Raw genomic sequence first — 72,089 nt, forward strand, 5'->3', positions numbered from 1 at the left:
AACGTTACTGTTACCTGCTGTTATTATTATTACCACAGCAATGTTATACTGCCATATAGACCTATAACATGATTGTACTATTGTACTGCCGTATAGACCTATAACATGATAGTACATCATGTTATACTGCCATATAGACCTATATGATTATATTGATTTAGTGATTTCAGTTAACTCGCCAGATTATATTACAGTAAACAATATACGTTCGATCTTTTGATAAATCATTGATATCAGTTCAGACGTGGAGGAATTCATATATATTTCGTGAGAGGGGAAAGTGTTTCAAATGTTACCCATGTAGAACAGGAAGTACAAGAACACAAATAAGAACAAGATGAAAAACTTGCAGAAGTGTTCGCTGCTGTAAGACACTGTGTTTCTTAATCCATTTATACTTGTGAGTGAGTGTTAATATGAGGTCAAATCATTATGAAGGATCATGATATTATTAATGTTAGACGAATTTTTTTTTTTTCTTTTCATAAAGGTTATTTGTCAATAACGTGTGAAGGAATTTCCCTGCAAGGTATACACGGCCATGTGCACTTGGTATTTACATACTAGCCAAGGTCAGCGTGTCCAAACACACTCCGTTGAAGTGAGATTGTTCGCCTTGAGGGAACGAGCGTCCAGCATCCGTAATTGCGTCTCAGAATGACGCGCGTCCTCCCACTCAGTGTTGATTATGTGAACAACGTCACGTAAAGCTAATTGTGGTACGCGATGAGTGATGAGACGTCTGGAAAACGAGGGTAGGGCAGCAGGGATCGCCCCGATATGATGCGTAACCTGTCAGCTGGAGCGGCTGACGGGTTACAACAGGAGGTTTGGTGTGGCGCCACCTGACGCTGGCCATAGCCTCCCGTGTGGTGTGGGGGGCAGGCAGGCAGGAGTCTGCCGTCACAGGGAAGCAAGACGTACGTGGTGTGTGTTGCCTGACAGCAGCAGACACTGGCTACCAGGGGAAGGTATTGTGAACGTCACTAGTACCCCTTTGTCATAGGGCCTCCATTGTTGTTCCTCTAGTGCGTGCAAGATATAAGGTTAGAGTGTGAATTCTAAAACGTTTCTCTGGTTGCCGTACGACATACGCTTTCAGCCACGTCTGGTTTATCTTCTTTTTTTTTTTCTCGTTCATCCAATACAAACAAACACTTGCTGCTGCTGGTGCTGACACGTGTGTGGTGGTGGAGCACAGTGTGTGTGGCGGGAGGACGAGTCATGACCGTGCTGCTGCTGCTGACACGTGTGTGGTGGTGGAGCACAGTGTGTGTGGCGGGAGGACGAGTCATGACCGTGCTGCTGCTGGTGGTGACACGTGTGTGGTGGTGGAGCACAGTGTGTGTGGTGGGAGGACGAGTCATGACCGTGCTGCTGCTGCTGCTGGTCAACTTGTAAACATCACGACGCACTGCATGAAAAAGTTCGAAATCATGAATCCAATTTTTCATTTCAAAGAAAAATACATTTTTCTAGATAAGTAACCGAACCTTAGGCCTGGTTTAACCGTAGGCCTGATTTAACCATAGGCCTGGTTTAACTTTAGGCCTGGTTTAACATTAGGCCTGCTTTAACCTTAGGCCTGGTTTAACCTTAGGGCTGGTTTACAGAGACTAGTAATGCTAGGATGACCAAGATGATACATAAAAGTGGATATAACTTTCCAGTAGTACTAATACAGTAGGGCAGCAGCCAACACTATCACTACCTACCTGTCTTGGTGTTGTGGAACCCTTGTTGAGCCTCACTACTGCCCTCGGCTATGATGCAGTGACCTTTGACCTGACCTTTATATGGGTCAGGCGTGCTTGACCATCGCCAACAAATACAATGGGATCCAGTCTCGTGACACGTACATATTGTTGTATGTTTTCATTCTTAATCTGTCTGAGAAAAGTGATCCTGTGGCATTATAGGTACAGCTAGTGTTGGTGTGGCCTCTTACTGCTCAGGAAGACAAGACATACATAGAATTAATTCTTTTTTCTTGGTTCAGGACATTCCAATCACGGATAAATTAGGAAGAGTTTGCAACAAAGAAAAATTGTCTTATAAATGAATTAAACGTAACACAAAAATCATCAGACTCCAATCCAGTATAACCAGGGCTACACCAAGCCACCCAACGGTCACTTATGCTCAAGTTCGGGTTAGGTTAAGTGAGGTTAGGTTAGGTTAGGTAGGCTACCAGCGCTCGGGTTGGGTTGGGTTAGGTTATAAGTAAGTGTCAGTAAAGGAACACGAAATCGCACCCGAGAATAAACCACAGACTGACGTGTTTGATTTGATATAGACATTTCGACTTCAGTGAGAAATTGTGAGCGTACGTGTCCGTGGTATTACTGGGAGTGTTACAGTGTGAGGTGAGGTTGATAATACATGGTGTGATGATCGCTTATCCTCCTAGCGCTCAGGAATCACTGATGGTAACCTGGGTATGTGTACCAGAGTCCCGGCTGGTGCGCTACCTACCCCAGCACGGGAAACGACATCCGATTTCACGTTAATAAAACTTGATATGTGTATTTACGACTGCTGGTACAGGCTACACGTTAGTAGGTATGTACGACTACTGGTCCAGGCTACACGTTAGTAGGTATGTACGACTACTGGTCTAGGCGACACGTTAGTAGGTACGTACGACTACTGGTCCAGGCTACACGTTAGTAGGTATGTACGACTACTGCTCCAGTCTACACGTTAGTAGGTATGTACGACTACTGGTCCAGGCGACACGTTAGTAGGTACGTACGACTACTGGTCCAGGCTACACGTTAGTAGGTATGTACGACTACTGGTCCAGGCTACACGTTAGTAGGTATGTACGACTACTGCTCCAGTCTACACGTTAGTAGGTATGTACGACTACTGGTCCAGGCTACACGTTAGTAGGTATGTACGACTACTGGTCCAGGCTACACGTTAGTAGGTATGTACGACTACTGGTCCAGGCGACACGTTAGTAGGTACGTACGACTACTGGTCCAGGCTACACGTTAGTAGGTATGTACGACTACTGGTCCAGGCTACACGTTAGTAGGTATGTACGACTACTGGTCCAGGCTACACGTTAGTAGGTATGTACGACTACTGGTCCAGGCGACACGTTAGTAGGTATGTACGACTACTGGTCCAGGCTACACGTTAGTAGGTATGTACGACTACTGGTCCAGGCGACACGTTAGTAGGTATGTACGACTACTGGTCCAGGCTACACGTTAGTAGGTATGTACGACTACTGCTCCAGTCTACACGTTAGTAGGTATGTACGACTACTGGTCCAGTCTACACGTTAGTAGGTATGTACGACTACTGGTCCAGTCTACACGTTAGTAGGTATGTACGACTACTGCTCCAGTCTACACGTTAGTAGGTATGTACGACTACTGGTCCAGGCGACACGTTAGTAGGTATGTACGACTACTGGTCCAGTCTACACGTTAGTAGGTATGTACGACTACTGCTCCAGTCTACACGTTAGTAGGTATGTACGACTACTGGTCCAGGCGACACGTTAGTAGGTGCTGATGTTTTACGTTCTGTACTTGTCATTGTGATCTGCTGATTATTGTCTCCAGTTAATTATATTTCTGTTTTTTTTTCGCTTCAGAAGCAGCGCGTGTGCAGAGTCAGATGGATTTCATCTGTAACGTCAGAAGCAATGCATCTGTAACGTCAGAGGCAATACAGCTGGAACGTCAGAAGCAATACATCTGTAACGTCAGAAGCAATACATTGTAACGTCAGAAGCAGTACATCTGTAACGTTAGAAGCAATACATCTGTAACGTCAGAAGCAATACATCTGTACCGTCAGAAGCAATACATCTGTACCGTCAGAAGCAATACATCTGTACCGTCAGAAGCAATACATCTGTAACGTCAGAAGCAATGCAGCTGTCACGTCAGAAGCAATACATCTGTAACGTCAGAAGCAATACATCTGTAACGTCAGAAGCAATGCAGCTGTCACGTCAGAAGCAATACATCTATAGCGTTAGAAGCAATACATCTGTAACGTCAGAAGCAATACAGTTATAAAGTCAATAGCAATACAGCTGTAACGTCAGAAGCAATACATCTGTAACGTCAGAAGCAAAACATCTATAACGTCAGAAGCAATACATCTGCAATATCAGAAGCAATACATCTGTAACGTCAGAAGCAATACATCTGTAACGTCAGAAGCAATACATCTGTAACGTCAGAAGCAATACATCTGTAACGTCAGAAGCAATACATCTGTACCGTCAGAAGCAATATATCTTAACGTCAGAAGAAATACATCTGTAACGTCAGTAGCAATACATCTGTAATGTCAGTAGCAATACGTCTGTAACGTCAGAAGCAATACACTTGTAACATCAGAAGCAATACATCTGTAACGTCAGAAGCAATACATCTGTAACGTCAGAAGCAATACAGCTGTAACGTCAGAAGCAATGCATCTGTAACGTCAGAAGCAATACATCTGTAACGTCAGAAGCAATACATCTGTAACGTCAGAAGCAATGCAGCTGTAACGTCAGAAGCAATACAGCTGTTACGTTAGAAGCAATACATCTGTAACGTCGGAAGCAATACAGCTGTAACGTCAGAAGGAATACATCTGTAGCATCAGACGCAATACATCTGTAACGTCAGAAGCAATACAGTTATAAAGTCAATAGCAATACAGCTGTAACGTCAGAAGCAATACATCTGTAAAGTCAGAAGCAATGAATCTGTAACGTCAAAAGCAATACATCTGTCACATCAGAAGCAATACATCTGTAACGTCAGAAGCAATACATCTGTAACGTCAGAAGCAATACATCTGTAACGTCAGAAGCAATGCATCTGTAACGTCAGAAGCAAAACATCTGTAACGTCAGAAGTAATACATCCGTAACGTCAGAAGCAATGCATCTGTAACGTCAGAAGCAATACATCTGTAACGTCAGAAGCAATACAATTGTAACGTCAGAAGCAATACATCTGTAACGTCAGAAGCAATACATCTGTAACGTCACAAGCAATACACCTGTAACGTCAGAAGCAATACATTTGTGACGTCAGAAGCAATACGTCTGTAACGTCAGAAGCAATACGTCTGTAACGTCAGAAGCAATACATCTGTAACGTTAGAAGCAATACATCTGTAACGTCAGAAGTAATACAGCTGTAACGTCAGAAGGCAATACAGTTGTAAATTCAATAGCAATACAGCTGTAACGTCAGAAGCAATCCATCTGTAGAGTCAGGAGCAATACATCTGTAACGTCAGAAGCAATACATCTGTAACATCAGAAGCAATACATCTGTAACGTCAGTAGCAATACCTCTGTAGCGTCAGAAGCAATACATCTGTAACGTCAGAAGCAATACATCTGTAACATCAGAAGCAATACATCTGTAACGTCAGAAGCAATACAGCTGTAACGTCAGAAGCAATGCATCTGTAACGTCAGAAGAATACATCTGTAACGCCAGAAGCAATACATCTGTAACGCCAGAAGCAATACATCTGTAACGTCAGAAGCAATACATCTGTAACGTTAGAAGCAATACATTGTATCGTCAGTAGCAATACATCTGTAACGTCAGAAGAAATACAGCTGTAACATCAGAAGCAGTAAATCTGTAAAGTTAGATGCAATACATCTGTAACGTCAGAAGCAGTACAGCTGTAACGTCAGAAGCAATACATTTGTAACGTCAGAAGCAATACACCTGTAACGTCTGAAGCAATACATCTGTAACGTCAGAGGCAATACGTCTGTAACGTCAGAAGCAATACATCTGTAACGTCAGAAGCAATACATTTGTAACGTCAGAAGCAATACATCTGTAACGTCAGGAGCAATACACCCGTAACGTCTGAAGCCATACATCTGTAACGTCAGAAGCAGTACAGCTGTAACGTCAGAAGCAATACATTTGTAACTTCAGAAGCAATACATCTGTAACGTCGGCAGCAATACATCTGTAACGTCAGAAGCAATACGTCTTTAACGTCAGAAGCAATACATCTGTAACGTCAGACGCAATACATCTGTAACGTCAGGAGCAATACACCTGTAACGTCAGGAGCAATACACCTGTAACGTCTGAAGCAATACACCTGTACCGCGTAAGTATAGATTATATTCCTCTCGTGTATTTGATTTCATTTAAGTATTCTGTGCTAAGTTAAGAGTTGATGTTGTCATGCTGATTGGTGTAATGTAAACTGTTTATTATTCAGAATGTTTACAGAGAACTGGTAGTGTGTCATGAATGACACTAGGAACTTAAGGAGCAGTCATGCATTGCCACGACCCTCACTACTTGTTACTGTGCTTTGAACACGATTTTGTTTTTTGTTGGGTGGCTGGTTGGTTGGCTTGTTTGTTGGTTGGGTGGCTGGTTGGTTGGTTAGTTGACTGGTTGGTTGGTTAGGTTAGGTTAGTTGGTTGGTTGGTTGACTGGTTGGTTGGGTGGCTGGTTAATTGGTTGGGTGGATGGTTGGTTGGCTGGTTGGTTGGTTGGGTGGTTGGTTAATTGGTTGGGTGGATGGTTGGTTGGCTGGTTGTTTGGTTGGGTGGCTGGTTGGTTGGTTGGTTGTTTGGCTGGTTAATTGGTTGGGTGGCTGGTTGGTTAGCTGGTTACCTAGGCTTCAGCTGAGACCCGTCATCAGCCAGGGTCATTAAGACTGTCATTATTATGACGGCCACCAGGAATTAGCACAACACTGCAGTACACCGGTCCTGCAAGGTTATCACGTCTGGTACACCGGTCCTGCAAGGTTATCACGTCTGGTACACCGGTCCTGCAAGGTTATCACGTGGTACACTGGTCCTGCAAGGTTATCACGTCTGGTACACCGGTCCTGCAAGGTTATCACGTCTGGTACACCGGTCCTGCAAGGATATCACGTCTGGTACACCGGTCCTGCAAGGTTATCACGTCTGGTACACCGGTCCTGCAAGGTTATCACGTCTGGTACACCGGTCCTGCAAGGTTATCACGTCTGGTACACCGGTCCTGCAAGGTTATCACGTGGTGCACTGGTCCTGCAAGGTTATCACGTCTGGTACACCGGTCCTGCAAGGTTATCACGTCTCGTACACCGGTCCTGCAAGGTTATCACGTGGTGCACTGGTCCTGCAAGGATATCACGTCTGGTACACCGGTCCTGCGAGGTTATCACGTCTGGTACACCGGTCCTGCAAGGTTATCACGTCTGGTACACCGGTCCTGCAAGGTTATCACGTGGTGCACTGGTCCTGCAAGGTTATCACGTCTGGTACACCGGTCCTGCAAGGATATCACGTCTGGTACACCGGTCCTGCAAGGATATCACGTCTGGTACACCGGTCCTGCGAGGTTATCACGTCTGGTACACCGGTCCTGCAAGGTTATCACGTCTGGTACACCGGTCCTGCAAGGATATCACGTCTGGTACACCGGTCCTGCAAGGTTATCACGTCTGGTACACCGGTCCTGCAAGGTTATTACGCCCTGTACACCGGTCCTGCAAGGTTATCACGCCCGGTTCACCGGTTCTGCAAGGTTATTACGCCCGGTACACCGGCCCTGCAAGGCTATTACGCCCAGTGCACCAGTTCTGCAAGGTTATCGCGCCTGATACACCGGTTCTACAAGGTTATCACGTCCGGTACACCGGTCCTGCAAGATTATTACGCCCGGTACACCGGTCCTGCAAGGCTATCACGCTTGGAACACGGGTCCTGCAAGGTTACCACGCTTGGAACACCGGTCCTGCAAGGTTACTACGCCCGGTACACCGGTCCTGTAAGGTTATTACGCCCGGAGCACCGGTCCTGCAAGGTTGTTACGTCTGGTACACCGGTTCTGCAAGGTTATCGCGCCTGATACACCGGTTATGCAAGGTTATCACGTCCGGTACACCGGTCCTGCAAGGTTATTACGCCCGGTACACCGGTCCTGTAAGGTTATCACGCTTGGAACACCGGTCCTGCAAGGTTAGCACGCTTGGAACACCGGTCCTGCAAGGTTACTACGCCCGGTACAGCGGTCCTGTAAGGTTATTACGCCCGGTACAGCGGTCCTGCAAGGTTGTTACGTCTGGTACACCGGTTCTGCAAGGTTATTACGTCTGGTACACCGGCCCCGGAAGGTTTTTACTCCTGGTACACCGGTCCTGCAAGGTTATTACGTCTGGTACACCGGTCCTGCAAGGTTATTACGTCTGGTACACCGGTCCTGCAAGGTTGTTACGCCCGGTCCACCGGTCCTGCAAGGATATTACGCCCGGTACACCGGTCCTGCAAGGTTATCACGCTTGGTACACCGGTCCTGCAAGCTTGTCACGCCCGGTAAACCGGTCCTGCAAGGCTGGTACGCCCGGTACACTGGTCCTACAAGGTTGATACGCCCGGTACATGGGTCCTACAGGGTTGATACGCCAGGTACACTGGTCCTGCAAGGTTGGTACGCCCGGTACACCGGTCCTGCAAGGTTATCACGCCCGGTACACCGGTCATGCAAGGTTATTACGCCCGTTACACCGGTCCTGCAAGGTTGGTACGCCCGGTACACCGGTCCTGCAAGGTTGATACGCCAGGTACACCGGTCCTACAAGGTTGATACGCCAGGTACACCGGTCCTACAAGGTTGATACGCCCGGTACACCAGTCTTGCAAGGTATCCCGTCCGGTAAACCGGTCCTGCAAGGTTGTTACGCCCGGTACACCGATCCTACAAGGTTGATACGCCCGGTACACCGGTCCTACAAGGTTGATACGCCAGGTATTATTACAGGGTTATTACATCTGAAACATCGTGGTGACGAGCGTGGCTGACACCAGCAGTTGTATTGTGGTACATAGTCCTGTTCCTCACCCCTGAGACATGTCGTCACCCCGTTGTTGTCACCCCGTTGTTGTCACCCCGTTGGACATATCGTCACCCCGTTGGACATGTCATTCCGCTGTACATGTCATCCTGTTGGAGATGTCACTCCGTTGGACATGTCGTCACCCCGTTGGACATGTCGTCACCCGGTTGGACATATCGTCACCCCGTTGGGATGGGCTGACCCCCTCGCTGTGTCGTAGTCTACAGAGAGCCATTGCGCTACTTCTGCTGAGTCGGGGATTATAAGGTGTCTGTATTTACCCCATCACCGCTGCTGAACTACGATATGATATAACAAGATGTTCCTCATGAGCGTCCATGGCCTTGAAATGTGACAGGAGTCAAGAAAGCGCTTGAAATCCCTGACCAAGATAGCGATCATTGCTAACTAGCAAGGTGTGTGTAGGTGGGGTGCAGGAGGATCACGTCTTTGTGGTATTAGCAGAAGTATTATAACTTCGTAAAACTCAGCTTATGATCAAGTAGAAGCATCAGTCCTGAACCTAGCTAGCTAAAAAGTACAAAAATTTATTTCCGTACATTCTGTACCTACCACTACAGATAGATGGATAAGTTATGTACCAAACACTACAGATAAATGGATAAGTCATGTATCAACCACAACAGATAAATGTATGACCAGCTGAGGTACATACAAAGCTTCTTTACCTTGAACAATAACTGATTTAATAAATTCAGGTCACATGTGGTTGATTAATAGAAAGACCCGCGAGCGCTCCTCTGTATTTGGTTCTCTCAAGCATGGGAGATGCTGCAATGTTTGAGGGAGAGATCGAGAATAATGTAGGCAAGATAAAGGTCTCAGGAACACCAGTCCAGTGTCTCAGAACACCAGTCCAGTGTCTCAGAACACCAGTCCAGTGTCTCAGAACACCAGTCCAGTGTCTCAGAACACCAGTCCAGTGTCTCAGAACACCAGTCCAGTGTCTCAGGAACACCAGTCCAGTGTCTCAGGAACACCAGTCCAGTGTCTCAGAACACCAGTCCAGTGTCTCAGGAACACCAGTCCAGTGTCTCAGGAACACCAGTCCAGTGTCTCAGGAACACCAGTCCAGTGTCTCAGGGACACCAGTCCAGTGTCTCAGGGACACCAGTCCAGTGTCTCAGAACCCCAGCCCAGTGTCTCAGGAACACCAGTCCAGTGTCTCAGGAACACCAGTCCAGTGTCTCAGAACACCAGTCCAGTGTCTCAGAACACCAGTCCAGTGTCTCAGAACACCAGTCCAGTGTCTCAGGAACACCAGTCCAGTGTCTCAGGAACACCAGTCCAGTGTCTCAGGAACACCAGTCCAGTGTCTCAGAACACCAGTCCAGTGTCTCAGAACACCAGTCCAGTGTCTCAGGAACACCAGTCCAGTGTCTCAGGAACACCAGTCCAGTGTCTCAGGAACACCAGTCCAGTGTCTCAGAACACCAGTCCAGTGTCTCAGAACACCAGTCCAGTGTCTCAGGAACACCAGTCCAGTGTCTCAGAACACCAGTCCAGTGTCTCAGGAACACCAGTCCAGTGTCTCAGGAACACCAGTCCAGTGTCTCAGGAACACCAGTCCAGTGTCTCAGGGACACCAGTCCAGTGTCTCAGGAACACCAGTCCAGTGTCTCAGGACACCAGTCCAGTGTCTCAGGACACCAGTCCAGTGTCTCAGGACACCAGTCCAGTGTCTCTCACCGTGTGCCATACTGGCTGTCACCGTGAGCAATACTGCCTCTCACCGTGAGCCATTCTGCCTGTCACCATGAGCCATACTGCCTCTCACCGTGAGCCATTCTGCCTGTCACCATGAGCCATACTGCTTCTTACCGTGTTCCATACTGCCTCTCACCGTAAGCCATACTGCCTCTCACCGTGAGCCATTCTGCCTGTCACCATGAGCCATACTGCTTCTTACCGTGTTCCATACTGCCTCTCACCGTAAGCCATACTGCCTCTCACCGTAAGCCATACTGCCTCTTACCGTGTTCCATACTGCCTCTCACCGTGAGCCATACTGCCTCTAACCGTGTACCATACTGCCTCTCACCGTAAGCCATACTGCCTCTCATCGTGAGCCATACCGCCTCTCACCGTGAGCCATACTGCCTCTCACCGTAAGCCATACTGCCTCTCACCGTGAGCCATTCTGCCTGTCACCATGAGCCATACTGCCTCTCACCGTGAGCCATACTGTCTCTCACCGTGTGCCATACTGGCTGTCACCGTGAGCAATACTGCCTCTCACCGTGAGCCATACTGCCTCTAACCGTGTACCATACTGCCTCTCACCGTAAGCCATACTGCCTCTTACCGTGTTCCATACTGCCTCTCACCGTAAGCCATACTGCCTCTCACCGTAAGCCATACTGCCTCTAACCGTGTACCATACTGCCTCTCACCGTAAGCCATACTGCCTCTCACCGTAAGCCATACTGCCTCTCACCGTAAGCCATACTGCCTCTAACCGTGTACCATACTGCCTCTCACCGTAAGCCATACTGCCTCTAACCGTGTACCATACTGCCTCTCACCGTAAGCCATACTGCCTCTAACCGTGTACCATACTGCCTCTCACCGTAAGCCATACTGCCTCTCACCGTGAGCCATACTGCCTCTAACCGTGTACCATACTGCCTCTCACCGTGAGCCATTCTGCCTGTCACCATGAGCCGTACTGCCTCTCACCTTGAGCCATAATGCCTCTTACCGTGTTCCATACTGCCTCTCACCGTAAGCCATACTGCCTCTCACCGTGAGCCATTCTGCCTGTCACCATGAGCCATACTGCCTCTCACCGTGAGCCATACTGCCTCTCACCGTAAGCCATACTGCCTCTCACCGTAAGCCATACTGCCTCTAACCGTGTACCATACTGCCTCTCACCGTAAGCCATACTGCCTCTCACCGTAAGCCATACTGCCTCTCATCGTGAGCCATACCGCCTCTCACCGTGAGCCATACTGCCTCTCACCGTAAGCCATACTGCCTCTAACCGTGTACCATACTGCCTCTCACCGTAAGCCATACTGCCTCTCACCGTGAGCCATACCGCCTCTCACCGTGAGCCATACTGTCTCTCACCGTGTGCCATACTGGCTGTCACCGTGAGCAATACTGCCTCTCACCGTAAGCCATACTGCCTCTCACCGTAAGCCATACTGCCTCTCACCGTGAGCCATTCTGCCTGTCACCATGAGCCATACTGCCTCTCACCGTGAGCCATTCTGCCTGTCACCATGAGCCATACTGCCTCTCACCGTGAGCCATACTGCCTCTCACCGTGAGCCATTCTGCCTGTCACCATGAGCCATACTGCTTCTTACCGTGTTCCATACTGCCTCTCACCGTGAGCCATTCTGCCTGTCACCATGAGCCATACTGCCTCTCACCGTAAGCCATACTGCCTCTCACCGTAAGCCATACTGCCTCACCGTGAGCCATTCTGCCTGTCACCATGAGCCATACTGCCTCTCACCGTGAGCCATTCTGCCTGTCACCATGAGCCATACTGCTTCTTACCGTGTTCCATACTGCCTCTCACCGTGAGCCATACTGTCTCTCACCGTGTGCCATACTGGCTGTCACCGTGAGCAATACTGCCTCTCACCGTGAGCCATACTGCCTCTCACCGTGAGCCATTCTGCCTGTCACCATGAGCCATACTGCCTCTCACCGTAAGCCATACTGCCTCTCACCGTGAGCCATTCTGCCTGTCACCATGAGCCATACTGCTTCTTACCGTGTTCCATACTGCCTCTCACCATGAGCCATACTGCTTCTTACCGTGTTCCATACTGCCTCTCACCGTGAGCCATACTGCCTCTCACCGTAAGCCATACTGCCTCTAACCGTGTACCATACTGCCTCTCACCGTGAGCCATTCTGCCTGTCACCATGAGCCATACTGCTTCTTACCGTGTTCCATACTGCCTCTCACCGTAAGCCATACTGCCTCTTACCGTGTTCCATACTGCCTCTCACCGTAAGCCATACTGCCTCTAACCGTGTACCATACTGCCTCTCACCGTAAGCCATACTGCCTCTCACCGTAAGCCATACTGCCTCTCACCGTGAGCCATTCTGCCTGTCACCATGAGCCATACTGCTTCTTACCGTGTTCCATACTGCCTCTCACCGTGAGCCATTCTGCCTGTCACCATGAGCCATACTGCCTCTAACCGTGTACCATACTGCCTCTCACCGTAAGCCATACTGCCTCTCACCGTAAGCCATACTGCCTCTTACCGTGTTCCATACTGCCTCTCACCGTAAGCCATACTGCCTCTCACCGTAAGCCATACTGCCTCTAACCGTGTACCATACTGCCTCTCACCGTAAGCCATACTGCCTCTCACCGTGAGCCATTCTGCCTGTCACCATGAGCCATACTGCCTCTCACCGTAAGCCATACTGCCTCTAACCGTGTACCATACTGCCTCTCACCATGAGCCATACTGCCTCTAACCGTGTACCATACTGCCTCTCACCTTGAGCCATAATGCCTCTTACCGTGTTCCATACTGCCTCTCACCGTAAGCCATACTGCCTCTCACCGTAAGCCATACTGCCTCTTACCGTGTTCCATACTGCCAGCCATTCTGCCTGTCACCATGAGCCATACTGCTCTTTACCGTGTTCCATACTGCCCTCCTCACCGTAAGCCATACTGCCTCACCGTGAGCCATACTGCCTCTCACCATGAGCCATACTGCCTCTTACCGTGTTCCATACTGCCTCTCACCGTGAGCCATACTGCCTCTCATCGTGAGCCATACCGCCTCTCACCGTGAGCCATACTGTCTCTCACCGTGTGCCATACTGGCTGTCACCGTGAGCAATACTGACTCTCACCGTGAGCCATACTGCCTCTAACCGTGTACCATACTGCCTCTCATCGTATGACTTCCTCTTTTACCGTCTCCTTTATGCCTCCATATTACCATCTGTCTTGCTCACCCTTCTCGACCCTCCTCTTTCTTCTCTGTCTCTCCCGCTCTCTCTCTCTCCCTTTTGCTCTACTTCCCTCTCTCATCTCAGTCTTCCTTACATCGTCTCCCTCACCTCCCCATTCTTCTTCCCCTCTTCCCTCCACAGCCTGCGCCCCACACTGCCCACGTCTGGGACATGCCCTCCCCACAGTTGGCCATCCAGCCAGGGTTCACAATGCACTCCATATCACGCCGCTCCCGGCTTTGCTTAAGCATGTGTACGTGAAAGTATCTTGAGCGCATATCCTCGTCCAGAGCATCCTGCTGGGCCCTGGGCTCGAACCCGGACCTCCTGGCCTGGGAATGCCGGGCGTTTGGTCGTGCGTCAGGGCGGCCATGCTGGCTGTAGTGCTTCCCCTGTGTGGTAAACCGCGGCGGAATGTGAGCGCCACCACTCCCTCCTGATGACACATGTTCACCTGCAACACGATGTTTGCTCGACATGGAATGAGCTAATCATTACGACCACACAATGTGCGATAGCTGACGATGACAAGTTAGGTGGCTGTGTCATGGTTGATAACCCTTCCACGAAGACGGTACGATGGTCTGGCATTTGACGGAAAGCTTCCACGTCAAGTTGAGAGCCGGGCGATCAGGGTCAGCAGAAGTCGTCGAGACAGTAGGAGGTCGCCAAGGGCATCGTCTGTTATTTCCCAGACCAAGAGGATAATATGGTTTTAGTGGATTAATCTGGTAAGCAGACTCGCTCTGTGTTACTTCTTTATAAAGGCAACGTTTGTTGTGATCAGGTTACAGTTAGATGACACACACACACACACACACACACACACACACACACACACACACACACACACACACACACACATCAAACACGAAGACCGATCAAAAATTACGTCGGCTGAAGGTGGCGTCAGGTGGCGATCTGGAGCAGCAGCAGCAGCAGCCGCTTCTGTTGGGTACGGGAGTGGAGGCTGTGTGTATGGTGTGTGCTCCTCTCAACAGTACAGTTGATGTGGAGAGCTAGATGGCCAGGCTACATGCTGTACCTTCAGCAAGATCGCGTCTTCTTGGTCACTACCCAAGTTCGTGAAGTACTCCAGGGTTTGCCCAGCCTCGCACATGTCTACCCAAGATGATTTAATGAAGTTACGCAAGAATGGTTAATGACGAGCTTGTTATGATATGAATTTCCTTCACCACTTGAGTGACGACACATTTAACAATTAGCAGGCGTGGTCAACAGCATACTGAAACATGGCTGGTATACGCAGTAGATTTTTCCCCATGGGCAAGGTCACGTGGATGTCATGAAGAATTAACACACACACACACACACACACACACACACACACACACACACACACACACCACATCAGCCTTGTAAGTGTTAACCAGCGAGAGTCGGTAAGAGGGAATCTATATTGCAAAGGATAAGGATGACGTGTTTGATGCCTTGTGAAGACTCTGGGGAGCCCTGGTGCTGCCTGGTTTTTTGGTGAGATCAACGTCTTCTTGGTTCATGTGTCACAGGTGTAGCCAACATAGATCATTACCCACAGACTGGAGGACATTTCTTCCCACCTGATGAATGCGTTAATCCTACCTGCTTTGCTGGACAAGACGTGGGTAAGACAGTGGTGTTGTTGCAGGAACCAGGTGGTCATACAGTTTGATAATGATAAAACACGGATTGGCCAGAAGGGAAAATATCAGGTTGGTTCAAACCACCTACGACTTTGTTTCAGTTGAGATAGTGTCACTTTGGCATCAAACTATTGCGGAAGGGCAGACCTACATGTGCATTGTGGATCTGTTATTTCTGATGTGGTGTTCCGTGTGCAGCTGGTGTGGTGGTGTGGGCTGGTTCTTCAGCCCAGCTAGGTATGTCATGTATGGTCATGGCTATGGTTAAGCTACAACGTGGTCAACCGATGTTGTTGTTAGCCTACAACTTGATGGCCAGTGCTGTGACCAAGCTACAGCGTGATGATGGCTCGTCTGTTGACCAAGCTACAACGTGATGATGGCTCGTCTGTGTTGGCTAGGTCACGACGTCAAGCTAGGTTACAACCTGAGGGTTGGTCTGTAGCTAAGCTACAACGTGATTGGCCATTGCTATGGCTAGCGGTCAAGGTGATAGATAGCCAGCTATGGCTAGCGGTCAAAGTGATAGATAGCCAGCTATGGCTAGCGGTCAAGGTGATATATAGCCAGCTATGGCTAGACCGTGTGATGGCTTGTGCTATAACGTAGTCACGAGCGGTTTTGCCGCATGATGGCCAGTGTTATACGTAGGCCACAACGCGATGGCCTGGATTATGTCGAAAGTGCAACGTGATAACCAGGGCTATTTCTAAGCTACAACGTATTGGCCAGTGTTATAGCTAGGTTATAGCTAGGTTAGGTGGCTATGAAGGGACTAGGTTACAATGTGAGGACCAGTGCTCGTGCTAGGTTACAGCATGATGACTGCAACGTAATATAGCCAGTTTTAGGATACGATGGTATGGTTAGTATATGGCTTTGTTATAACGAAGTGGCCAGTTACAGGATATAACGCGGTCACTATTATGGCTCGGTTGAAATATAGTCATCAGCTTCATAGCTAGACTTCATTGTGATACTTTAAACTAGCTGACTAGGTTACAAGGTAATGACCAGCGTTATGCTTGGTTACAAGGAAATGACCAGCGTTAAGCTAGGCTACAAGGTAATGACCAGCGTTATGCTAGGTTACAATGTAATGACCAGCGTTATGCTAGGTTACAAGGTAATGACCAGCGTTGTGCTAGGTTACAAGGAAATGACCAGCGTTATGCTGGGTTACAAGGTAATGACCAGCGTTATGCTAGGTTACAATGTAATGACCAGCGTTATGCTAGGTTACAAGGTAATGACCAGCGTTATGCTAGGTTACAAGGAAATGACCAGCGTTAAGCTAGGTTACAAGGTAATGACCAGCGTTATGCTAGGTTACAAGGAAATGACCAGCGTTATGCTAGGTTACAAGGTAATGACCAGCGTTATGCTAGGTTACAATGTAATGACCAGCGTTATGCTAGGTTACAAGGTAATGACCAGCGTTATGCTAGGTTACAAGGTAATGACCAGCGTTATGCTAGGTTACAAGGTAATGACTAGCGTTATGCTAGGTTACAAGGTAATGACCAGCGTTATGCTAGGTTACAAGGTAATGACCAGCGTTATGCTAGGTTACAAGGTAATGACCAGCGTTAAGCTAGGATACAGCGTTATGACCAGTGTTATGCTAGGTTACAAGGTAATGACCAGCGTTATGCTAGGTTACAAGGTAATGACCAGCGTTATGCTAGGTTACAAGGTAATGACCAGCGTTATGCTAGGTTACAAGGTAATGACCAGCGTTATGCTAGGTTACAAGGTAATGACCAGCGTTATGCTAGGTTACAAGGTAATGACCAGCGTTAAGCTAGGTTACAAGGTAATGACCAGCGATATGCTAGGTTACAAGGTAATGACCAGTGTTATGCTAGGTTACAACTTAATGACCAGCGTTATGCTAGGTTACAAGGTAATGACCAGCGTTATGCTAGGTTACAAGGTAATGACCAGCGTTATGCTAGGTTACAAGGTAATGACCAGCGTTATGCTAGGTTACAAGGTAATGACCCTCGTTATGCTAGGTTACAAGGAAATGACCAGTGTTATGCTAGGTTACAAGGTAATGACCAGCGTTATGCTAGGTTACAAGGTAATGACCAGCGTTATGCTAGGTTACAAGGTAATGACCAGCGTTATGCTAGGTTACAAGGTAATGACCAGCGTTATGCTAGGTTACAAGGTAATGACCAGCGTTATGCTAGGTTACAAGGTAATGACCAGCGTTATGCTAGGTTACAAGGTAATGACCAGCGTTATGCTAGGTTACAAGGTAATGACCCTCGTTATGCTAGGTTACAAGGAAATTACCCTCGTTATGCTAGGTTACAAGGTAATGACCAGCGTTATGCTAGGTTACAAGGTAATGACCAGCGTTATGCTAGGTTACAAGATAATGACCAGTGTTATGCTAGGTTACAAGGTAATGACCAGCGTTATGCTAGGTTACAATGTAATGACCAGCGTTATGCTAGGTTACAAGGTAATGACCAGCGTTATGCTAGGTTACAAGGTAATGACCAGCGTTATGCTAGGTTACAAGGTAATGACCAGCGTTATGCTAGGTTACAAGGTAATGACCAGCGTTATGCTAGGTTACAAGGTAATGACCAGCGTTATGCTAGGTTACAAGGTAATGACCAGCTTTATGCTTGGTTACAGCGTTATGACCAGCGTTATGCTAGGTTACAGCGTTATGACCAGCGTTATGCTAGGTTACAAGGTAATGACCAGCGTTAAGCTAGGTTACAATGTAATGACCAGCGTTATGCTAGGTTACAAGGTAATGACCAGCGTTAAGCTAGGTTACAAGGTAATGACCAGCGTTAAGCTAGGTTACAAGGTAATGACCAGCGTTATGCTAGGTTACAAGGTAATGACCAGCGTTAAGCTAGGTTACAGCGTTATGACCAGCGTTATGCTAGGTTACAAGGTAATGACCAGCGTTAAGCTAGGTTACAAGGTAATGACCAGCGTTATGCTAGGTTACAAGGTAATGACCAGCGTTATGCTAGGTTACAAGGTAATAACGAGCGTTATGCTAGGTTACAGCGTTATGACCAGCGTTATGCTAGGTTACAGCGTTATGACCAGTGCTCTGTCTAAGCTACATGATAGATAATATTTTGGCTAAGCTACAAGAATGGATTCCTCCCGTCAGACTTGGCGTGTTTGTGCCTTTAAGATTTGAGGTTCCGTCTGCAGCAGCTTGTGATGACGTTATCATGGATCTTTATGTAACTGTGGTCACTCCTCCGTGGCGGGAGTGATATCATGTGACAACGTCTGTCATTCTGGGAAACCCTCATGACAGTTGTCGACCCAGTTACCTGGTAGTCATTGTGGAAGTGCTGGTCGATACTCAGGAGAAGTTCGATCATGTCGTGTTTATCGTATGATGATGACACGTCATGACGCCTATCATGAAGTGTGTGAGGTAAAGTATTCATGTGGCGGAGTCATCCATCTGGCTGTAGGTACCACGAGTGTAACGCCTACGCCAACCACTGAAAAGGCGCGTTGTCAGTTCGTGACGCCGACGCCCACCCACTGGTCGTCACCTTTGACCGTCTCTTTTTGAAATAGACGTTAACACCTCCAACTACCGAAACTAACTGGAAAATTTGAACTGTATCAACAAGGGCGGAATACTGCTGGACAGCAATGATCACAAGAGAAAGAATTACCTTTAGGAACGTTTTCGTTTTCTGTTCCACCCATTTTTCAGAGGGAAGAGGTAGATAATGTCTCGTCCTCGCCTGCATCTCACCATGATGTAACTCTGGATCTCGGGTGGGTAAACTCGAGAGCCTGAGAGGGACCCAGTCTATACTTGGATCACTCGGTCGGTGTATCCGAGATCATCCTACGCGACGTTCTTAAAGGACCCGAGTCTCGGCCACCTCCAGAACAACGGCAGATATTACCATACATACGACCGCGAGTCTCCCCCTGGCTGGCACCATCATCGTACGCCACTCCGACCCTCTGGTGGCCGGCGTCTCGTACCTCCACCACTTACCGTCACCCGCTCTTCACGGCTCTTCGCGCGCGCGTTCTTCTGTGACGTCACTTCCTCTTCATTACGCTCACGTGGTTATTACGTAATATAAGAAATGAACCATGCTGTAACGCTGCCATTATTGATGATTTCATGACGAACTCGAAGGTCTTTTCAGATTATCACCATTTTGAAAGACAGAGCAATGTAACGTCAGAGGAATGTAACGTCAGAGCAATGTAACGTCAGAGGAATGTAACGTCAGAGGAATGTAACGTCAGAGGAATATAGCGTCATTCGTAAGTCACTAATACGTGGCTCATTAGTGGCAAAGCTTCTCAATGGCATAATTTTCCTCACCTGGTGGGCCATCACAAGTTAGTGTATCGCGGAGTTTTATTATTTAACCTGACGATCTAATGTGATCATTTATTATTTAACCTGACGATCTAATGTGATCATTTATTATTTAACCTGACGATCTAATGTGATCATTTATTATTTAACCTGACGATCTAATGTGATCATTTATTATTTAACCTGACGATCTAATGTGATCATTTATTATTAACCTGACGATCTAATGTGATCATTTATTATTTAACCTGACGATCTAATGTAATCATTTATTATTTAACCTGACGATCTAATGTGATCATTTATTATTTAACCTGACGATCTAATGTGATCATTTATTATTAACCTGACGATCTAATGTGATCATTTATTATTAACCTGACGATCTAATGTAATCATTTATTATTAACCTGACGATCTAATGTAATCATTTATTATTAACCTGACGATCTAATGTGATCATTTATTATTAACCTGACGATCTAATGTGATCATTTATTATTAACCTGACGATCTAATGCTGAGACTCGTTCATGTTTCTGAATTAATCAGACGCAGCGGAGATAAATGATGATCATGAAAAGCGATCTAACCTTGCTTGTGGACGTATCAGATTCTGCACGTTGGACGTGGCTGTAGCACACACAGTGACGTGTACACTGTCATCATGTGGGTAACAATTCTCAACGTACCTGACACACACAGACACACATGCTGTAACCATTGTCATGTTCGGTGATTTCATTATTTAACCACGACACCTGCAGTGGCATATCTTCACCTAACCTAACCACGACACGCATATCTTCACCTAACCTAACCAGAAGTTGTACAGTGAGTTTAGTTTCTCGGTGTGCAGTCTAACATGACATAGTGTAGGTCCAACTGTACAGTACGAACGTATTTTGATACAATGGTCACGTCAATATAACACAAAGCGGCTGCAAACGAAATGGTGGCGAGCTTGAACAACAAAAATTCTATATTCTAGAACGAAGACCAGCTTGTGCATCGCATTAGTGATGACGTAAATGTTACGTGATTCCAAGAAAACAGATCCTGTGTTTAGAGAGAAAACCAACTTGCAGCCAAATAGTTTGATTACGTAGATGACACATGACAACAGTGGAAGACGTCATCTCACACGAACACCCGCTTTAACATTCATCCATCCCTCTGATGAGACGCAACGAAACGTCATACATGGGACAGATTATGAGAGAGGACGTGGATGACGGTGGGTAATTTGTCCAGTGTGTGACGTCGCGGTCGATGCAAGGGAAAACTGGCTGGATTGTGCACGGCTGGAGGCGTCTTCCCGGACACGGTAATCCATCGCACACTCTTCGTAAACACCAACTGTGAATTGATATTTATTTATTTAGGGAGGTAAACACCATTTTGCGTCGCAGTGCCTCCCATCTCAAGGGCAAATTGCTGCACCTCCTGCCGGGGGCGAGGAGCCATGGTTGCTGGGTCGAGCGCTCCAACCTGATCCAACTGTTTATAGTCTCATCTTTATATTCATCTGTCGACAGAGTCACATATCGGGGATGTCGTCTGCAGGCGGTGGTGTGATTGCTCTGCCGAGGACGTGTGCCTGCTGATTAAAATATTGGATGTTATTAGCAATTGACTACAAATATCATGGAAATGCTAACCATATGCATAGCTAGAACACAACATGTGGACAACATTCTCTCGTCTCGTAACTACAGGTTTACCGTCAGGAGAGTGAGAGTGGTTGGTCTCGTGCGGGAGGAGACAACTGGCTCCGGTTATCTTGAAAGTCTCCCGGAAGTAACTGTATCACCCGACCCTCAGACACTGTCTCGGGGCGAAGATGATTGTCAGCCAGTCCTCTCGTAAATCAGTTGTGAGATTTGATCAGGAAGAAAAAACAAAAAACTTCCTAACTAACAAAAGTTACTTTGAATCTCCTGCAGGAGATGAAGACCACCGCTATTCTCTTATAACGGTCTCCAGTCACAGTCGAAAGTCGTCATCAAAACCAGACACTGAAAGAAAAAGAAAGAAAAAGAATATAAAAGGTGAATGGGAGGATTATGGGATATGTTAGAAGACAGATATGAAGTCTCTTCCAGTAGCTTAACTTTCGTGAGACAGTGACCAGAACCAGAATACCTGATATGGACGGTGTAGGAAGGTTTCCAGCAGCAGTTCAACGCAAGTTTGGTCTAAAGTAATTTCCTGGTCATCTGCTGTCCACGATAGCATTACATGAGGATGTAAGACGGCCCCACTTGAACATTCCCAGATGAGGACAGTAACACTTCTCTGGGCGCGGCTGCTCTCTACAACATACCACCGAACGCAACACTCCTAAGCATACGATTGAATATGTCTCCAGCCTAGTCAAGATAGACTTTTGGCGGCCTAGTGTAAACCATATCAAGAAAAGGTCTTTGGCTTAGTTAGAAATACGTCTGTGGCCTAGAATACAGCAGAGAAGGTAAGGTTTCTGGACGAAGTAAAGTTAGGACTTGAGTATAAGCCAAGCTTAGGAAAGGTCTCCCTCCAGCCATCTGTAAAGTCAGTCATTACTTGTGGAACCTCATCTCTTGAACATTCTCGATTATCATACAAGTTTTCAAATTTCTGATGGCGTTTTGCGTTGACCATGTCCTTTTCGAGTTCATTCCATTCGTCCACAACTCTGCTCTAATAATAGTACGTCTTTACATCTTCGGAAATTCATTGCTTGATTCATTTTAGATTATGTTTTCTGACAGTTCAGTAAGGCACGGACTCTGGCAGACACTTGGGTAAACTTAGATCGTTGGCATAGGATGAATCCAGCAGATTATCTGGAGTAGGGTAAACCATGGTGAAGCAAGGCCTCTGCCCGAGGGTAGAACTGTGTTAGCCAAGTTTTGTGGCCTTGGATAAAGCCATATAAGGCCAGGTAGCCCGAGGGAGGGTCACTTAAACTAGAACAAGATATCTGGCTGAGGAATGATGATGTGGATCCATATACACTTTGAGATTTCCTTCGTCCACAAAGTTTGCGTTTTACTTGCCTTTAAGCCAGTGGTAGCGCACTGTGCCTGCTGGTAGGTTAACAAGAACGCCGTAAGGCCTTGTCGGGTCTTCTTGTGGGCGGCAGAAAACTTGTTTGAAAAGCTATGGGCAGGAGAATGTTGGCAGGAGTCGTCAGCAGTTCCGGGGTAGGGTTGGGTTGGCATCGCTCCAGCAGCAGAGACCCCTGACGCCTCTGGTCACCCATGTGGCCACCTGCTCATACCAGACCTCTGGGGCTTTCCTGCAACACACGCTGAATGATTTGGTTCTGTTGATGAGAACATATGATGGACCGCGGGGGAAAGAATGTAGACCCGAGTCGCACACTGGTGGTTATAAACCAGGATCGGGCAGACAGGTGTTGGCAGGGATTCGTAACCTTTTGAAAACAAGTGACAATAGTCATGTCGGCACACTGTCACGCTCACTGCACAGCGGGAGGCATTGCTAGATACTACCATCAACTTAGGACGGGTAAAAAGAAGCCATGAAAAATAGATAAAGTCGGGTCTGGGCAGCGAGTCATGGATGTTCCAGTATTGCTTTGGGTTTCTGGCGAGCTTTCTCTTTGTTCTTGTAGGATCTGCTGGTGTAGCCGTAGTTGTTAACATGACAGGTGGGCGTGCAGTGAACGGGGAAGGCAGATTGTGTTACTTTCACCGTGGTAACACCTCTCACGTTAGCTAGAAGAAAAAAACAACAAAAGCCAAACGTAGTGTGTGCTACATACTCCCTCATATTCCCTCATATTACTCTTTCCCACAGTCTCTCTCTCTCTCTCTCTCTCTCTCTCTCTCTCTCTCTCTCTCTCTCTCTCTCTCTCTCTCTCTCTCTCTCTCTCTCTCTTTCCCTTCGTCCCCCGTCATTTCCCGTCCTGTCCGTCTCTGTTTTCCTTATCCCCTTTCCTCCCGTCCCTCGTTCACTCCCCTGCTACTTTTCGTCTCGCCCGTCTCTCGTTTTTCTACTACATCCCATTCCGTCCCTCTCCCGCATTCTTGCCATTTCCTGTCCTGTTTGGCTCCCTCTCCCATGCCATGTCCGTCCCGTCCTGCTCCCTTTCCCTCGCTACTCCCCGTCCTGTCCTACTCCACCTCCCGCCACACAACTATTGATGTACTGAGGCCTTCAGTAAGGTACTTCATAAAAGACTGTTGGAGAGAAATAAAGTTCACGGCTGAGGTCGATTGTGTGTGCTGGGTAGGTGACTGGTTCCCCCCGCGGAGGCAGAGACTGGTGCTAAATGGTAAAGCATCAGACTGGCTTAATGTGACACCTGGGGTTCCACAAGGCTCAGTCCTGGGACACATACTTTTCATCTACATCTGTGACTTGGAGACAAGAGTCATTCATCTCCATCACTGATCCGGAAACAGGAGTCGCTCAACTACATCCGTGACCATAAAGACTGGATGATATGATATAGTATGAAATTAGGAAACATAGCCAACTTAGAGGAAGACTGGCTGAAGGTTTAAAGGGATCTGGACAAACTGGTGGAGTATACAGTGCCGAATTTCAATAGAGATAGATGCAAGATGATGCACTTTGATGCCAAAAATATAAATCGTGAATACAGAAACCTTGGTAAACCACTGTTTAACGTTGAAAGCTGGGATCTTGGAATGATTATAAACATGATTATGGTCATTACAGTTTTTAGTAATATACAATGAAGATGTTAGGTTTTGTGACTATAGCATAGGCTACAGATAGGGTTGTGCGGAAGAGGGTGAATGTGTTGGAAATGAAACGTTTGACAGTATGTGGTGTGAGGTAGTTGGATCGAGTAAGTATTGAAAGGGTAAGAGGGATGTGTGGTATTAAAAAGAGTGTGGTTGAGAGAGCAGAAGAGGGTGTCTTGAAATAGTTTGATCACATGGACAGAATGAGTGAGGAAAGATTGACAAAGAGGATTTATGTGTCATAGATGGAGGGAACGAGAAGTGGGAGACCAAATTGGAGATGGAAGGATGGAGTGAATAAGATTTTGAGCGATCGGAACCTGAACATACAGGAGGGTGAAAGGCGCGCAAGGAATAGAGTGAATTGGAACGATGTGGTACACCGGGGTCGACGTCTGGGGTAAACCTTGGAAAGTTTTGTAGGGCCTGGATGTGGAAAGGGAGCAGTGGTTTCGGTGCATTACAAATGACAGCTAAAGACTGTCTTTTCCAAGCGCTACCTCGCGCGGGGGGAGGGGGTGCTGTTTCATGTGTGGCTGGTTGGCGACGAGAAAGGATGAAGGCAGCAAGTGTGGTTTCAAAAGTGGTAGAGGATATGTGGATCAGGTGTTTGCTTTGAAGAATGTATGTGAGGAATACTTAGAAAAACAAATGGATTTGTATGTAGCATTTATGGATCTGAAGAAGGCATGTGATAGAGTTGATAGAGATACTCTGTGGAAGGTATTAAGAATATGTGGTGTGGGAGGCAAGTTGCTAGAAGCAGTGAAAAGCTTTTATCGAGGATGTAAAGCGTGTGTGCGAGTAGGAAGAGAGGAAAGTGTTTGGTTCTCAGTGAATGTCGGTTTGCGGCAGGGGTGTGTGATGTCTCCATGGTTGTTTAATTTATTTATGGATGGGGTTGTTAGGGAGGTGAAAGCAAGAGTTTTGGAGAGAGGGGCAAGTATGCAGTCTGTTGTGGATGAGAGGGCTTGGAAAGTGAGTCAGTTGTTGTTCACTGATGATACAGCACTGGTGGCTGATTCGGGTGAGAAACTGCAGAAGCTGGTGACTGAGTTTGGTGAAGTGTATGAAAGAAGAAAACAGAGAGTATATGTGAATAAGAGCAAGGTTATTAGGTACAGTAGGGTTGAGGGACAAGTCAATTGGGAGGTAAGTTTGAATGGAGAAAACTGGAGGAAGTGAAGGGTTTTAGATATCTTGGAGTGGATTTGGCAGCGGATGGAACCATGGAAGCGGAAGTGAGTCATAGAGTGGGGGAGGGGGCGAAAGTTCTGGGAGCGTTAAAAAATGTGTGGAACGCGAGAACATTGTATAGAAAAGCAAAAATGGATATTTTGAAGGAATAGTGGTTCCAACAATGTTATATGGTTGCGAGGCATGGGCTATAGATAGGGTTGTGCGAAGGATGGTGGATGTGTTGGAAATGAGATGTTTGAGGATAATATGTGGTGTGAGGTGGTTTGATCGAGTAAGTAATGAAAATGTAAGAGAGATGTGTGGTAATAAAAAGAGTGTGGTTGAGAGAGCAGGAGAGGGTGTGTTGAAATGGTTTGGACACATGGAGAGAATGAGTGAGGAAAGATTGACAAAGAGGATATATGTGTCAGAGGTGGAGGGAACGAGGAGAAGTGGGAGACCAAATTGGAGGTGGAAGGATATAGTGAAGAAGATTTTAAGCGATCGGCGCCTGACCATGGATATGTTTGAAGGAATAGTGGTTCTACCAATGTTATATGGTTGCGAGGCATGGGCTATAGAAAGGGTTGTGCGAAGGAGGGTGGATGTGTTGGAAATGAGATGTTTGAGGACAATATGTGGTGTGAGGTGGTTTGATCGAGTAAGTAATAATAGGTTAAGAGAGATGTGTGGTAATAAAAAGAGTGGTTGAGAGAGCAGAAGAGGGTGTGTTGAAATGGTTTGGTCACACGGAGAGAATGAGGTTATGAGAAAGTGGATATATGTGTCAGAGGTGGAGGAAACGAGGAGAAGTGGGAGACCAAATTGGAGGTGGAAAGATGGAGTAAAAAAGATTTTGAGCGATCGGTGCCTGAACATGCAGGAGGGTGAAAGGCGTGCAAGGAATAAAGTGAATTGGAACGATGTGGTATACCGGGGTCGAGGTGCTGTCAGTGGATTGAACCAGGGCATGTGAAGCGTCTGGGGTAAACTTTAGAAAGTTCTGTGGGGCCTGGATGTGGAAAGGGAGCTGTGGTTTCGGTGCATTATGCATGACAGCTAGAGACTGAGTGTGAAAGAATGTGGCCTTTGTTGTCTTTTCTTAGCGCTACCTCGCGTACCTGCGGTGGGAGGGGGTTGTCATTTCATGTATGGCGGGGTGGCGACGGAAATGAACAAAGGGCAGCAAGTATGAATTATGTACATGTGTATATATGTATATGTCTGTATATATATATATATATATATATATATATATATATATATATATATATATATATATATATATATATATATATATCCCTGGGGATAGGGGAGAAAGAATACTTCCCACGTATTCCCTGCGTGTCGTAGAAGGCGACTAAAAGGGGAGGGAGCGGGGGGCTGGAAATCCTCCCCTCTCACTTTTTTTTTTTTTTAATTTTCCAAAAGAGGGAACAGAGAAGGGGCCCAGGTGAGGATATTCCCTCAAGGGCCCAGTCCTCTGTTCTCAACGCTACCTCGCTAATGCGGGAAATGGCGAATAGTATGAAAGAAAGATATATATATATATATATATATATATATATATATATATATATATATATATATATATATATGTAAAGGTTGAAATGTATAGGTATGTATATGTGCATGTGTGGACGTGTATGTATATATATGTGTCTGTGGGTGGGTTGGGCCATTCTTTCGTCTGTTTCCTTGCGCTACCTCGCTAACGCGGGAGACAACGACAAAGTATAATAAATAAATTAATTAATTAATTTTTTTTTTTTTTTTTTTTTTTTTTTTATACCTCGTCGCTGTCTCCCGCGTTTGCGAGGTAGCGCAAGGAAACAGACGAAAGAAATGGCCCAACCCCCCCCATACACATGTACATACATACGTCCACACACGCAAATATACATACCTACACAGCTTTCCATGGTTTACCCCGGACGCTTCACATGCCTTGATTCAATCCACTGACAGCACGTCAACCCCTGTATACCACATCGCTCCAATTCACTCTATTCCTTGCCCTCCTTTCACCCTCCTGCATGTTCAGGCCCCGATCACACAAAATCCTTTTCACTCCATCTTTCCACCTCCAATTTGGTCTCCCTCTTCTCCTCGTTCCCTCCACCTCCGACACATATATCCTCTTGGTCAATCTTTCCTCACTCATTCTCTCCATATATAAATTTATATATATATATATATATATATATATATATATATATATATATATATATATATATATATATTTATTTGTTTATTTTGCTTTGTCGCTGTCTCCCGCATTTGCGAGGTAGCGCAAGGAAACAGAAGAAAGAAATGGCCCAACCCACCCCCATACACATGTATATACACACACGTCCACACACGCAAACATACACACCCATACATCTCAATGTACACATATATATACACACACAGACACATACATATATACCCATGCACACAATTCACACTGCCTGCCTTTATTCATTCCCATCGCCACCTCGCCACACATGGAATACCATCCCCCTACCCCCTCATGTGTGCGAGGTATCGCTAGGAAAAGATAACAAAGGCCCCATTCGTTCACACGCAGTCCCCAGCTGTCATGCAATAATGCCCGAAACCACAGCTCCCTTTCCACATCCAGGCCCCACACAACTTTCCATGGTTTACCCTAGATGCTTCACATGCCCTGATTCAATCCACTGACAGCACGTCAACCCCGGTATACCACATCGATCCAAATCACTCTATTCCTTGCCCGCCTTTCACCCTCCTGCATGTTCAGGCCCCGATCACTCAAAATCTTTTTCACTCCATCTTTCCACCTCCAATTTGGTCTCCCACTTCTCCTCGTTCCCTCCACCTCCGACACATATATCCTCTTGGTCAATCTTTCCTCTCCATGTGCCCAAACCATTTCGAAACACCCTCTTCTGCTCTCTCAACCACGCTCTTTTTATTTCCACACATCTCTCTTACCCTTACATTACTTACTCGATCAAACCCTCACACCACACATTGTCCTTAAACATCTCATTTTCAGCACATCCACCCTCCTGCGCACAACTCTATCCATAGCCCACGCCTCGCAACTATACAACATTGTTGGAACCACTATTCCTTCAAACATACCCATTTTTGCTCTCCGAGATAATGTTCTCGACTTCCACACATTCTTCAAGGCTCCCAGGATTTTCGCCCCCTCCCCCACCCTATGATCCACTTCCGCTTCCATGGTTCCATCCGCTGCCAGATCCACTCCCAGATATCTAAAACACTTTACTTCCTCCAGTTTTTCTCCATTCAAACTTACCTTCCAATTGACTTGACCCTCAACCCTACTGTACCTAATAACCTTGCTCTTATTCACATTTACTCTTAACTTTCTTCTTTCACACACTACCAAACTCAGTCACCAGCTTCTGCAGTTTCTCACATGAATCAGCCACCAGCGCTGTATCATCAGCGAACAACAACTGACTCACTTCCCAAGCTCTCTCATCCACAACAGACTTCATACTTGCCCCTCTTTCCAAAACTCTTGCATTCACCTCCCTAACAACCCCATCCATAAACAAATTAAACAACCATGGAGACATCACACACCCCTGCCGCAAACCTACATTCATATATATATATATATATATATATATATATATATATATATATATATATATATATATATATATATATATATATATATATATTAGTGCCATCTTTATTACCCTCCGCTTCACCTTGTCCATTAACTCTGTGATTCCTTACATGCAGTGGTCAAACATGAAAAAGAAATAGATTTAGATTTGTCTAGATATGCGTTGTGTATTATGATGAACATTTCCTCATCATATACTTAACCCTTTCATAGGCAAGACCCTTTAAAACTTACTAAGTACAATGGCGAATCCCACTTCCCTCTCACATATAAGTTCCCTCAGCTCAGCAGGTCCTACTACATGGGGAACTTCCTTCACTGTGCCCCATTCCCATTACTATACCTTTACCCGGGTGGAATGTGGAGTGTGTCTAGGTTCCCTTGCAAGTTCACTCCAGTCCCTCGGGTAACTCACTCAGGTGAGTGAAGACAGACACACCGCTAGTGCACCAAGCCTACACCAGGAGGTTTCGGTAACACGCGTCCCTCCCTCACCTTCAAGACTAAGTGGGATATTTGAAATTACGTGCCAGTCAAGACCTGATGTACTACTGTACTGTACTTTACGAGTACGGAGCTCTACGCTCATGGGCCCAGTCTTCTGAATTTTCTCAATCATGCAGATCGTGTCAGCATGGGCTCGCATAGTGTGAGTGTGGTGCAGCATGGTGTCAGCATGGGTCCACAAGTGTGAGTGTGGTGCAGCATGGCATCAGCATGATGCAGCATGGTGTCAGCATGATGCTGGATGGTGTCAGCGTTGACAATGTTATCACAGTATATTCCATTCATCCTCCACTCTTACAGTATGGAAGTCCTCCGTTACAGCCTTCCTAACAAGTTTCTTACTTCATTTCATATATTGGCCTATGATGGTTCTGCCCTGCGTGTATGGGTTTGTTAACTGTCAGGTAACTAAGCATATTGTAGTGGTGTATGGTGTATTGTCATAATGGCTGAGCATATTGTAGTGGTGTGTGGTGTATTGTCATAATGGCTGAGCATAGTGTAGTGGTCTATGGTGTATTGTCATAATGAATGAGCATATTGTAGTGGTGCGTGGTGTATTGTCATAATGACTGAGCATATTGTAGTGGTCTATGGTGTATTGTCATAATGAATGAGCATATTGTAGTGGTACGTGGTGTATTGTCATAATGGCTGAGCATAGTGTAGTGGTGCGTGGTTTATTGTCATAATGACTGAGCATATTGTAGTGGTGCGTGGTGTATTGTCATAATGACTGGGCATATTGTAGGGGTGCCTAGTGTATTGTCATAATGACTGAGCATATTGTAGTGGTGCGTGATTTATTGTCATAATGACTGAGCATATTGTAGTGGTGCGTTGTGTATTGTCATAAAAACTTGAGCATACTGTAGTGGTGTGTGGTGTATTGTCATAATGACTGAGCATACTGTAGTGGTGTGTGGTGTATTGTCATCACGACAGAGCATATTGTGATAGTATGTGGACGTATTATCATCATGACTGAGCATATTGTAGTGGTTTGTGTGATACTGTCATCATGATTGAGCATTTTTTAGGTTTGTGTGGTGTATTGTAATCATGACTGAGCATATTATGGTGTGTGGTGTATTTTCATCATGACTGAGCATATTGTAGTGGTGTGTGATGTATTGTCATCATTATTGAGCGTATTGTGGTGGTGTGTAGATATATTGTCATCATGACCGAGGATATTGTAGCGGTGTGTAGTTGTATTGTCATGATAACTGAGCATATTCTAGTGGTGTTTAGATATATTTTCATTATCGCTGAGCATATTGTAGCGGTGTGTAGATTTATTGTCATCATGACTGAGCATATTGTAGCGGTGTGTATATGTAGTCATCTTGACCGAGCATATTGTAGTTTTGTATGGTGTATTGTCATCATGACTGAGCATATTGTAGTGGTGTGTGGTGTATTGTCATCATGACTGAGCATATTGTAGCGGTGTTTGGTGTATTGTCATCATGACTGAGCATATTGTAGCGGTGTTTGGTGTATTGTCATCATGACTGAGCATATTGTAGTGGTGTGTGGTGTATTGTCATCATGACTGAGTATACTGTAGTGGTGTGTGGTGTATTGTCATGATGACTGAGCATATTGTAGCGGTGAGTGGTGTATTGTCATGATGACTGAGCATTCTGTATTGGTGTGTGGTGTATTGTCATTATGACTGAGCATATTGTAGTGGTGTGTAGTGTATTGTTATCATGACTGAGCAAATTGTAATGGTGTATGGTGTATTGTCATCATGAATGAGCATATTGTAGTAGTGTGTGGGTGTATTATCATCATGACAGAGCATATTGTAGTGGTGTGTGGTGTATTGTCATCATGACGTGAGCATATTGTAGTAGTGTGTGGGTGTATTATCATCATGACTGAGCATATTGTAGTGGTGTGTGGTGTATTTTCATCATGACTGAGCATATTGTAGCGGTGTGTAGTGTATTGCCATCGTGACAGCATATTGTAGCGGTGAGTTGTGTATTGTTATCATGACTGACCATGTTGTAGTTTTGTATGGTGTATTATCATCATGACTGAGCATATTGCCGTAGTGTGTGTTGTATTGTCATCATGACTGAGCATACTGTAGCTGTGTGCAGATGTATTGTCATCATAACTGAGCATAACGTAGTTGTGTATGGTGTATTATCGTCATGACTGAGCATATTATTGCGGTGTGTGGTGTATTGTCATTATATCTGAACATATTGTAGTGGTGTGTGGTGTATTGTCATCTTGACTGAGCATATTGTAGTGGTGTGTGGGATACTGTCATGACTGAGCATATTGTAGTAGTGTGTGAGTGTATTATCATCATGACTGAGTATATTGTAGTGGTGTGTAGATGCATTGTCATCATGACTGAGCATATTATAGTAGTGTGTAGGTGTACTATCATCATCACTGAGCAAAATGCACTGGTGTATGGTGTATTGTCATCATGGCCGAGCATATTTTAGTGGTGTGTGTTGTATTTTCATCATGACAGAGCATATTGTAGTGGTGTGTAGGAGCATTTTCATCATGACTGAGCATATTGTATCGATATGTGGTATATTGTCAAAATTGGGCATATTGTAGTGGTGTGTGGTGTATTGTCATCGTGACTGAGCATATTGTAGTGGTGTGTGGTGTATTGTCATAATGACTGAGTATTTTGTAGTGGTGTGTGGTGTATTGTGATAATGACTGAGCATACTGTGTAGTGGTGTGTCGTGTATTGTCATCATGACTGAGGATATTGTAGTGGTGTGTGGTGTATTGTCATCATGACTGAGGATATTGTAGTGGTGTGTGGTGTATTGTCATCATGACTGAGGATATTGTAGTGGTGTGTGGTGTATTGTCATCATGACTGAGGATATTGTAGTGGTGTGTGGTGTATTGTCATCATGACTGAGGATATTGTAGTGGTGTGTGGTGTATTGTCATCATGACTGAGGATATTGTAGTGGTGTGTGGTGTATTGTCATCATGACTAAGCATATTGTAGTTTTATGTGTATATTATCATCATGACTGAGCATATTGTAGCGATGTTTGGTATATTGTCATCAAGACATGATATTGTAGTGGTATGTGTTGTAATGTCATCATGACTGAGCATGTTGTAGTGGTGTGTAGTGTATTTTTTCATCATGGCTGAGTATATTGTAGTGGTGTGCAGATGTATTGTCATTATGACTGAGCATATTGTAGTGGTGTGTAGTGCATTGTCATCATGATTGAGCATATTGTAGTGGTGTAGAGATATATCGTCATCATGACTGAGCATATTGTAGTGGTGTAGATATATATCGTCATCATCACTGAGCATATTGTAGTGGTGTATAGATGTATTATCATCATCACTGAGCATATTGTAGTGGTGTATAGATGTATTATCATCATCACTGAGCATATTGTAAAGATGTGTAGATGTTTTGTCATTATTACTGAGTATATTGTAGTTTTTTGTAGTGTATATTCATCTTGACTGAGCATATTTTAGTGGTGTGTGGTGTATTGTCATCATGACTGAGCATGTTGTGGTGTGTCGTGTATTGTCATCATCACTGAGCATATTATAGCGGTGTGTAGATGTATTTTCATCATGACTGAGCATATTGTAGTGGTGTGTGGTGTATTGTCATCATGACTGACCATATTGTAGTGGTGTGTGGTGTATTGTCATCATGACTGAGCATGTTGTGGTGTGTCGTGTATTGTCATCATCACTGAGCATATTATAGCGGTGTGTAGATGTATTTTCATCATGACTGAGCATATTGTAGTGGTGTGTGGTGTATTGTCATCATGACTGACCATATTGTAGTGGTGTGTGGTGTATTGTCATCATGACTGAGCATGTTGTGGTGTGTCGTGTATTGTCATCATCACTGAGCATATTATAGCGGTGTGTAGATGTATTTTCATCATGACTGAGCATGTTGTAGTGGTGTGTGATGTATTGTCCATGACTGAGCATATTATAGCGTGTGTAGCTGTATTTTCATCGTGACTGAGCATATTGTAGTGGTGCGTGGTGTATTGTCATCACGACTGAGCATATTGTAGTGGTGTGTTGTGTATTGTCATTATGACTTAGCATATTGTAGTGGTGTGTGGTGCATTGTCATCATGACTGAGCATATTGTAGTGGTGTATGGTGTATTGACATCATGACTTAGCATATTGTAGTGGTGTGTGGTGCATTGTCATCATGACTGACCATATTGTAGCGGTGTTTGGTGTATTGTCATCATGACTGACCATATTGTAGTGGTGCGTGGTGTATTGTCATCATGACTGAGTATACTGTAGTGGTGTGTTGTGTATTGTCATCATGACTGAGCATATTGTAATTGTGTGTGTTGTGCGTGTTTGATGTGTGTGTCTTTGTGTGTGTGTGTGTGTGTGTGTGTGTGTGTGTGTGTGTGTGTGTGTGTGTGTTCATTATGACCGACAGATCAGGGGCATAACATGACCCAGTCATGGCCATCTGAGGTGAGGGAGAAATAGGGGAAGAAGAAATGACATCATAGTTGGTGAGGTGTTGGTGGGCCAGAGTGTAGGAGGTGGGTCGGCAGGTAGGAGTGGAGGAGGGTGCATGACGCAGAGTTGCACACCTTCTCCGACCCAGGCAGGAAGGAGGCAACATAATGGTCAGCTCTCGTGTGGCAGCCATCCACACGGAAACTAAGGGAAGAAGTAGCCACGCGCGAGTGATGGGTGCAGGTGTTGATAGCAGGGACACATATTGACCACTCAGGAGAGCTGTAGCCTCAACACCACCTGCACAGTAGGGAGAATGATGCAGTGCCATGGTCGACGGAGAGGGATGGTTGGAGAGAGGTGTTGTCAGGTGAGTTAATGAGACGGAAGGGTTTGTAATTCCACTCTGGCTCGTAAGGAGGCGGAGGAAGGGCCACCTCAGGTATGTCTAAAGCACTCTATCCTGAGGTGAATGGCACTGAAACCCCTGTAGACGTGACACAGCTGCTCGTAGGAAAGATATATTTGGCGCCTGTACAACATTTGGAAGGCAGACTTTGTGATGTTGGCTATGTGGGGTGTCCAGGGTAGTGTGGAAGGTATGGTTATGTCCCGCACGGTTGTATTGTTACTGGGATGAATTTTAGTGTTCAGACAGAACAAAAGGAGACGAGGGATGCTTAAATGTGCCAGAGATAGGAATTGTGTATATTGTCACCATGTTTGTGTTTCCGTATTCCGAGATTGTACACAGGTTCGAACTGGGAGAGTCGCGTGTGTTTAGTGCGAGACAGAAAACGGAAATGAGCGAAAAGGGGAAGAAAATGTGTTGAAGTATGTCGTGTGGAATCATGGGCATGACGGTGAATGGGGTTAGATGCTCGAAAGAGATGATCTTTAGAGAGAAGGAAGAGAGAAAGGGACAGGAAGAGCCCTGAAGGACGCCACTGGTGGTAGCACTACTGGGGGAAGTCCTTGTTTACACAACTGTGGTGGACCAACTAGAGAAGTTCTGTTAGGGAAGAAAGATGCACAGAGGAGCCACAAGAAGGAAGTTTAGATGGCAAAGACTTGTGTCACACTGTCAGATGCTGTGACTTATGCCACGCCTGTCAGATGGTTTGGAGATGTCATGGGCTACTACCCAATTTCCCCATAACCCGTGAGTGAGGAGGAGGAGGAGGAGGAGCAGAGGTGAGTCACACGTGAAACCTCACCAGCACAACACGCGACCACGACGAAAGTTTCACCATTATTGTTCACACAGTCATGTGTAGTTATTGTTCACACAGTCATGTGTAGTTATTGTTCACACAGTCATGTGTAGTTATTGTTCACACAGTCATGTGTAGTTATTGTTCACACAGTCATGTGTAGTTATTGTTCACACAGTCATGTGTAGTTATTGTTCACACAGTCATGTGTAGTTATTGTTCACACAGTCATGTGTAGTTTGCACTGTCATGTGTAGTTATTGTTCACACTGTCATGTGTAGTTATTGTTCACACAGTCATGTGTAGTTTGCACTGTCATGTGTAGTTATTGTTCACACTGTCATGTGTAGTTATTGTTCACACAGTCATGTGTAGTTTGCACTGTCATGTGCAGTTATTGTTCACACTGTCATGTGTAGTTTTTGTTCACACTGTAGATACCGATTGACGAAACATCAACAAAATTATGAGGTTCTTCGGTGAAACCATCAAGTGAAGCTGGAGATATGTATTATACTTTCCAGTCCTGTTCTTCTCGGGGACGAGAGGTTATATACTCAATAAAAAAATGGCTGTTTGGTTACTTAAGATGCGAAAGATGCGAGTCTCATCTGTATTATAACAATAGCTTATAATGAAACAGATATAAACCAGTCATTATTCAAGATCAAGGTGGTGTTCTTGTAGACATGTAATCATCCACCATCGCCGCCCGGGATGAGGGCAGCAGTTGTGATGTGTTACATGTTGGCCAGACACCTCAGGACGCGCATCCTTGACCTCCTTGGATGGTCAGTACCAAGAAACTGCTTATTTTGTTTTTATGTTAACTGAGACGGGCACGGCCAACCGAGGCCCTGATCAAGGCCATCCCATTAACCCTGTCTATATATATATATATATATATATATATATATATATATATATATATATATATATATATATATATATATATACCGTAGACTGAGCCAGGTACCTGTTTTATCGACTGATTCCTAGGGATGGATGAACAGCTAGGTTAACTGCCATAACCAGGATTCGAATCTATATGCTCGACCCCGGGCGGGCCGTGAGTGCGTCACGGTCAGATATGCCAACCACTACATCAAATCTCCCTTGTCAGCACTACTGAATCTCGCCCACGACCATGAGCAGTTGGTGCTGGGAGCGAGGAATATCCAACAGGAAACGTCATCTGACACATCGAGTGCAGAGTCTTGTATTGGTGAGGTGGTGTATGACTTAAAGAGAACGGGTTGGGTCTACTGCCATGATCCGAGTGTCATAGGAAAGACTTCCAGTGATAAAGTCTCCTCAAAGACCTCACCCCAAAGGTGTCCGGACTTCCCTGCTGCTGGAAGTAGCGCCTCCTTGCGCTGCAGGAGCCTTTAGAAAAGAGGACTCTGGTAACGCCAAGACTATTTTATAGAAGATGGTGCATTTTAGCACAGTGTACCCAGGGATCGAACCTGAGGTCATTTGAATGTCATCCAGTAAACGAAGACGACCACACCTCCATGACTGGACACCAGCTGTAAGATGCGCACCGCGTGTCGAGATAGACAGAGGACAGGCGACTAGTGTACGTACACACATGAATACGAGAGTGTTACACGGGTTTTGCCGTATATGTATAATGTCTCTACTCCTGTGTTTGCACACACACACACACGCACACACACACCAGCCTATGGCAAGTACCCATTTATCGACTATCCTTGAGAGGAGGATGAACACCTGGGTTGGGTGTAGGTCGACTGCCACGCCCAAGTCTCAAACCCATATTGGTCGGACCCTGGGCTGGCCCGTACAGACTCATGGTCAGTGACTAACCACTACAACACAGAGGAATGTATACACTGTGTGTGTGTGTGTGTGTGTGTGTGTGTGTGTGAGTGAGTGAAAACAGAAAAAGTGTGTGGTCGGGAGGGTAGACGTTGATAGTGGATGGTCAGAGGAGCATCCGGCTTACTGGGGTACTAGGTAGGTCAGCTGGGGGAGGGAGGTCGTGTCATGGCTTGCCTTGCCTACCCAGCCCCGTCCCCTGGCTTGCTAGGGTCCAGGATCACCAGGCTGGTCACCGTGTGGTGACAAGCCCCACCTGGGTTATGAAGCCCCCGGGGTTGAGGTAGGGTTGGCCATGCCTGTGGTATGGTAGGCGGCAGCGAGCAGCGACCTCGTTCCCTGGGTCAGACCCACCACCACCACACACAGGCTCTGACGGCTATTGTGAAAGTAAGAACTCTTTCTTATGGTAGGGAGGAGGGCTGGCTAACTTAGTGCCTGTTTTTTTCCCCTCTTTCTTTCTTAATAGCGTGGTTAGAGGAGAGGAAGAAGAGGTGGGACAGGAGAAGGGCTAGATTGAATTGGGAGAAAAGATTGGTGTGTGTACATGTGTCTGGTGTAAGGTAGTGATGCGTGATGGTATTTATCTAGAAGTGTGTTCTTGGTGCTATATCTACATACCCCCGGCAGACTGGGTGGGTGTGTATGTTTAGTATTGTATCTTTGGATATATGAAGTAGACTCACTAAGCTAAGCTAAGCATCGTCCATCATGTACTTCCTTGGATGATTGGAGCCTCCCTGAGTGCTTAAAGGCCTCGAGGGAACCATGTGTGTACTGTTGTCCACATCTTGGATTCGTCTGTTGTCTCTGCCATAATTTCTGGGCTGATTCTCTTACGTATGAACCAACTGGTTTAATCTTTAGTCCTTCGTGCTGTTCAACGATCTTGTCAATGTAGGGGTAAGTTTCATTGGTAATGAATCATAGAGCCGTAATTTGTGTCGTATATATCTTCATCATGTGTGATTTGGAAGTGAGGAACGTTGGTGTTGGCGAGTAAGTTAAGACAGGTGTTATGATGGCCTTGACCAGGTGTAATATTTAGTTCTCTGGAAGGTGCCAGAATCTTTAATACAGACTGGTCAAGGCTGTTTTTTTTACTGTGCGGATCTCTTGTTGATGTGATCTATTATCATATCTGTTGAGGTTGATGTGTGGCCCAGGATTCTGCAGCTCGTCTATTGTGTTGTCTTGTTACTTTCTGTGGTGACATTGTGGGGTTTTAGTCTGTCTATCGTCACGACCGTAAATTTGTTCTTGTTTGCTTTTATCTTCTAGTCCTTCCTGAATATGTTTATTCTGGTTGCGTCTGACTCTGCTGACGAGTATGTTGTGGGGGCTGAGTGGCGTCATCGGGGTAGATGATGTCCATGTTCACGGCAGCAACTGGTGGAGGGAATGTCAGCTGTGGAAGTTATGAATAGTGTGGGTGATAGGACGCTGCCCTGGGGGGACCCCGCTTACTAAAGGAAATTCGAGTGACATTGCAGAATTGATGAAGACTTCTGTTGTGCGTTGGTTTAGAAAGTTACGTAAGTCTATCTACAATCTCTAGTATGCCTTGCTGTAGTTATGTATATTGTATAGGACGTATGTTCACATTTGTTTAAAGGTTTTGTTAATGTCTCTTCGTATATCTGTTCAGTATATTCCTTGCCCTCCGGAGGTAGCGATTATCCTCTGCTGCCATCGCGATTGCTCAGGTGGTGTTTTTGCTCCGCCCGGAAGCCGTTGTTTAAGGTTCCCTCTGAACCTTAGCTTGAGAAGTCTTTCAGGAAGTTTCCCTGGGACTTGCAGGAGGGATGTGGGGCGGTAGTTCTTTGGGTCTGTTTCTGGCATTCCAAGCTGAGCCCTGACTTGTGGCAAAATTTCGTCATAAGTGTTCATTACTCTCTCTCTCTCTCTCTCTCTCTCTCTCTCTCTCTCTCTCTCTCTCTCTCTCTCTCTCTCTCTCTCTCTCTCTCTCTCTCTCTCTTCATTACAGATTTACTTATACTTGTGTCGATGTACCTCTTTGGTCATATATATATATATATATATATATATATATATATATATATATATATATATATATATATATATATATATATATATTTTTTTTTTTTTTTTTTTTTTTTTTTTCATACTATTCGCTATTTCCCGCGATAGCGAGGTAGCGTTAAGAACAGAGGACTGGGCCTTTGAGGGAATATCCTCACCTGGCCCTCTTCTCTGTTCCTTCTTTTGGAAAATTAAAAGAAAAAAAAAAGAAAGGGGGTGACTGTATTGTTGACTGGTTGGTAAGGTTATTTAATGTATGTATGACTCATGGTGAGGTGCCTGAGGATTGGCGGAATGCGTGCATAGTGCCATTGTACAAAGGCAAAGGGGATAAGAGTGAGTGCTCAAATTAAAGAGGTATAATTTTGTTGAGTATTCCTGGTAAATTATATGGGAGGGTATTGATTGAGAGGGTGAGGGCATGTACAGAGCATCAGATTGGGGAAGAGCAGTGTGGTTTCAGAAGTGGTAGAGGATGTGTGGATCAGGTGTTTGCTTTGAAGAATGTATGTGAGAAATACTTAGAAAAGCAAATGGATTTGTATGTAGCATTTATGGATCTGAAGAAGGCATATGATAGAGTTGATAGAGATGCTCTGTGGAAGGTATTAAGAATATATGGTGTGGGAGGCAAGTTGTTAGAAGCAGTGAAAAGTTTTTATCGAGAATGTAGGGCATGTGTACGTGTAGGAAGAGAGGAAAGTGATTGGTTCTCAGTGAATGTAGGTTTGCGGCAGGGGTGTGTGATGTCTCCATGGTTGTTTAATTTGTTTATGGATGGGGTTGTTAGGAAGGTGAATGCAAGAGTTTTGGAAAGAGGGGCAAGTATGAAGTCTGTTGTGGATGAAAGAGCTTGGGAAGTTAGTCAGTTGTTGTTCGCTGATGATACAGCGCTGGTGGCTGATTCATGTGAGAAACTGCAGAAGCTGGTGACAGAGTTTGGTAAAGTGTGTGAAAGAAGAAAGTTAAGAGTAAATGTGAATAAAAGCAAGGTAATTAGGTACAGTAGGGTTGAGGGTCAAGTCAACTGGGAGATAAGTTTGAATGGAGAAAAACTGGAGGAAGTAAAGTGTTTTAGATATCTGGGAGTGGATCTGGCAGCGGATGGAACCATGGAAGCGGAAGTGGATCATAGGGTGGGGGAGGGGGCGAAAATCCTGGGAGCCTTGAAGAATGTGTGGAAGTCGAGAACATTATCTCGGAAAGCAAAAATGGGTATGTTTGAAGGAATAGTGGTTCCAACAATGTTGTATGGTTGCGAGGCGTGGGCTATGGATAGAGTTGTGCGCAGGAGGATGAATGTGCTAGAAATGAGATGTTTGAGGACAATGTGTGGTGTGAGGTGGTTTGATCGAGTAAGTAACGTAAGGGTAAGAGAGATGTGTGGAAATAAAAAGAGCGTGGTTGAGAGAGCAGAAGGAGGTGTTTTGAAATGGTTTGGGCACATGGAGAGAATGAGTGAGGAAAGATTGACCAAGAGGATATATGTGTCGGAGGTGGAGGGAACGAGGAGAAGTGGGAGACCAAATTGGAGGTGGAAAGATGGAGTGAAAAAGATTTTGTGTGATCGGGGCCTGAACATGCAGGAGGGTGAAAGGAGGGCAAGGAATAGAGTGAATTGGATCGATGTGGTATACCGGGGTTGACGTGCCGTCAGTGGATTGAATCAGGGCATGTGAAGCGTCTGGGGTAAACCATGGAAAGCTGTGTAGGTATGTATATTTGCGTGTGTGGACGTATGTATATACATGTGTATGGGGGTAGGTTGGGCCATTTCTTTCGTCTGTTTCCTTGCGCTACCTCGCAAACGCGGGAGACAGCAAAAAAAAGAAAAAAAAATATTTATATATATATATATATATATATATATATATATATATATATATATATATATATATATATATATATATATATATATATATATATATTGGACTATTCGTTAAACCCACATAACCTGGGTAAGGCAAAGACACCAACTTTTCGTCAGTTTCTCAGCACAAGTTGAGCGATGTGAAAGCATTATTTTTCCTGGGTGGACGGCTGACCTTGAGGCACGGTGTGGGACGGTGTTCTTTTTTTATGTTGCAGGTTCCAGTCACGGACAAAAGTCCACTTCAAGGCCGAGCCTTAATTGAAATATTGAGAGAATTATGAAGCGGAAAAAGAAATGGCAAGGGAAAGTATTTACGAATTTTCTAGGAGGTGAATGACCTGTCTTTTGAAATGTGCCAGGTCATAGGTTTTGCGAAAGACATGAGAAGGTAGTGAATTTCAAAGCTGCGACATTTAGTGAAAGAATCAGGTATCAAAACGGCCCACACTTGAGTTGCTGATGGCCACACAATATCCATGTGACGCAGCAGCTCGCTTAGTATTGCGTGGTCTAGTTAGTGGTGGGGGCACACGAGCAGCTAGCTCATAGGAGCAAAAAACAAAGTAATACCTATAGAAGAGGGGAAGTGAACCATCATTGCGGCGTAGGGCAAGGGGGTTATGTTTGGAAGTTAGCCTGGGACAGTTTATAAGTCGGACCGCTTTCGACTTGACTCTGTTTCTTAGAGGCACACTTAGCTATTTCCGTTATGTGGGGTTTCTAAGATAGAGTGGATGTTACAGCGATACCAAGTGTGTTTATTAAGTCAAGAGGTCCTTGAGGAGTGCACCAGGTGTGTTGATGTTGGAAGAAACACAAACACAACCGTTGAACCGGAATCGTGAGTGGAGGTTATAGTCGGATATGAGAAAAGGATTAGCGAGAACATCATTAGACAACTGAGTCTCGGACAGAAGTAAGATATTAAGGGAGGCACTAGACAGATGGAGTTCAACTGAGGAGACATAACTAGAGAGACCAAGAATGTTGGTGTAGTGAATAGTAAAAGAGGCAGATCTACCAGAGGTGCTAGAGAGATGGTGTACAACAGAAGATACGTTACTAGAGAGACCAAGAATGTTGGTATAGTGAATAGAAAGTGAGGCAGGTCTACCAGAGGTGCTAGAGAGATGGTGTACAACAGGTCTACCAGAGGTGCTAGAGAGATGGTGTACAACAGGTCTACCAGAGGTGCTAGAGAGATGGTGTACAACAGGTCTACCAGAGAGGGGAAGGTGGTGGGAGGGGCAGGTACTACTACTGCCAGAGTCCTTCCTCACACTGGCAGTAGAGTCAGGCAGGAACCCATGATGCCAGGGACTGGGGGCCATAGATTTGACGATCTCTGTGATGATGATATTCATAAATATTTGAGCGGCCAAGACTTGGCAAGATTACTCATATGAAAGAAGTAATAATGATAAGCAAGGTTTGAGCAGGTGTATGGTGCTTGTAGGGAGATGGCCAGGTAGTCCCGTACTGATGAGACAGAAAGTAAGACCAGCAATCCTAACATGGAGAGTGTAAGATGGTTCCGGGTACCACTTTAACGCTCCTCACTCAGGACGGTAGTACCACACTGGACGGCTGCTGTCAACAACCTGCTACATGATGGGTTGCTACAAGGGCAGGGGACGGGATGATCCTTGAGTTAGCACGGGTAGTGAGAGAGGCCAATACACTACCACTGAGTCCTCCCCACTCACTGGTGGCAGCAGAGTCACACAGTAAAGTGTAGTGAGAGGAGTAAGTCTGGAATTTACATAAAGATGATAAAAAACAGTGGACCACCAGTCTGTTGCTCAATACAGCAGTCTGACGTGCCCTAGTTGGCTGAGGCCTGGTCATTAACTTAGGTCAGCAGAACACAAACTGACGGATGATAAACTACCAGTTTGTCCCTCTGCTATGATAACGACTGGGTGATGATAAACTACCAGTTCGTCCCTCTGCTATGCTAACGACTGGGTGATGATATTTGTATATGTTCGGTCTGTGTCAGCGATGTTGCTGGAAATAATGTTGCAGTTGCGGGGCTGACACGCCTGCATGATGGATGCTTCATGCATGGTCATATTACTGACGCTGTGAATCCCTCGCGGGGTTGTTCATTGTTGGATGGTAGAGGTGCTGTGTCAACCTGTCATACGACCAGTGTATGGTGTGGTGGTGGAGGTGATGTGTCAACCTGTCATATGACCAGTGTACAGTGTGATGGTTTACATGAGTTTACTTTAGAAACACAGACAACAGGAGGCCAAATTGGCCCACGACTGTGTTGTCTGAAAAAAAAAAAGAAAAAATAAGATATAACAAGAAAACAGAAATTTAATTCTGCTCGTCAGTGTTTGAAGCTCACACCGACTCCCCGCTGCTGCACATTAGCCTCCTAGTGTCTCCGTTGCCGCTGTCATTTATACGTTTATTTCCGGCGTTTTTCTCAGAGTATTCCTGAATTTATAGAATAATTGTCTAAACGACTTTTGAAAGGTATTAATAGTCTCGGCATTTACTGCGTCTGACGGTAAATAATTCCAGTGCTCAACACATCTATAGGAAAAGAAGCTTTTTCCCACGTCCGCACTACATCATTTAGCATTGGCTTTTATTCCATTTGTCCTGGTAATCGAACATTGAACACTTGGACTGAGTCGTCGCTAACTCTACGTTTTTTAAGAGAGAAGAGATCGAGTCGTTTTATTCTCACTTCGTATACCAGATTTCTAAGGGATGGGATCAATTTTGTCGCGTGTCTTCGTACTTGCTCTGATTTTTCCTCGTCTTTCTTATAGTTTGGGGAACAACTGGACTGCAAATTCAAGCTGTAATCTTACTAGAGAATTATAAATTTTTGTTTCTGTTGTCGTGTAATCTATGCTCCTGGCTATGAAACGTAACATTTGGTTGCCTTTCTCACTTGCTGCTTGACACTGTTTAGCGTATTTCATATTGTTGCTAATGATAACTCCAAGGTCCTTTTCTTCATTTACTTTAGTTAGAGAGTTTCCGTGTTGTTTGTAGTCGTAACGTATATTCTTGTCTCTAAAGTTCATAACTTTACACTTTTCTACATTAAACTTCATTTGTCATCTGTCTGACCACTCTGCTAGTAAGTTAAATTCTCTGAATCATTTCGCAGACCCGCCTGTTGACAGCTCTACCTCCTAGTTTAGTATCGTCAGCAAATTTGAAGATCTTAGATATGAGACCGAGTTCTGGGTCATTAATGTATGTTATGAAAAGAACTGGGCCTAGGACCGACCCCTGTGGCACACCACTCGTTACGTCTAGCCAATGGGAGGCTTGGCCGTTTAATACTACACACGTTGCTTTCTTCCGGTAAGCCAGTCTCTGATCCATGTACAGAGTTCGTCACCGATTCCGTGTGCTTTGAGTTTATGTAAAAGTCTCTTGTGAGGTACTTTATCGAAAGCCTTTTGAAAATCTAAATATACCTAAATAAATATACCTAAATAACATTAAGAAATTCCAGCGAATTCGTGAGGCAGGATCTTCTACAGCAGAAACCATGTTGGTTGTCCGATATGATTTTGTGATCTAGGAACGTGACAATTTTATCTCATATTATTTGTTCCAACATTTTACCCAACACTGACGTAAGGCTAATTGGGGGATAGTTGAAGGCACAATTTTTGTCTCCTTATTTTATATATAGGAGTAACACTTGCTAGTTTCCAGTCAGTTGGCACCTGACCACATGATAGAGATTTGTTGAATGTTTATGTTATGGTGTATACCAGCTGTCTCCTGACCTCCTTTACAATCTTGGAGCATGGTGGAGGTGTTGTCTCAGTCTGTCATATTAGGAGCAGTGTAGCGTTAATAGATGAGGTATGAGGAGTGTAGCATGAACAGATGAAGTATGTGGAGCAGTGTAGCATGAACAGATGAGGTATGAGGAGGAATGTAGCATGAACAGATGATGTATGAGGAGTGTAATATGAACAAATGAGGTATGAGGAGGAGTGTAGTATGAACAGCTGAGGTATGAAAAGGAGTGTAGCATGAACAGATGAGGTATAAGGAGGAGTGTAGCATGAACAGACGAGGTATGAGGAGTGTAACATGAACAGATGCGGTATGAGCAGGAGTGTAGCATGAACAAATAAGGTATGAGGAGGAGTGTAGCATGAACAGATGAGGTATGAGGAGGAGTGTAGCTTGAACAGATGAGGTATGAGGAGCAGTGTAGCATGAACAGATGAGGTATGAGGAGGAGTGTAGTATGAAAGCTAAGGTATGTGGAGCAGTTTAGCATGAACAGATGAGTTATGAGGAAGTGTAACATGAACAAATGAGGTATGAGGAAGAGTGTAGCAGTAACGGAAGAAGTATGAGGAGTAGTGTAGCATGAACAGATGATTTATGAGGAGGAAAGTAGCATGAACAGATGGGGTATGGGGAGGAGTGTAGCATGAACAGGTGAGTTATGAGGAGTGTAGTTTGAACAGATGAGGTATAATGAGCAGTTTAGCATGAATAGATGAGGTATGAGGAGGAGGGTAACGTGAACAGATGAGGTATGAGGAGTTTAGTATGAACAAATGAGGTATGAGGTGCAGTGTAGCATGAACAGATGAGGTATGAGGAAGTGTTTAGCATAAGAGATGAGGTGTATGAGTGTATGAGGAGCAGTTTAGCATGGGCAGATGAGGTACGAGGAGCAATGTAGCATGAACAGATGAGGTATGAGGAGTGTAGCATGAACAGATGAGGTATGACGAGTGTATCATGAACTGATGAGGCTATGAGGAGTGTAGCATGAACAGATGAGGTGTGAGAGGAGTGTAGCATGAACATATGAGGTATGAGGAGGAATGTGTCATGAACAGATGAGGTATAATGAGGAGTGTAGCATGAACAGATGAGGTATGAGGAATATGTCATGAAGAGATGAGGTATGAGGAGGAGTGTAGCATGAACAGATAAGGTCTGAGGAGCACTTTAGCATGAACAGATGAGTTATGAGGAAGTGTGACGTGAACAGATGATGTATGAGGAAGAGTTTAGCAGGAACGGATGAGGTATGAGGAGCAGTGTAGCATGAACAGATGAGGTATGAGGAGGAAAGTAGCATGAGCAGATGAGGTATGAGGAGCAGTGTGGCATGAACAGATGAGGTATGAGGAGTGTAGCATGAACAGATGAGGTATGAGGAGGAGTGTAGCATGAACAGATGAGGTATGAGGAGTGTAGCATGAACAGATGTATGAGGAGCAGTGTAGCATAAACAGATGAAATATGAGGAGGAGTGCAGCATGAACAGATCAGGTATGAGGAGCAGTGTAGTATGAACAGATCAGGTATGAGGAGCAGTGTAGCATGAACAGAGAGGTACGAGGAGCAGTGTAGCGTGAACAGATGAGGTATGGTGCGGAGTGTTGCATGAACAGATGAGGTATGAGGAGGAGTGTAGCAGGAACAGATGAGGTATGAGGAGTGTAGCATGAACAGATGAAGTATGAAGAGGAGTGTAATATGAACAAATGAGGTATGAGGAGCAGTGTGGCATGAACAGGTGAGGTATGAGGAGTGTAGGCTGAACAGATTAAGTATGAGGATGAGTTTAACATGAACAGATGAGATATGACGAGTGTAGCATGAACAGATGAGGTATGAGGAGTGTAGATGAACAGATGAGGTATGAGGAGTGTAGATGAACCGATGACGTATGAATAGTACTGTAGCATGAACAAATGAGGTATGAGGAGTGTAGATGAACCTATGAGGTATGAGTAGTAGTGTAGCATGAACAGATGAGATATGAGGAGTGTAGATGAACCGATGAGGTATGAGTAGTACTGTAGCATGAACAAATGAGGTATGAGGAGTGTGGATGAACAGATGAGGTATGAGTAGTACTGTTGCATGAACAGATGAGGTATGAGGAGTGTAGATGAACAGATGAGGTATGAGTAGTAGTGTAGCATGAACAGATGAGATATGAGGAGCAGTCTAGAATGAACAGATGAAGTATGAGGAGCAGGGTAGCATAAACAGACGAAATATGAGGAGTTTAACATGAACAGATGAGGTATGAGGAGCGAGTGAAGCAGGAACAGATGAGGTATGAGGAGCAGTGTAGCATGAACAAATGAGGTATGAGGGGCAGTTAGCATGAATAGATGAAGTATGGGGAGGAGTGTAACATGAACAGATGAGTTATGAGGAAGAGTGTAGCATGAACAGATGAGGTATGATGAGGAGTGTAGCATGTACAGATGGGGTATGAGAAGGAGTGTTGTATGAGCAGATGAGGTTTGAGGGGTGTAGTATGAACAGATGAGGTATGAGGAGCAGTGTAGCATGAAAAAATGAGGTATGAGGGGCAGTTTAGCATCAATTGATGAGGTATGGGAAGGAGTGTAGCATGAACAGATGAGTTATGAGGAAGTGTAGTATGAACAGAACAGATGAGGTATGAGGAGGAGTGTAGCATGAACAGATGGGGTATGAGAATGAGTGTAGCATGAACAGATGAGTTATGAGGAAGAGAGTAGTATGAAAAGAACAGATGAGGTATGAGGAGGAGTGTAGCATGAACAGATGAGGCATGAGGAGGAGTTTAGCATGAACAGATGAGGTATGAGGAGTGTAGCATGAACAGTTGAGATATGAGGAGCAGTGTAGCGTGAACAGTGAAGGTATGAGGAGCAGTTTAGCATGGAGAGATGAGGTACGAGGAGCAGTGTTGCATGAACAGATGAGGTATGAGGAGCAGTGTAGCATGAACAGATGAGGTACGAGGAGCAGTTTAGCATGAACAGGTGAGGTATGAGGAGGAGTGTAGCATGAACAGATGAGGTGTGAGGAGGAGTGTAGCAGGAACAGATGAGGTATGAGGAGCAGTGTAGCATGAACAGATGAAGTATGAGGAGGAATGTAGCATTAACAAATGAGGTATGAGGAGCAGGGTGGCATGAACTGGTGAGGTATGAGGAGTGTAGGCTGAACACATTAAGTATGAGGAGGAGTTTAACATGAACAGATGAGATATGACGAGTGTAGCATGAACAGATGAGGTATGAGGAGTGTAGATGAACAGATAAGGTATGAGTAGTACTGTAGCATGAACAAATGAGGTATGAGGAGTGTAGATGAACCGATGAGGTATGAGTTGTAGTGTAGCACGAACAGATGAGGTATGAGGAGCAGTCTAAAATGAACAGATGAAGTGTGAGGAGCAGTGTAGCATGAAGAGACGAAATATAAGGAGTTTAGCATGAACAGATATGGTATGAGGAGTGAGTGTAGCATGAACAGATGAGATATGAGGAGCAGTGTCGCATGAACAAATGAGGTATGAGGAGCAGTTTAGCATGAATAGATGAGGTATGGGGAGGAGTGTAGCATGAACAGATGAGTTATGAGGAAGAGTGTAGCATGAACAGATGAGGTATGAGGGGGAGTGTAACTTGAACAGATAAGGTATGAGGAGTGTTGCATGAACAGATGAAGTATGAGGAGCAGTCTAGAATGAACAGATTAATTATGAGGAGCAGTGTAGCATGAACAGACGAAATATGAGGTATGTAGCATGAACAGATGAGGTATGAGGAGTAAGTGTGGCAGGAACAGATGTGGTATGAAGAGCAGTGTAGCATGAACAGATGAAGTATGAGGAGGAGTGTAGCATGAATAGATGAGGCATGACGAGTGTAACATGAACTGATGAGGTATGAGGAGTGTAGCATGAACTGATGAGGTATGAGGAGGAGTGTAGCATGAACATATGAGATATGAGGAGAATGTGCCATGAACAGATGAGGTATAAGGAGGAGTGTAGCACGAACAGATAAGGTATGAGGAGCAGTTTAGCATGAACTGATGAGTTATGAGGAAGTGTAACACGAACAGATGAGGTATGAGGAGCAGTGTGGCATGAACAGATGAGGTATGAGGAGTGTAGCATGAACAGATGAGGTATGAGGAGGAGTGTAGCATGAACAGATGAGGTATGAGGAGTGTAGCATGAACTGATGAGGTATGAGGAGTGTAGCATGAACTGATGAGGTATGAGGAGTGTAGCATGAACAGATGAGGTATGAGGAGTGTAGCATGAACTGATGAGGTATGAGGAGTGTAGCATGAACAGATGATGTATGAGGAGCAGTGTAGCATGAACAGATGAAATATGAGGCGGAGTGTAGCATGAACAGATGAGGCATGAGGAGAAGTGTAGCGTGAACAGTGAAGGTATGAGGAGCAGTTTAGCATGGACAGATGAGGTACGAGGAGCAGTGTAGCATGAACAGATGAGGTATGGGGCGGAGTGTTGCATGAACAGATCAGGTATGAGGAGGAGTGTAGCAGGAACAGATGAGGTATGAGGAGTGTAGCATGAACAGATGAAGTATGAAGTGGAGTGTAGCATGAACAAATGAGGTATGAGGAGCAGTGTGGCATGAACAGGTGAGGTATGATGAGTGTAGGCTGAACAGATTAAGTATGAGGAGGAGTGTAGCATGAACAGATGAGATATGACGGGTGTAGCATGAACAGATGAGGTATGACGAGTGTAGCATGAACAGATGAGGTATGACGAGTGTAGCATGAACAGATGAGGTATGAGGAGTGTAGATGAACAGATGAGGTATGAGTAGTACTGTAGCATGAACAGATGAGGTATGAGGAGTGTAGATGAACAGATGAGGTATGAGTAGTAGTGTAGCATGAACAGATGAGGTATGAGGAGCAGTCTAGAATGAACAGATGAAGTATGAGGAGCAGTGTAGCATGAACAGACGAAATATGAGGAGTGTAGCATGAACAGATGAGGTATGAGGAGTGAGTGTAGCAGGAACAGATGAGGTATGAGGAGCAGTGTAGCATGAACAAATAAGGTATGAGGGGCAGTTTAGCATGAATAGATGAGGTATAGGGAGGAGTGTAGCATGAACAGATGAGTTATGAGGAAGAGTGTAGCATGAACAGATGAGGTATGATGAGTGTAGCATGAACAGATGGGGTATGAGGAGTGTAGTATGAGCAGATGAGGTTTGAGGAGTGTAGTATGAACAGATGAGGTATGAGGAGCAGTCTAGAATGAACAGATGAAGTATGAGGAGCAGTGTAGCATGAACAGATGAAATATGGGGAGTGTAGCATGAACAGATTAGGTATGAGGAGTAAGTGTAGCAGGAATAGATGTGGTATGAAGAGCAGTGTAGCATGAACATATGAAGTATGAGGAGGAGTGTAGCATGAATAGATGAATCATGATGAGTGTAGCATGAACAGAGAAGTATGAGGAGGAGTATAGCATGATCAGATGAGTTATGAGGATGAGTGTAACATGAACAGATGAGGTTTGAGAGGTGTAGCATGAACAGATGAGGTATGAGGAGGAGTGTAACATCAAATAGATGAGGTATGTGAAACTAGGGAGCGGAGGTGAAACTACTTTCTGTCTTACCAAGAGAGTCAGGTGGACCACGAGCACTCTCTCCTGGCCCCACAGCCTACTACTGGGGGTCATGCGGGCCACGAGCACTCTCTCTTGGCCCCACAGCCTGCTACTGGAAGGCAAATGGGATAAGAGCACTCTCTCTTGGCCCCACAGCTTGCTACTTGGAGGCATGTGGGCCACGATCATTCTTCTGGCCCCACACCCAGCTACTGGGAGGCAGGTGGGCTACGAGCACTCTTTCATGGCCCCACAGCCTGCTACTGGGAGGCAGGTGGGCCACGAGCACTCTTTCCTGGCCCCACAGCCTGCTACTGGGAGGCAGGTGGGCCACGAGCACTCTCTCTTGGCCCCACAGCCTGCTACTGGGAGGCAGGTGGGCCACGAGCACTCTCTCCTTGGCCCCACAGCCTGCTACTGGGAGGCAGGTGGGCCACGAGCACTCTCTCCTGGCCCCACAGCCTCCTACCGGAAGGCAAGCGGGCCAAAAGTAGTAATGCATTACTGTAAGACGATGTAAATGAAAGAAGATTAGCAGAAATTGATGATAACATAACGGAGAATCTAGCCATATGAAGCATTACTGTGATGTGGCACTGCAACTCTGAAAGGATGATCAATATACAGAATGGTAAATACCAAATGAAAGAAGCGAACACCAGCAGATGATAGAAGTCAACACCAGCAGTTGATGGAAGCCAACACCAGCAGATAATAGAAGCCAACGCCAGCAGATGATAGAAGCCAACACCATCAGATGATAGAAGCCAACACCATCCTATGATTGAAGCCAACACCATCCTATGATTGAAACCAACACCAGCAGATGATAGAAGGCAACGCCAGCAGATAATAGAAGCCAACACCATCAGATGATAGAAGCCAACACCAGCAGTTGATAGAATCCAACGCCAGCAGATGATAGAAGGCAACACCATCAGATGATAGAAGTCAACACCAGCAGAAGATAGAAGTCAACAACAGCAGATGATAGAAGCCAACATCATCCTATGATAGAAGTCAACACCAGCAGTTGATAGAAGCGAACACCACCAGATAGAAGCCAACACCAGCAGATGATAGAAGCCAACACCATCAGATGATAGAAGCCAACACCATCAGATGATAGAAGCCAACACCATCAGATGATAGAAGCCATCACCAGCAGATGATAGAAGCCAACACCAGCAGATGATAGAAGCCAACACCAGCAGATGATAGAAGCCAACACCAGCAGATGATAGAAGCCAACACCAGCAGATGATAGAAGCCAACACCAGCAGATGATAGAAGTCAACACCAGCAGATGATAGAAGTCAACACCAGCAGATGATAGAAGCCAACACCAGCAGATGATAGAAGCCAACACCAGCAGATGATAGAAGTCAACACCAGCAGATGATAGAAGTCAACACCAGCAGATGATAGAAGCCAACACCAGCAGATGATAGAAGCCAACACCAGCAGATGATAGAAGCCAACACCAGCAGATGATAGAAGTCAACACCAGCAGATGATAGAAGTCAACACCAGCAGATGATAGAAGCCAACACCAGCAGATGATAGAAGCCAACACCAGCAGATGATAGAAGCCAACACCAGCAGATGATAGAAGCCAACACCAGCAGATGATAGAAGCCAACACCAGCAGATGATAGAAGCCAACACCAGCAGATGATAGAAGTCAACACCAGCAGATGATAGAAGTCAACACCAGCAGATGATAGAAGCCAACACCAGCAGATGATAGAAGCCAACACCAGCAGATGATAGAAGTCAACACCAGCAGATGATAGAAGTCAACACCAGCAGATGATAGAAGTCAACACCAGCAGATGATAGAAGTGACCACCATCATGATGAACATTTGCCCCAGTAAGTGATCACTTGGGATGCCCATATGAAGACCACACACCTGTGAGCAACGTGATATCCTGGTGCAGCAACGTGAGACCCTCCTTCCCAAATGTGGCAGACACTTCAGCTGTGTGGTCCAACAGTGGCAGACACTTTCGATGTGTGGTCCAACAGTGGCAGGCACTTCAGGTGTGTGGTCCAACAGTGGCAGACACTTCAGATGTGTGGTCCAACAGTGGCAGACACTTCAGGTGTGTGGTCCAACAGTGGCAGGCACTTCAGGTGTGTGGTCCAACAGTGGCAGACACTTCAGATGTGTGGTCCAACAGTGGCAGACACTTCAGGTGTGTGGTCCAACAGTGGCAGACACTTTCGATGTGTGGTCCAACAGTGGCAGGCACTTCAGGTGTGTGGTCCAACAGTGGCAGACACTTCAGATGTGTGGTCCAACAGTGGCAGACACTTCAGGTGTGTGGTCCAACAGTGGCAGGCACTTCAGGTGTGTGGTCCAACAGTGGCAGACACTTCAGATGTGTGGTCCAACAGTGGCAGACACTTCAGGTGTGTGGTCCAACAGTGGCAGGCACTTCAGGTGTGTGGTCCAACAGTGGCAGGCACTTCAGGTGTGTGGTCCAACAGTAGCAGGCACTTCAGGTGTGTGGTCCAACAGTGGCAGACACTTCAGGTGTGTGGTCCAACAGTGGCAGGCACTTCAGGTGTGTGGTCCAACAGTGGCAGACACTTCAGATGTGTGGTCCAACAGTGGCAGACACTTTCGATGTGTGGTCCAACAGTAGCAGACACTTCAGGTGTGTGGTCCATCAGTGGCAGACACTTCATGTGTGTGGTCCAACAGTGGCAGACACTTCAGGTGTGTGGTCCAACCGTAGCAGACACTTCAGGTGTGTGGTCCAACAGTAGCAGGCACTTCAGGTGTGTGGTCCAACTGTGGCAGGCACTTCAGGTGTGTGGTCCAACAGTAGCAGACACTTCAGGTGTGTGGTCCAACAGTAGCAGGCACTTCAGTTGTGTGGTCCAACAGTGGCAGACACTTCAGGTGTGTGGTCCAACAGTGGCAGACACTTCAGGTGTGTGGTCCAACAGTGGCAGACACTTCAGGTGTGTGGTCCAACAGTGGCAGACACTTCAGGTGTGTGGTCCAACAGTGGTAGACACTTCAGGTGTGTGGTCCAACAGTGGCAGACACTTCAGGTGTGTGGTCCAACAGTAGCAGACACTTCAGGTGTGTGGTCCAACAGTAGCAGACACTTCAGGTGTGTGGTCCAACAGTGGCAGACACTTCATGTGTGTGGTCCAACAGTGGCAGACACTTCAGGTGTGTGGTCCAACCGTAGCAGACACTTCAGGTGTGTGGTCCAACAGTAGCAGACACTTCAGGTGTGTGGTCCAACAGTGGCAGGCACTTCAGGTGTGTGGTCCAACAGTAGCAGACACTTCAGGTGTGTGGTCCAACAGTAGCAGGCACTTCAGTTGTGTGGTCCAACAGTGGCAGACACTTCAGCTGTGTGGTCCAACAGTGGCAGACACTTCAGCTGTGTGGTCCAACAGTGGCAGACACTTCAGGTGTGTGGTCCAACAGTGGCAGACACTTCAGGTGTGTGGTCCAACAGTGGCAGACACTTCAGGTGTGTGGTCCAACAGTGGCAGACACTTCAGGTGTGTGGTCCAACAGTGGCAGACACTTCAGGTGTGTGGTCCAACAGTGGCAGACACTTCAGGTGTGTGGTCCAACAGTGGCAGACACTTCAGGTGTGTGGTCCATCAGTGGCAGACACTTCAGGTGTGTGGTCCAACAGTGGCAGGCACTTCAGGTGTGTGGTCCAACAGTGGCAGACACTTCAGGTGTGTGGTCCAACAGTGGCAGACACTTCAGGTGTGTGGTCCAACAGTGGCAGACACTTCAGGTGTGTGGTCCATCAGTGGCAGACACTTCAGGTGTGTGGTCCATCAGTGGCAGACACTTCAGGTGTGTGGTCCATCAGTGGCAGACACTTCAGGTGTGTGGTCCAACAGTGGCAGACACTTCAGGTGTGTGGTCCAACAGTGGCAGACACTTCAGGTGTGTGGTCCATCAGTGGCAGACACTTCAGGTGTGTGGTCCATCAGTGGCAGACACTTCAGGTGTGTGGTCCATCAGTGGCAGACACTTCAGGTGTGTGGTCCAACAGTGGCAGACACTTCAGGTGTGTGGTCCAACAGTGGCAGACACTTCAGGTGTGTGGTCCATCAGTGGCAGACACTTCAGGTGTGTGGTCCATCAGTGGCAGACACTTCAGGTGTGTGGTCCATCAGTGGCAGACACTTCAGGTGTGTGGTCCAACAGTGGCAGACACTTCAGGTGTGTGGTCCATCAGTGGCAGACACTTCAGGTGTGTGGTCCATCAGTGGCAGACACTTCAGGTGTGTGGTCCAACAGTGGCAGACACTTCAGGTGTGTGGTCCATCAGTGGCAGACACTTCAGGTGTGTGGTCCATCAGTGGCAGACAGGGGTACAGGGTAACAAACCATGAACCTTCAGCTCGCATGATTGATGTGTGTGCGTATGTGTGTGTGTGTGCGTGTGTGTGTGTGTGTGTGTATGTGTGTGTGTGTGTGTGTGTGTGTGTGTGTGTGTGTGTATGTGTGTGTGTGTGTGTGTGTATGTGTGTGTGTGTGTGTGTGTGTGTGTGTGTGTGTGTGTAGGTAAACACGGCCGGCACCAGACGTAAGGATGACGTAGTAATGATCCACGGGCAGCCAACGTGATGAGAACTGATGTGGACGCTGAAGATGAGGGAGAAATGATGATGAGGAGGAGGAGGTGGCGGAGGAGGAGGGAAGTGATTCAACGAAGTTAATGAGAAATAAAGATAAGGAGAAACATGATGATCGCGTTGCGTCAGGTTCTGGTGGTAATGAAGCCAAGTGAAAGATGGAATAAGAAAGAAAAGGAATGAAGCTGGACGTGAGGGATGATGTGATACAAGACAGTGAAAATAACGGTAACATACGTAGGTAAGAAATACCATGCTGGAGGAGGAGGCTGCTGCTACAACTGTGGTAGATATACACATACCACACCGTGCGTAGCTCCCTGTCAGTCAGGCTCCTACAGGCACCACGACCAGTGATGAACACCACACACACACACACACACACACACACACACACACACACACACACACACACACACACACACATGCTCTGTCTGTATTGCCATGAGCCATAAGGGGGAGACACATGCAAGTAATGACTGTACGAGGCGAACTAGGTGTATATTAGATAGATAAGTAAATGAATAAAGAACGTTTTATTGACTTCAGGCAGCCATCCTGCTGAAATATACAGTTCAGAAGATGCATCATTGGGGGGCCATGATGGTTATTAGTAACACACACACACAGCTTATGATCAAGGTGGGGCTGGCTACTTGTACACGATGGATGGGCACATGAGTGAAGTCTGTCTCCATAGTACAGCAAGGTTTACATTAGCAATGATTATGGTTGATACATTATACATTTAGTGATGATCCGTGGTACATTACATGATACAGAGTTATGTATTGGTTAAACTGGAGTTCTGTACTGTGTTGATATACATTATGTATTTAATGATGAACATTAAGTGATGTTAAGTTACATACTTGGTTCAACTGCAGTAATACTGTGTTGACATATAGTATGTGTTTATTAGTAAACATTGGAATGAATATATTCACATTGGTTTCATTAGAGTAATACAATAGCTAACATACATATAACTATGGGAAGACTGAGCTGTATGCTTGCTTAGCTGTTCACTTGTTCATGGACGGTTCACAACATTCACAGTGGTGGGTGTGGGACGACCTTGTACATGTACGGAGCACTGGTTGGTGCTTGGTGATCCTGGTGGCGGACATCTGTCAGTAGAGGTTAGTGTTTGTGGTGTGGTGTGGTGTGGTGCTGCTAGCATCTGTCAGTAGAGACTAGTCTTGCTGGTGTGGCGTGGTGCTGGCATCTGTCATTGTGTTCACACCAGGCTGACCTGTAGGCGGCCCGAGAGCACCACTGAAACCTGAGTAAATTGGTTATCAAGTCACTGGGTCACAACTTGGACGGTGGGAGAGCCGGAGAACATGTCAGTTATGCGCTCACTGAGGCCACTGTTGGTCCCACATAAACCTCTCTCTCTCTCTCTCTCTCTCTCTCTCTCTCTCTCTCTCTCTCTCTCTCTCTCTCTCTCTCTCTCTCTCTCTCTCTCTCAAGACTCACTGTGTTAATGGCTCACTACTTCACACGTAGAGGGATCTAATATTTACTATATCCCTTTTACAGTCAAGTTTACTAAAAGAAGAGCACTCGTGTGTGTGCAGGTTGGTAGGTCTGATCAGGCGTAACCCAGGTGGCAGGCCAGGAGAGAGAGAGAGAGAGAGAGAGAGAGAGAGAGAGAGAGAGAGAGAGAGAGAGAGAGAGAGAGAGAGAGAGAGAGAGAGAGAGTGAGTGAGTGAGAGAGAGAGAGAGAGAGAGAGAGAGAGAGAGAGAGAGAGAGAGAGGTTCAGGTCAAGGTTGACCTGTAGGCGTCCCAAGAGCGCCACTGAAGCTCGACCTATCGTATCGAGGGTTGGAGGTGTTCCAGGGAGGATAGGTGCAAATCATGACTGTTACAGGGGGATAGGTGCAACTTTCTACCCTCAACTGAATTAAAGGCAATATCAGGTTTGCTGATATTATGATAGGCACGAAAACTATAAATGGAAAAGGACTGATACATTCAGACAGAAGTTAATACGCAAAGAATCGAAAAAAAAAATCAAACAAGAGGATCAAGGCTGAGAATAAATCGTATTGAACAGAAACGTTCAAACATGCATGAAAGAACAGATGAACAAAGATGGAAGATAACCCGGAGGAAGAAAAGTAAAGTGTGAACAGGAGAAGCTCCGGCAGTAGGTGCAAATTATGCAGATATCCCTGCCAGAGTCGGCCAAGGTTTCATGATAATATTGAGGGAAGACAAATCACATTTATTTGACATGATCTGGTGGTAGGGACGACGCCAAAATTGGTAACATTGGAACCAGAAAAACACACTGGAGGCCACCTGGTGCTGGCCACATGAGAACACATGAGAAATACGTGTTAGCTAAATGATGATTACAACGAGGATAAACCAACCGTGCAATGTAACTCACTATGGAGAACTCCGTCACTGAGAAATGACATCTGAAAATAAGGTATTTTGATAAGTATGCTCGAGGTGATGTTAAGTTGATAGAAAAACGAAGAATTATGAAGCTGATTTCAAACTTGACGAAACCATCCATGTCGGCAGATGAAAACGTAAACTGGGAGCATCGGTGATATATTATTTACATAAATCATAAGGATATCTGTTGGTAAATGATTTCTCATATAACGTGTGAGATATTTGCCTTAAATACCACAACTATATATATATATATATATATATATATATATATATATATATATATATATATATATATATATATATATATACGTATATACATAAATATATACATATGTATGTATATATTTATTTATTTGTTTATTATATTATGTCGCTGTCTCCCGCGTTAGCGAGGTAGCGCAAGGAAACAGACGAAAGAATGGCCCAACCCACCCACATACACATGTATTTACGTACACGTCCACACACGCACATATGCATACCTATACATCTCAACGTATACATATATACACACACACAGACATATACATATATACACATGTACATAGTTTATACTGTCTGCCCTTATTCATTCCCGTCGCCACCGACACAAACCTCAGCTACAGGAATTTAGTGATGCACTTAAAAGAAGTTGAAAATGCTATGGGAAAACAAGTATTAGAGAAATCTGGATCAGCAGTTATACGAACTGGTGACTCCATGTGTTTTTGGTTGAGTGGGAAGAAAACGAGGCAGACAGACAGTAGTTTACTTAGTAAAAAAGAAAGAGGCAGGAGGTCAAGAGAAAGGTGCAGGGGTGAAAGAGAGGGCAAATGAGAGTTGGGGTGAGAGAATGTCATTAGATTTTAGGGAGAAAGAAAAGATGTTTTAGAAGGAGGTAAATAAAGTGCGTAAGACAAGAGAACAAATGGGAACATCGGTGAAGGGGGCTAATGGGGAGGTAATAACAAGTAGTGGTGATGTGAGAAGGAGATAGAGTGAATATTTTGAAGGTTTGTTGAGTGTGTTTGATGATAGAGTGGCAGATATAGGGCGTTTTGGTCGAGGTGGTGTGCGAAGTGAGAGGGTCAGGGAGAATGATTTGGCAAACAGAGAAGAGGTAGTGAAAGCTTTGCGGAAGATGAAAGCCGGCAAGGCAGCGGGTTTGGATGGTATTGCAGTGGAATTCATCAAAAAAAAGGGGTGACTGTGTTGTTGACTGGTTGGTAAGGATATTTAATGTATGTATGGCTCATGGTGGGGTGCCTGAAGATTGGCGGAATGCATGCATAATGCCGTTGTACGAAGGCAAAGGGGATAAAGGTGAGTGCTCGAATTACAGAGGTATAAGTTTGTTGAGTATTCCTGGGAAATTATATGGGAGGGTATTGATTAAGAGGGTGAAGGCATGTACAGAGCATCAGATTGGGGAAGAGTATTGTGGTTTCAGAAGTGGTAGAGGATGTGGATCAGGTGTTTGCTTTGAAGAATGTATGTGAGAAATACTTAAAAAGCAAATGGATTTGTATGTAGCATTTATGTATCTGGAGAAGGCATATGATAAGTGTTGATAGAGATGCTCTGTGGAAGGTATTAAGAATATATGGTGTGGGAGGCAAGTTGCTAGAAGCAGTGAAAAGTTCTTATCGAGGATGTAAGGCATGTGTACAAGTCGGAAGAGAGGAAAGTGATTGGTTCTCAGTGAATGTCGATTTGCGGTAGGGGTGCGTGATGTCTCCATGGTTCTTTAATGTGTTTATGGATGGGGTTATTAGGGAGGTGAAATGAAAAGTTTTGGAGAGAGGGAAGTATGCAGTCTGTTGTGGATGAGAGTGCTTGGGAAAGGATAAGAGAGATATTTTATTTATATTATTCTTTTATTTTGCTTTGTCGCTGTCTCCCGCATTTGCGAGGTAGCGCAAGGAAACAGAAGAAAGAAATGGCCCAACCCACCCCCATACACATGTATATACATACACGTCCACACACGCAAATATACATACCTATACATCTCAATGTACACATATATATACACACACAGACACATACATATATACCCATGCACACAATTCACACTGTCTGAATTTATTCATTCCCATCGCCACCTCGCCACACATGGAATACCATCCCCCTCCCCCCCTCATGTGTGCGAGGTAAGATAAGAGAGATGTGTGGTATTAAAAAGAGTGTGGTTGAGAGAGCAGAAGATGTATTGAAGTGGTTTGGTCACATGGAGAGAATGATTGAGGGAAGATTGACAAAGAGGATATATGTGTCAGAGGTGGAGGGAACTAGGAGACGTGGGAAACCAAATTGGAGGTGGAAGGATGGAGTGAAAAAGATTTTGAGCGATCGGGGCCTGAACATGCAGGAGGGTGAAAGGCATGCAAGGAATAGTGAATTGGAACGACTTTTTTTTATACCGGGTTCGACGTACTGTCAGTGGATTGAACCAGGGCATGTGAAGCGTCTGGGGTAAGCTATGGAAATATTTGTGGGGTCTGGATGTGGAAAGGGAGCTGTGCTTTCGTTGCATTATACATGACAGCTGGAGACTGAGTGTGAACGAATGTGGCGTTCGTTGTCTTTTCTAGCGCTACCTCGCGCGCGCAGGCGGGGAAGGGTTTGTCATTTCGTGTGTGGCGGGGTGGCGACGGGAATGAATAAGGGCAGCAAGTATGAATTATGTACATGTGTATATATGTATATGTCTTTGGATATATATATATGTATACGTTGAAATGTATAGGTATATATATGTGCGTGTGTGGACTTGTATGTATATACATGTGTATGTAGGTGGGTTTGGCCATTCTTTCGTCTGTTTCCCTGCGCTACCTCGCTAACATGGGAGACAGCGATGAAGTATAGTACTTAGTAACGAACCTGTACATGATAACGAACCTGTAAATTATAACGAACCTTGACCTAATAACGAACCTGTACATGATAACGAACACCAGCATAATAGCGAAGCTGTACATAGTAAGTAACCTGTACGTAAGAAGGAAAAACAAGGAAGGTCACGAAGTTATGTGAAACATTCAGCCATGCGCAAGGTGATAACTTACCCACAACAGACAACAACACAATAATATATCTACAAATGATATGGAACACTTCACCTTCACTGTAGTATGGAACACTTCACCTTCACTGTAGTATGGAACACTTCACCGTCACTGTAGTATGGAACACTTCACCGTCACTGTAGTATGGAACACTTCACTGACACTGTAGTATGGAACACTTCATCGTCACTGTCATATGGAGCACCTCACCGTCACTGTAGTATGGCGCACTTCACCGACGCTGTAGTATGGAACACCTCACCGTCACTGTAGTATGGAACACTTCACGGACACTGTAGTACGAAGCACTTCACCGTCACTGTAGTATGGAGCACTTCACCAGCACTGTAGTATGGAACACCTCACCGTCACTGTAGTATGGAACACCTCACCGTCACTGTAGTATGGAACACTTCACGGACACTGTAGTACGAAGCACTTCACCGTCACTGTAGTATGGAACACTTCACCGTCACTATAGTATGGAACACTTCACTGACACTGTAGTATGGAGCACTTCACCAGCACTGTAGTATGGAGCACTTCACCAGCACTATAGTATGGAACACTTCACCGTCACTGTAGTATTGAACACTTCACCGTCACTGTAGTATGGAACACTTCACTGTCACTGTAGTATGGAACACGTCACCGTCACTGTAGTATGGAACACTTCACTGTCACTGTAGTATGGAACACTTCACCGTCACTGTAGTATGGAGCACTTCACCAGCACTGTAGTATGGAACACTTCACCGTCACTGTAGTATGGAACACTTCACCGTCACTGTAGTATGGAACACTTCACTGTCACTGTAGTATGGAACACTTCACTGTCACTGTAGTATGGAACACTTCACCGTCACTGTAGTATGGAGCGCTTCACCAGCACTGTAGTATGGAATACTTCACCGTCACTGTAGTATGGAGCACTTCACCGTCACTGTAGTATGGAACACTTCACTGACACTGTAGTATGTAACACCACCGTCACTGTAGTATGGAGCACTTCACCGTCACTGTAGTATGGAACACTTCACCGTCACTGTAGTATGGAACACTTCACTGTCACTGTAGTATGGAACACTTCACGGACACTAGTACGGAGCACTTCACCGTCACTGTAGTACGGAGCACTTCACCGTCACTGTAGTACGGAGCACTTCACCGTCACTGTAGTACGGAGCACTTCACCGTCACTGTAGTATGGAACACTTCACGGACACTGTAGTACGGAGCACTTCACCGTCACTGTAGTACGGAGCACTTCACCGTCACTGTAGTATGGAACACTTCACCAGCACTGTAGTAGGGAACACTTCACCGTCACTGTAGTATGGAACACTTCACCGTCACTGTAGTATGGAACACTTCACCGTCACTGTAGTATGGAACACTTCACCTGACACTGTAGTATGGAACACTTCACCTTCACTGTAGTATGGAACACTTCACCGACACTGTAGTATGGAACACTTCACCGTCACTGTAGTATGGAACACTTCACAGACACTGTAGTATGGAACACTTCACGGACACTGTAGTACGGAGCACTTCACCGTCACTGTAGTATGGAACACTTCACCAGCACTGTTGTAGGGAACACTTCCCCGTCGCTGTAGTATGGAACACTTCACTGACACTGTAGTATGGAACACTTCACCGTCGCTGTAGTATGGAACACTTCACTGACACTGTAGTGCGTAATACAAACATATTAGATCGTAAGTTATTCCAGCCTACCTTCCAGACGGTACCACAAGTTATGTTCTAAATACAAGTTACTACAAGCTCCTCTCTACTAGACTCACAAGTTATCATAACGTGATTTCTAGATACACAAGTTACTGTAACCCGCTATCTAGAGTACAGTTGTCACCACAACCACCTCACTAGACGTAAGATATTGCATCATATTCTAGACACAGACGTTACTACATCCTACTCCCAAGTTATTATAACCTAACATATTACAACCTAATCTTGTAGACACAAGTTACTATAACGTCCTCTGCAGACGTTGAAGAAAAACAGGTAGACAAGGAAAGGAATTATGGTAGTGTGAGAGATCTGGATTTTCACTGAAAAAAAAATGGAAAGGAAAAATATATATGAAGGAGAAACGTATAATCTTTTTTTATGGATTTTAGGGAAAACGGTGTAAATGTCATGTGTTACTAAAACGTTTTACGAGGATGTTAGAGGTGATAATGAAGCCTCACCTTGAATGGAATGAGGGAATAAGAAAAGAAGATGCCGAGGCAGAGAAGGCATTGAGTAGAAAAAAGAAGGGACTGGAAAAAAGAAAACGAGAATAACGAAAGAAAATGTACAAATGACAGAAAATCTCAGGAATGTTTACGTGTAGTTGATGTAACCACACCGGGACGAAGAACAAAAACGAAAAATCTATCAAGAATATGGAAAACTGTCTATCTTCTTATACGTCAGCAACTTGGACACACACACACACTCACACACACACACACACACACACACACACACACACACAAAGCATATTGGACTCGTCACACTTAGAGAAAAATATTTTCATGACAATAAAAGGACATACATGATGCCTTTGGCTCAAGATAACCCGGGGTTTGCAGCACAAGAGGCAAAGAATATATCGGTCATGAGATAATGAATCGGTTTGACGAGAATGTCATGAAATATGATAAGGTAACCACCGACATTGACATGGTAACAGTTGTACTTGAACTTAGGGAAAACTCGAGCACCGGACCCAGACTGGAATCAAAACCATCTTAAATATGGCGAAGAGAATTGTAGCAGACCTTGTGGTATGAATGATGAAGCAAAAACTGAATAAGAAGAGAGTAACAGAAATACACCAAACTTGCCGACGTGTCACCAGTACATGAGAGAGGATCAAACTACACAATATAGACTCACAAGTTTGACTTTCAGTTTGATGAGAATCTTTGAGAGTGTGGTCAACAAACGCTAAACGACTCGCTTAATAACGACCTCTGTATTATATAACGACCTCGTTACTGAAGATCAGGCGATATTACATACCACACAGACGCAGCTTTTAATGTACCACGAAATACATGTATGAAATACTAGTTCAAGGGACGAGAATGGACATCGGCAGTCATAACTTCACTGTAAGATTTCTTACAGACACAAGGAACAACGCAGAACACAAGGTACATTACAAACATGGCTGAAGGAGTTTTGATCACAAAATACATATTGGTATCCAACGGGAACCATAGGATATGGATTTTTTCTACTCCGTAGTTCCTCAGTGAACTGTGGTAAGCTTTGTGTCCTACACTGAGAAATCTCAAACATGATGTTGAGCAGGTAACACCCGAGTATCTAAAATGGTAGACACAGAAGAGGACATCAAGACAATGGGAGACTGACATATACGTGGTCAGACGAGACTCTGCTACAATTCACTGAAGAGAAATTTGTTCAAGTAAGTCAAGGGAGACGTGAGAGGGGGCAGCTGACCCCCTATTAGGGTCCAACAGGAAGAGAAATTGTGAAGGAAACAAGAGTTAGAGACACGGGAGCAAATGATACGTGACGATCTTTATTATGAAGAGCACAGTGATGACATCACAGTATCTGGTCAGGTTAGGTGGACATTGGTAATGACAACATTCACTGTAAGAGATAGAACACTCATATGGAATATGATAAGAGATAGAACACTCATATGGAATATGATAAGAGATAGAACACTCAAGGATTATGATGAGAGAACACTCATACCGAATATGAGAAGAGACAGAACACCCAGAAGATAAGGAAGGAATATGGTCGATGCGTACATAAAAGACAAACGTAAATATTGCTGTACTACGTGATCACCATGAAGACCAGTCCATACCATCAGGTTACAGTGTAGTCAGTACCTCATCACAACGTGAAAGCGAAGGTATATTGCGTCTGAAGTGTCATGAGAGATCAAGATAACTCTACCTTTACAGCCAACAAGGAAGAGAAAGATGCATGATAATGTACGGATAAAAACTAATCGAACGTGTTCAGAACAATATGACCAGAGTAAAAGCCTGCCACCGTGTATGTAGTAACTCCTGGCACCATAACAAGATGATACACACCAAAAGCCTACGAGAACCCTGCGGGAAAAATGGAAAAGTCCTCAACGTAATGACAAGTGAAATGATAAGTATTCCCGGGATAACCAGAGCAACACTTGAAGGAAACCTTACTGTATGGCTTCAAACAGTTCCTCATGCCCTCACGGTTGACGAGTATACATTGTGCGGGGACGCTGAGAAGACTGTATTATTAACGAAGCAAAGTATGTGATCAAGCTGTGTCTTATGGCATAAACCATCTTTCTCACAAGACAAGTGGTGTACACCTACTGTGGTGCGGCATGGCGTGTGCTGTACATAAGCTGCTGGGTTTATTCCGGTCATCCCCTGGAAAGTCTCGACCACGACTGGACCAGACAGTCCAGGCCTCCCTGGCCAGTCTTCCGTTACACCCATGCTCTACAGAACACTCCTAGTGGTGAGCGCTCCCCTCAACCTGCACTCGTGTGGTCATACACGCGGGACGAGGAACGAAAGGGGAGGGAGGAGGGAAACAGGGAGAGCGGAGATAGAAACACACACGTAAATGACATCCTTCATCTGAGTCATCGTTCGTTACCTACCACCAATAAATCCTCAAATGCTCACGTTTACTGCTCCCTGAGAAGGTCAGGCTCAGTCAGGGTTTACGATTCTGGGACACGCGTGCGTTGGGTAGCTGTTAAGATATAGTTTAGTGTCAGTTTTTACAAGTTGGGCTGGACGGTGGCGGACGAGGCGGGAGTTCCCCAGTGAACCTAAACAACACAGAGACCCAGGTAAGCCAAGCCTACCGCTGAGGGTCAGCTGGGGTATACCAGGCCAAGGTACTCTGGCTGAGGTGTCAGGCCCTGGTCGTGAGCAACTTGGAAACACACACACACACACACACACACACACACACACACACACACAAAAGGTTTGTTGAACGTGTTAGATGATAGAGTGGCAGATATAGGGTGTTTTGGTCGAGGTGGTATGCGAAGTGAGAGGGTTAGGGAAAATGATTTGGTAAACAGAGAAGAGGTAATAAAAGCTTTGCGGAAAATGGAAACCAGCAAGGCAGCGGGTTTGGATGGTATTGCAGTGGAATTTATTAGAAAAGGGGGTGAGTGTGCTGTTGACTAGTTGGTAAGGATATATAATGTATGTATGACTCATGGTGAGGTGCCTGAGAATTGGCGCAATGCATGCATAGTGCCATTGCACAAAGGCAAAGGGAACAAAGGTGAGTGCTCAAATTACAGATGTATAAGTTTGTTGCGTATTCCTGGGAAATTATATGGGAGGGTATTGACTGAGAGGGTGAAAGCATGTACAGAGCATGTACAGAGCATTCAGCAGTGGTAGAGGATGTGTGGATCAGGTGTTTCTTTGAAGAATGTATGTGAAAAGTACTTGGAAAAACAAATGGATTTATATGTAGCATTTACGGATCTGGAGAAGGCATATGACAGAGTTGATAGAGATGCTTTGTGAAAGGTATTAAGAATATATGGTGTGGAAGGCAAGTTGCTAGAAGCAGTGAAAAGTTTTTATCGAGGAAGTAAGGCATGTGTACGAGTAGAAAGAGAGGAAAGTGATTGGTTCTCAGTGAATGTCGGTTTGCAGCAGGGGTGCGTGATGTCTCCATGGTGGTTTAATTTGTTTATGGTTGGGGTTGTTCGGGAGGCGAATGCAAGAGTTTTGGAGAGAGGGGCAAGTATGCAGTCTGTTGTGGATAAGAGGGCTTGGGAAGTGAGTGAGTTGTTGTTCGCTGATGATAAATCGCTGGTGGCTGATTCGGGTGAGAAATTGTAGAAGCTGGTGGCTGAGTTTGGTAAAGTGTGTGAAAGAAGAAAGCTGAGAGTAAATGTGAATAAGAGCAAGGATATTAGGTACAGTAGGGTTGAGGGACAACTCAACTGGGAGGTAGCGCAAGGAAACAGACGAAGAAATGGCCCAACCCACCCCCATACACATGTATATACATACGTCCACACACGCAAAATATACATACCTACACAGCTTTCCATGGTTTACCCCAGACGCTTCACATGCCCTGATTCAATCCACTGACAGCACGTCAACCCCGGTATACCACATCGATCCAATTCACTCTATTCCTTGCCCTCCTTTCACCCTCCTGCATGTTCAGGCCCCGATCACACAAAATCTTTTTCACTCCATCTTTCCACCTCCAATTTGGTCTCCCACTTCTCCTCGTTCCCTCCACCTCCGACACATATATCCTCTTGGTCAACCTTTCCTCACTCATTCTCTCCATGTGCCCAAACCATTTCAAATCACCCTCTTCTGCTCTCTCAACCACGCTCTTTTTATTTCCACACATCTCTCTTACCCTTACGTTACTTACTCGATCAAACCACCTCACACCACACATTGTCCTCAAACATCTCATTTCCAGCACATCCATCCTCCTGCGCACAACTCTATCCATAGCCCACGCCTCACAACCATACAACATTGTTGGAACCATTATTCCTTCAAACATATCCATTTTTGCTTTCCGAGATAATGTTCTCGACTTCCACAGATTCTTCAAGGCTCCCAGAATTTTTGCCCCCTCCCCCACCCTATGATCCACTTCCGCTTCCATGGTTCCATCCGCTGCCAGATCCACTCCCAGATATCTAAAACACTTTACTTCCTCCAGTTTTTCTCCATTCAAACTTACTTCCCAATTGACTTGACCCTCAACCCTACTCTACCTAATAACCTTGCTCTTATTCACATTTACTCTTAACTTTCTTCTTTCACACACTTTACCAAACTCAGTCACCAGCTTCTGCAGTTTCTCACATGAATCAGCCACCAGCGCTGTAACATCAGCGAGCAACAAGTGACTCACTTCCCAAGCTCTCTCATCCCCAACAGACTTCATACTTGCCCCTCTTTCCAAAACTCTTGCATTCACCTCCCTGACATCCATAAACAAATTAAACAACCATGGAGACATCACACACCCCTGCCGCAAACCTACATTCACTGAGAACCAATCACTTTCTTCTCTTCCTACACGTATACATGCCTTACATCCTCGATAAAAACTTTTCACTGCTTCTAACAACTTGCCTCCCACACCATATATTCTTAATACCTTCCACAGAGCATCTCTATCAACTCTATCATATGCCTTCTCCAGATCCATAAATGCTACATACAAATCCATTTGCTTTTCTAAGTATTTCTCACATACATTCTTCAAAAATAAACACCTGATCCACACATCCTCTACCACTTCTGAAACCACACTACTCTTCCCCAATCTGATGCTCTGTAGATGCCTTCACCCTCTCAATCAATACCCTCCCATATAATTTACCAGGAATACTCAACACACTTATACCTCTGTAATTTGAGCATTCACTCGTATCCCCTTTGCCTTTGTACAATGGCACTATGCACGCATTCCGCCAATCCTCAGGCACCTCACCATGAGTCATACATACATTAAATAACCTTACCAACCAGTCAATAATACAGTCACCCCCTTTTTTAATAAATTCCACTGCAATACCATATATATATATATATATATATATATATATATATATATATATATATATATATATATATATATATATATTTCAACGTATACATACATATACATGCACCGACATATACTTATATACACATGTACATATTCATACTTGCTGCCTTCATCTATTTCTGTCGCCACCCCGCCATACATGAAATGGCACCCCCCTCCCCGTGTGCGCTCGCGAGGTAGCGCTAGGAAAAGACGACAAAGGCCACATTCGTTCACACACATTCTCTAGCTGTCATGTGTAATGTATCGAAACCACAGTTCCCTTTCCACATTCAGACGCCACAAAACTTCCTATGGTTTACCCCAGACGCTTCATATTCCTTGGTTCAATCCATTGACAGCACGTCGACCCCGATATACCACATCGTTCCAATTCACTCTGTTCCTTGCACGCCTTTCACCCTTCTGTATGTTCAGGTCCCGATCGCTCAAAATCTTTTTCACTCCATCCTTCCACCTCCAGTTTGGTCTCCCACTTCTCGTTCCCTCCACCTGTGACACATATATCCTCTTTATCAATCTTTCCTCACTCATTCTCTCCATGTGACCAAACCATTGTAATACACCCTCTTCTGCTCTTTCAACCACACTCTTTTTATTACCACACATCTCTTTTACCCTTTCTTTACTTACTCGATCAATACACCTCACACCACATATTGTCCTCAGACATCTCATATCAAACACATCCACCCTCCTCCGCACAACCTTATCTACAGCCCACGCCTCGCAACCATATGGCATTGTTGGAACCACTATTCCTTCAAACATACCCATTTTTGCTTTCCGAGATAACGTTCTCGCCTTCTACACATTCTTCAACGTTCCCAGAACCTTCGCTCCCCTCCCCCGCCCTGCGACTCACTTCCGCTTCCATGGTTCCATTCGCTGCTAAAGCCACTCCTAGATATCTAAAACACCTCACTTTCTCCAGTTTTTCTCCATTAGAATTTACCTTTCAATTGACTTGTCCCTCTACCCTAATGAACCTAATAATCTCGTATATATTCACATATACTTTTCAGCTTCAGCTTTCTTCTTTCACACACTTTACCAAACTCAGTCACCAGCTTCTACAGTTTCTCACCCGAATCATTCACCAGCTTCTACAGTTTCTCACCCGAATCAGTCACCAGCTTCTACAGTTTCTCACCCGAATCAGCCACCAGCGCTGTATCATCAGCGAACAACAATCGACTCACTTCCCAAGCCCTCTCATCCACAACAGGCTGCATACTTGCCCATCTCTCCAAAACTCTTGCATTCACCTCCCTAACAACCCCATCCATAAACAAATCAAACAACCATTTAGCCATCACGCATCCCTGCTGCAAACCGACAGTCACTGAGAACCAATCACATTCCTCTCTTCCTACTCGTACACATGCCTTACATCCTCGATAAAACTTTTCACTGCTTCCAGCAACTTACCTCCTACTCCATATACTCTTAATACCTTCCACAGAGCATCTCTATCGACTCTATCATATGCCTTCTCCAGATCCATAAATGCTACATACAAATCCATCTGCTTTTTCTAAGTATTTCTCACATACATTCTTCAGAGCAAACACCTGATCCACACATCCTCTACCACTTCTGAAACCACACTGCTCTTCCCCAATCTGATACTCTTTACATGCCTAGACCTTTTCAATCAATACCCTCCCATATAATTTACCAGGAATACTCAAGAAACTTATACTTCTGTAATTTGAGCACTTTCTTTTATCCCCTTTGCCTTTGTACAATGGCACTATGCACGCATTCCGCCAATCCTCAGGCACCTCACCATGAGTCATACATACATTAAATAACCTTACCAACCAGTCAATAATACAGTCACCCCCTTTTTTAATAAATTCCACTGCAATACCATATATATATATATATATATATATATATATATATATATATATATATATATATATATATATATATATATATTTCAACGTATACATACATATACATGCACCGACATATACTTATATACACATGTACATATTCATACTTGCTGCCTTCATCTATTTCTGTCGCCACCCCCGCCACACATGAAATGGCACCCCCCTCCCCGTGTGCGCTCGCGAGGTAGCGCTAGGAAAAGACGACAAAGGCCACATTCGTTCACACACATTCTCTAGCTGTCATGTGTAATGTATCGAAACCACAGTTCCCTTTCCACATTCAGACGCCACAAAACTTCCTATGGTTTACCCCAGACGCTTCATATTCCTTGGTTCAATCCATTGACAGCACGTCGACCCCGATATACCACATCGTTCCAATTCATTCTGTTCCTTGCACGCCTTTCACCCTTCTGTATGTTCAGGTCCCGATCGCTCAAAATCTTTTTCACTCCATCCTTCCACCTCCAGTTTGGTCTCCCACTTCTCGTTCCCTCCACCTGTGACACATATATCCTCTTTATCAATCTTTCCTCACTCATTCTCTCCATGTGACCAAACCATTGTAATACACCCTCTTCTGCTCTTTCAACCACACTCTTTTTATTACCACACATCTCTTTTACCCTTTCTTTACTTACTCGATCAAACCACCTCACACCACATATTGTCCTCAGACATCTCATATCAAACACATCCACCCTCCTCCGCACAACCTTATCTACAGCCCACGCCTCGCAACCATATGGCATTGTTGGAACCACTATTCCTTCAAACATACCCATTTTTGCTTTCCGAGATAACGTTCTCGCCTTCTACACATTCTTCAACGTTCCCAGAACCTTCGCTCCCCTCCCCCGCCCTGCGACTCACTTCCGCTTCCATGGTTCCATTCGCTGCTAAAGCCACTCCTAGATATCTAAAACACCTCACTTTCTCCAGTTTTTCTCCATTAGAATTTACCTTTCAATTGACTTGTCCCTCTACCCTAATGAACCTAATAATCTCGTATATATTCACATATACTTTTCAGCTTCAGCTTTCTTCTTTCACACACTTTACCAAACTCAGTCACCAGCTTCTACAGTTTCTCACCCGAATCATTCACCAGCTTCTACAGTTTCTCACCCGAATCAGTCACCAGCTTCTACAGTTTCTCACCCGAATCAGCCACCAGCGCTGTATCATCAGCGAACAACAATCGACTCACTTCCCAAGCCCTCTCATCCACAACAGGCTGCATACTTGCCCATCTCTCCAAAACTCTTGCATTCACCTCCCTAACAACCCCATCCATAAACAAATCAAACAACCATTTAGCCATCACGCATCCCTGCTGCAAACCGACAGTCACTGAGAACCAATCACTTTCCTCTCTTCCTACTCGTACACATGCCTTACATCCTCGATAAAACTTTTCACTGCTTCCAGCAACTTACCTCCTACTCCATATACTCTTAATACCTTCCACAGAGCATCTCTATCGACTCTATCCTATGCCTTCTCCAGATCCATAAATGCTACATACAAATCCATCTGCTTTTTCTAAGTATTTCTCACATACATTCTTCAGAGCAAACACCTGATCCACACATCCTCTACCACTTCTGAAACCACACTGCTCTTCCCCAATCTGATACTCTTTACATGCCTAGACCTTTTCAATCAATACCCTCCCATATAATTTACCAGGAATACTC

This window comes from Panulirus ornatus, chromosome 17, assembly GCF_036320965.1.
Source record: "Panulirus ornatus isolate Po-2019 chromosome 17, ASM3632096v1, whole genome shotgun sequence".
NCBI lineage: Eukaryota > Metazoa > Arthropoda > Malacostraca > Decapoda > Palinuridae > Panulirus > Panulirus ornatus.